The sequence below is a fragment of the Cupressus sempervirens genome, chromosome 3 (genome assembly GCF_028749045.1).
Source record: "Cupressus sempervirens isolate cs-2001-9-10 chromosome 3, ASM2874904v1, whole genome shotgun sequence".
Taxonomy (NCBI): domain Eukaryota; kingdom Viridiplantae; phylum Streptophyta; class Pinopsida; order Cupressales; family Cupressaceae; genus Cupressus; species Cupressus sempervirens.
This window is the reverse complement of record NC_143120.1, coordinates 645954107-646026195: the sequence shown is the minus strand read 5'-3', so window position 1 is coordinate 646026195 and position 72089 is coordinate 645954107. Positions and strand designations below refer to the sequence as shown.

Here is a 72089-nt window from a genome sequence, read left to right as displayed (position 1 = left end):
AACTTAAATAAAACTATACCACTGTCAAATTTAGGCCTTACAGACACCCCCAACACAACTATAATTATTCTCTTAAAACATTTTCCTATTAACGTAAAAAATAGCACCAACTCCTAAACATCCTAACCCAAATTTATTGATAATATTCTAATAAAAGAGATAGAAAAGTGGTATATTAGCTTTCCTTATGAAGATTTTTTGTAATGGGCTAAAAAAATTATCCTTCCACAAGTTTAGATGATAATTGTGAGTCTCTAGAAATGGAATTTCAGCTTTAGTAGTCAGGGCCTAATTTACAGATGCATTCAGGTTTTTTCTTCGTGTCAATGGAAATGCCTTTCTAGATAGGTGAGCACCATTAATGGACATGGAAGGCTCATATTTGAGGGCCATGCTTAAAGTAGAAGAAAATGTAGAACAAATAGGAGTCATTGCAAGATTTTGTGTTGTGAGAAGAGAATGTTTGTTTGTCAAGCTTTCCTATAGAAAATTTGATGAGTTGTAACAATAAAATTTTTTAGTTCTATATAGAAATTTGATGAGTTGTAACAACAAGAATCCTAAGTTCGATATGGAAATTTGATGAGTTGTAGTAACAATAATTCTTAGTTCTATATAGAAGTTTGATTATTTATTAAATATTAGTATGAAGAGACCTAATGTCTTCATAGTCTTAATGATGAACATTTAGTTCTTGATCATCCCTAAAATTATCTATAAGCCATGATCTAATAGTCACTCTTCTTTTGGCCCTAATCTTCTAATACATTATACTCTCATCTAAAAAAGAAGCCTCTAAAATTAGAGCTTTATCAGAACTGACAAAACTTTCTTATGAAAAGAATCACAAACAAAAGGATTAACATCTAAATATGGCCCCAAACACACATGCTCAAAAATCACAAGATCAAGGAACAACTCATATTTTCCAAATAGGTAATGAATATGTTCGACTTAACCAAAAAAGGTGTAATGTGCCTATTTCAAAGAGTAATATGCATGTTTCAAGGGCATCTAATATGGAGATATAGGGTTGCTATAAAATAAGGTGTGTAAAGATAGTTGTGTTAGACAAGAATGCATTATTGTTGTCTTAACTTCATTTTTTCTTTTACCTTTTATCTTATTAATTCCAATTTTGAAGTAACATAATAAGAATCTCGCAAAACTATGCAATCAAATAGTTCAAGTAGCACATCAAGGGTTATATAGGTGATTGGACCTTCTTGCTTCTAAGGCAATTACAAAAGGAATTATAACCCAATTGATAAGCATATTATATCTCTAAATTCACATTTTATCCCATTGGGTTCTAATAAGTAGTTTCATCCTCCAATTTTATTTTTGAGCTATTAGAAATGAGGATCCTTTTTAAAATATGAGAAATTTTGAGGACATTTCTTAATCTTGATTGTTATGTTTTCATGATGTATCCTCCATTAGTGTTTGTGTCTTAATGGACCCAACTGCTTGATTTCCTGCTCTGTTAATGTTAAATCTATTAAATGAGATTTGGCATGGGAATTTATTTGTGATAAATGTATATTTTGTTAAATCTAACATTGTTGTTGATACAGATATATTCTTTGTTCTAAAGCAATCTTCTTCTTTCATTCATTAATCTTTAACGGGATTCCTAGTTTGGAAAAAATCTAAAGGGCTTGATTTTTGCATATGATTTTTGTAAAAGTTTGTGTTCTATTAGCATGCAAAATTTTAGTTAACCTGAATAGGGATGAAATGAAAAGGTGGGATGTTGAAAAGGAATAATGATGAATTTGAGCAAGGTGAGGTGAAATGCATTTTCCCAAAATAAAATTGAGTTTCCCAACCACTTATGAGTTTAATCAAACACCATATTTAATTCTTGTTAAACCCACAACAACTATTGGTTTCATATGAGTTCTTGGATTTGAATCACAAATGATAGATCACAAAATCTAGATAGTTCTAATGTAATTACTAGATGTAAAGTAGATTCTAAAAGACTAACTTGTTCAATAACTCTAACATCTTCAAAATCATGTATGCAGATATAAACATTAAGTACAATATGTTCAATACTTTTGTATATATAAACATTAATTACACTAATTATTTCTTTCAAAACCATATGCACAGATATAAACATTAAGTATAATATGTCCAATTTTTTTGTAAATATACACATTAAGTACACCAAAAAAATTCTTTCAAAACCATATGTGCAGATAAAAACATTGAGAACAACATGTCCAATTTTTTTTTCAAGGTTTTCTCTCTAATCTCAATAAGTATGTTGAAATGGTTATCAATGATAGATCTAGCAAGTACAACCAATTCAATAAGGGTACAAGAGAAAAGTTATTCCCACGAAGAAGGATCATGTCAGATAATACAAGGGAATTTGATCAAAATAGAGAGACAATTGCTAGATTGTTGTCTAACTTTAAAAAAGAAGGCAATGACAAATGTTATTGTCCTTACAAGATTTGTAATGTCTTAAAGAAAAGAAGAATCAAATTAAAAATAGCTAAGAGACATTATAGGGAGAATGGTCACATTGAAGTGAGGTTTGATTATCATCTATTGGTAAGTTTGCTATATTATTTTTGCAATTAATATACATATGAACCATGGAAGGGAGTTTGATTGTCATCATTTTCTATATAGGTCGATCTCCCTAGGGTAGTATGTGATATGGACCACCACATCTCGGAGGAATGTGGAGGTTTGAATATGGAGGAATATGGAGGTGTGAGAAATGAAGCTAAAGATCATGATCCCATGGAAGATGATGATCATATGCTAGAAAACACATTTAAAGATGATGGTATGAATGCATTGATCCATGACACATTTGGCATTGGTGTTGTTATTGTTGTTACTGATGATGATAATGATGATTATGATGAGGATGAGATTGAGGTCATCCATGATATAATTCTACTTGAGAAGGAAAACACAACCCTTTAAGAAGGATCCCAATCAACTCTTCTCTCTATTGTATTGTTGTTGGGTGAATTTTAATGTTATGAATGGTTTATCCAACATAACAATGTCACGTATGCTAAGGTTTGTCATATATGTTATTATAGTCTATAAAAGGTGAAACATGTACCATTAAGATTATTTATTCTAATGACTTATATTTTTTTCTGTAGATTGATAGATAACTTTTTGTTCCACCATTAAATGTTCTTCCTTGTTGATATTGAGAATTGCATGCCACTGTGAAACATATTGGAATGAAGTATCAAGCAATATATGTTTATCCTAAAGATCATGTTATTTGTCATAAAGAATACAAAAATGCAATAGAATGCCTCAAATTTCATACAAGAAGATATCAAGATGATCAAGAGAAAAAAAAGGTGCCTCATAAGGTTCTTCATTACATCCCCATTATTCCACATCTTAAATGATTATTTAGGTGCAATAGCTTGCACAATTTATGAATTACCATGCATGTAATAGAAGTGGAGATGACATTATTTGAATTCCTATAGATGGTTTAGCATTTATGGACATAGAGGAAAAGTGACCCACTTCAAATAAGAACCTCAAAATCTCTAGCTTTCTCTAGAAATTGACAGTGTCAACCCATTTGGAGAGATGAGATAAGTTTACTCAATGTGGCTTGTTTTTTTTATCAACAATAACCTTCCTCCATGGATGTCAATTAAGAGGGAGCACATTTTGTTCTCAATTATTATTTCAAGTGTTTTATTATTTTATTGTTATCTGTATGTAATTATAAGTCTTAGGGTGAAATTACCACAATAATTGTCTGATGTTCATTCAACTAGGTAAGTACCAAGTGAAAGATATGAATGTATATATTTCACCTCTTACCAATGAGTTACTAGTGTTATGGAATGGTTTCACTATGTATGATATCTCTAGAAAAAATGGACAAAAAAATTCAATTCTATGCAATGCTTGTGTGGACAATTCATGATGCCCTAGGGTCGACACATTTTTGCAGTATGTAATGCTGAAATCTAGTTGTATATTATAATACTAATTCTAAAAATAACATATTTAATCCAATTTTATCAATATCTTGTAGTTCTTCAAAAAAAGGGAAAATTTTCATATCCAATTTATGGTCCAAAGATGAAATCCCATCATTCCAAAATTTTAAGAAAGTAGGTTTTTGATGAGTATAGGCACTTCCTCCACATAAATTATAAGTAGCAAAGTGCCAAAAAATATATTTTCAATGGGAAAGAAGAGACTACATCAAAGCCATGAAGAATGAAACCTTACCTATGGCAATTGGAATATAATAGCTTTCGAGGTAGTATCACTCCACCTAATGGTTTCTATTTGGAAATTATATATTTTGATTGTGTTTTGTTGGCTAATTATGTAATTTATGATAATGAAGGTCATCAAGGCATCATTGATCACCTTCCAAAGGGACTAAAATGTTATACCATAGAATTTAGTAGGCTATCCTACTATGAGCAGCTACAAATTGTGTATTTGTTTGATACTATGCATATTGGAAAGAATGTAACAGAGACTATGAAAAATTTTGAATGGAAGGCATGACAAAGAAAAACTTGCCAAAGTTTGTAGTGACATTTATGATTCCAATCATGCAATGAAAAATATCATTGAATCAAATAGAAATGGAGACCAGATTAATGCAAGTGCCCTTCCTTGGTTATTAATGGAGCAGCAAAGTAATTCCATAAATAAGTCATACAAAAAATTCAATTTCCTATAGGGTTTCTTGAAATATAAGCAATCTCATATCAAAGAAAAGTGAATTTGGGCCAAGGCTAAAAATTCATAATTGGCATACCTTCATCAAGGTAAGTCGTGGTCTTTTGTATTTACAATATATTTGTGAAATTGCATTTAATTTTCATTATATTACATTACAAAAGAATGAAAATATTAATTGACAATTGTTGCAATATGTGCTACCCCTATCACTCCCAAAAAACTTTGACAATAATATCAAACAAGTAATATATGATCTTGGAAAATCCATGAGGTAAGAAATGATATTTGTTCAATATATCAAACAAGTAATATATTGCAAAGTCTTGTATTTTTATATTGTTGTGTCTTGAATCCCTTGTAGGTGGTAATCATCTAAAGAAATCCATAAAGAAGATATAAAATATTGGAAGAAAATAAATCATCAACTAATGTGTGAAATGAATAAGTGTTTACCTTCAACTTTTTCCAATGCACAAGAATACTACCTCATACACCAAGTTGAGGAGATTGAATTATGTAGACCTATACAACCTAGGTCAATGTGGATGGTTGAGAGAGACTTGAATTTTTTTAAGGGTTTGGTTTGAATAAGAATGCATCCTGAGAGTTCTATGGTTGAGGGATATATGGTATACTAAATTATGGTCTATGTTAATATCTTCATAATCTTGTAGCAAAGACCCATATACATTGCATTTGGGACCTTGACTGCAATAAAAAATTTGAAGGGGAGTTCTTGGTGGGGAATAGTAGATTTAGAAAAGTGGAAAGTAGTAAATTATGAGATGTTATTTTAGTTAATTAATTCTTAATCTTCAAAATAAATCTTTTGTAAGTCATCTATTTACTTTTCTACAGTTACTAAAGATTGGTATGCAATACATTTGTTTATTGCAAACAATCAAGATTGGATGATGGTATGGATTGAATGATGTCAACATTTTGGTCATAGATTAAAATGGGAATCCATGTCTTCATTGGTTATACAAGATCATTGTAATGGAGATACCAATGTGAAAAATATTTAGCATATGGTTTAAGAGATCTCTAGATACTTATAAGTTTGTTAATCAACTGTATGTTTTTGAACTTGTGATACAATAATTTATACATGTTTGACATTATTGTAGATGAAACACCACAAGGCTATGTTATGCAATGATTATAAATTTTTCATCAAAATTTTGATGACACGAAGAGAACTTGTGATTTTGGAATAAGTGTAGTCTTCTAGGTGATCAAAATTTCATCTATAAATGACTTACATCCTCGAGAGTTTCAAAATTGATACTATGGCATTTTGGTTGATATACTTGATTGTGACTTTAAATCCTTCAAATTAGTTTTCTTCATCATCAAATGGTACAAATTGTGACTCAATCAAAATAATTCTGATAGAAATGTTATTAAGCATGTGAATGGATTTCTAATGATTAATACAAGGTTGTTTGAGCTAGTTGGGGATGAGTCCTATGCTCTTCCAAGCTAGTGTGAGCAGGTATTTTACTCAGAGGTTGCACATAAACTAGGTTGGTCATTTATTGCTAGACATGATCCAAGAGGAAGGTCAATAAAGTATAATAGGTATGTGTAGGATCATGGTCAACCAAACTATGGCCTTAAGTGGCAGTGAAATACTAGCAAATCAGGGTTATGCTAACTTGACATGTAATTTTAAAGTAGTTATGGAATTTATATCAAAAACTTGTAAGAAAAAAATTATAGGAACCCTTTCTATATAAAGATGAATTTCAAAAAAATAAAAATGATTTTGGTTCAATGACCGATTCTTCAATTATTTCACTATCATCAATTAGGCTAAAAATAAAATAATGAAATGATAATCTCATTGATTAAGAAGATTTTTGTATTTCTAGACAAATATATCTTAATCTATTCTATAAGATTTGGGAATAGTAGCCAACTTAGTTTTAGCTTCTCTTTTTTTTGTTTATTCACTTTTTATAGAATTACAATGCTCTACCCATGTGAATTGCTAAAATTAATTTATTTAGGATTAGTCAGATTGGTCCTCTACCATCATCATTGTAGGGTGCACTACAGTCATATGACTTTTCCCTTACAATCAATCAGGACCCATTCATATTTAGCCATCTCTACATTGACCCCACCCCCACCAAATATAGGGTAGGGCATCTGGTTCATATGAATGTGCCTACTATTGTATGGGGACCCATTGGTGAACCAGCAGGGTGAATACCTACTATTCCCTCATACCCTACTATTCTAAGGGAATGTTACATATATAATCTGGGGAGCAAAGTGAAGAATAATCGGGAATGTAGTTTCTAATCTACTAGACCTTATCTAGAGAAAAAAGTATTTGATTGGTTAAAATTGTGGATTTTAATGCAGTACTACAAAAAATTTAGGGTAAAAATAAAAAGTAGGTGTATGTCTGACCACCTTAATCAAAATGAAATGATAATATTTTTAAATATAACTATCGATATAAAAATTAGACTCATGCCTAGATGTGACACATATTTTTTGGTATTTTTCCAAATAAATAATTAAATATGAAATTCCTACTATCACTTTTTTCAAAATGAAAAAAACTCCTCTGTCTGACCACCATAACTAATTGAAAAATTTACAAAATTAATTTTTCCTTTTTTTCCTTATGCTAGATGAAGCATAGAATGTGACACAAATTTTGGATTTCAAAAAGTTATACCTTTTGAAAGTTATGGCTATTTTTCAATCAGTATGTCAATCAATAGTTTGCAAATAAATCTTCATTACAAATTAACTAATAAATACTTATTGAATTCATAATTTGATAGAAATTATATCGATGGAATCTTGAGAGTGTTCTCAAAAAACCCTTTTCATTTCATTGAATTTGGATGAAAAAAATATTGTCAAATGGCCAATCAAAGTCTGAATGTCAGGGAAACATGTCTCAAACACATTTTTCAATTTGACCAAAGAGGTTTGGTAAATACCAAGCCTAACCAGGTACTTGATCTGAATTTAGGTACACAATCCTGGATCAATTGGATATCCAAAATGTGGCAGCAAAACACAAGATTTTATATTGAGATAGTGGGAACCAATTGTACATTTTAAACCAAAAGGCTTACATACATATTTAAATATGTTTTTATAGTTAAGATATAATGATATTTGAATTTTTTTATTTTTTATTTTTATTATATATTAAATAATAAATTTTATTGTTATAATATTATATATGATTAAATGGTATATTAGGATTAGAGTAGTATAATTTATCATATAGTATTCTATGTTATCTATAATATTATAAATATTATCTATATATTATTATTATATATATAATAATAAATTTATATTATTACATATTTTACTATAATATATATTTTAACATAGTATTAGAAATTATGACATGGCATTCTATATTACATGTCACAATGAAATGGGTCAAAGGGGGTTGTAGGTTAGTCTACAACCCCATTTGACACATATGATTGATTACCATATGTCCCTAAGGGTCATAGGATCCCTAGGGACACATGTTGCAATGAAATGGGTCAAATGGGGTCTTAGGTTAGCCTATGACCCCATTTGACCCTTAAGATGGATTACGATATGTCCCTAGGGGGCCTAGGACACCTAGGGACACATGTCATGATTAAATGGCTCAAAGGGGATCATAGGTTATCCTAAGACCCCCTTTAACCCATATGATTGATTACGATATGTCCCTAGGGGTCCTTGGGCCCCTAGGGACACATATCATGATGAAATGGGTCAAAGGGTATCATAGGTTATCCTACAACCCCCTTCAACCGTTAAGATGGATTACAATAAGTCCCAATGGGTCATACATATCATGATGAAATGGGTTGAACGGGGTTATAGGTTAGCCTACGACCCCTTTCAACCCTTATAATTGATTACAATATGTCCCTAGGGGTCCAAGGAGCCCTAGGGACACATGTTACAATCAAATAGGTTGAAGGGGGTCATAGGTTAGCCTATGACCCCCTTTGACCCTTATGGTCAATTACCATATGTCCCTAGGGGTCTTATAACCCCTAGGGACATATGTCATAATGAAATGGGTCAAAGGGGTTCATAGTTTAGCCTACAACCTCATTCAACCCTTAAGATGGATTATGATATGTCCCTATGGGTTCTAGGACCCCTAGGGATACATTACGTGATGAAATGGGTAAAAGGAGGTCGTAGATTAGCCTTCGACCCATTTGACCCATATGATGTCCCTAGGGGTCTTAAGATTCCTAGGGACACATGTCATGATTAAATGGGTCAAAGGGGGTCATAGGTTAGCCTACAACCCTATTCAACCCTTAAGATGGATTAGGATATGTCTCTAAGGGTCTTATGACCCCTAGGGACACATGTCATAATTAAATGAGTCGAAGGAGGTTGTAGGATAGCCTATGACCCCCTTTGACCCATATGATTAATTACAATATGTCTGTAGGGGTCTCAGAACCCTTAGGGACACATGTTGTAATGAAATGGGTCAAAGAGGGTCATAGGTCAGTCTATGAACCCATTTCACCCTTAAGATGGATTATGATATGTCCCTAGGGGTCCTAGACACATGTCGTGATGAAATCAGTCAAAGGGGGTCATAGGTTAGCCTACGAACCCCTTTGACTCTTAAGATGGATTACGATATGTGAGGACAGGTTCTATGATGAAATGGGTCGAAGGGGGTTGCAAGTTAGCCTACAACCCCCTTTGACCCCTAAGATGGATTATGATATGTCCTTAGGGGCCCTAGGACCCCTAAGGACACATGTCATGATGAAATGAGTCGAAGGGGGCATTATGTTAGCCTATGAACCCCTTTGACCCTTAAGATGGATTATGATATGTCCCTAGGGGTCCTAGGACACATGTCATAATTAAATGGGTCAAATGGGGTTGTATGTTAGCCTGTGATCCCCTTCAACCTATATGATTGATTATGATATGTCATGATGAAATGTGTCAAAGGGGGTAATAGGTTAGCCTATGACCCCTTCAACCCTTAAGATGGATTATGATATGTCCCTAGGACCCCTAGGGTCACATGTCATGATGAAATGGGTTACCTGCGACCCCCTTCAGCCCTTATGATTGATTATGATATGTTCCTAGGAGTCCTAGGACCCCTAGGGACACATGTCACAGTGAAATGGGTCAAATAGGGTCGTAGGTTAGCCTATGACCCCCTTTGACCCTTATGATCAATTATGATATGTCCCTAGGGACACATTTTGTGATGAAATGGGTTGAAGGGGGTTGTAGGTTAGCCTACAACCCCCTTTGACCCTTAAGATATATTACAATATGTCCTTAGGGGTCCTAGGATGCCTAGGGACACATGTCATGATGAAATGGGTTGAAGGGCATCATAGGTTAGCCGAAAACCCCTTTAGACCCTTATGATTGATTACGATGCATCCCTAGGGGTCCTAGGAACCCAAGAGACACATTTCATGATGAAATGGGTTGAAGGGGGTCATAGGTTATCTTATGACCTCCTTTGACCCTTATGATTGATTATGATATGTCTCTATGGATCCTAGGATCCCTAAGGACACATGTCATGATGAAATGAATCCCCCTTGGACCTATATAATCAATTATCATATGTCCCTAGGGGTCCTATGACCCTTAGAGATAAATTTCATGATGAAATAGGTTGAAGGGGGTTGTAGGTTAGCCTTTGACCCCCTTCGACCCATATGATCGATTACCATATGTCCCTAGGGTTCCTAGGATCCCTAGGGACACATGTCTTGATGAAATAGGTCGAATGGGGTCATAGGTTAGCCTATGATGCCCTTCCACCCTTAAGATGGATTACAATATTTTCCTAGGGGTCATAGGACCTCTAGGGACACATTTTCCAATGATATGGGTCAAGGGGGGTCATAGGTTAGTCTACAATCCCCTTTGACTCTTAGGATGGACTATGATATGTGTCTAAGGTTCCTAGGACCCCTAGGGACACATATCATGATTAAATGGGTTGAAGGGGGTCATAGGTTAGCCTAAAACCCCCTTTGACCCATATGATCAATTACAATATGTTCCTAGGGTTCCTAGGACCCTTACGGACACATGTCATGATGAAATGGGTCATAGGGGGTTGTAGGTTAACCTATGACCCCTTTTGACCCTTATGATGGATTACGATGTCTTTGGGGGTCCTAGGATACGTAGGGTCACATGTCATGATGAAATGGGTTGAAGGGGGTTGTAGGTTAGCTTACAACCCCTTTAACCCTTATGATTGATTATGATGGATTATTGGATTTGGCATAGTGATCTCACTTAATGCCAAAACTTGTATTGTGTCTTAGTTCATTAGTGCATCACTATGTAACTTTGGAACTACTTATCTTGGCATCAAATCATCATCACCATTAGCTCAAGATGGGTGGTTGAACCCTAGTAACACCATTTTTTTGGCTACTAATAGCCTATAACATTTGTGGCCACCCCATACTGAAGAATCTTGAAGATGCTCTAAGTACATTTAGATATCAATCTTTTGAGGGTCATAACTTAGAGCTTGTGTGGGCTATCAGTAAAATAAGGAATGCTATAGTTTGTCATGTAGATTTCCACAATAACGTATCTCATTTTTGAAAGATCACATTTCATTTGTATTTGGCACAGTGATCTTGCTCGATACCAAAAATTGTAGTGTGCCTTAGTTCATTGGTGCATCACTGTGTAACTTTGAAACCATTGATTTTCACATTGAGTCATTAGTGCTATTAGCTCTAGATGGGTAGGTGAACCCTAGTGACACTCTTGTATTGGAAAAATAGAGCAGTACTATAAAAGAAGAGAAGAAAAAACTTTTAGCTTGTTATTTTATTGAAGAATAGATGCCAATTTATATAATAGCTTGACTCAACAATATTCCTAAATGATTGCTAATTAGATTGACAAAAAAATACTTTATGATTGACAACACACAAATAAAATTGACACTAAATGAAACCTATAGACACCTAACTCAACACATCTACAATAAGAACTTGATTCAAACTAAAACTCTTTGACTCAATCCTAAACTAAACTTGTGTTGCTAGCAACTCAACAAGGCTTGCCACATGTGCAACCATTATTATATACTACCATTGGAACATTAACTCCAATACCCCACTTAATGTGACAACTTAATGAAACATAATCTAGAAATTATACTTTGAAAATATGTCATAGAGGAGAAAGACTTTCTCATAGTTATGCAGCTATCATCCAAATTTGAAACACCATTAGACACACCATCTCCACATGAAATGTCTCATAATCGATGTCAAGCTTCTAGACTTTCAAATCTCCATGAACTATTGGACACACCATCTCCACATGGAATGTCTCATAACCCTCATAAAGGTATAGCTTCTCCAATCTTATAGCACCTCAAACTATTTGAGCATACATCTAACCTCTACCATATTCTTTTCTATTTTCAAAGCATAGACTTTTTCAAAAAAAAAAAAATCTTGAATAGAAAACATAATCATCTGGTGGATCTTCTCTTGGCCTCATCTTCTTAACAACTTCTTCTCTAATAGAAAAAACTTAATAGGAAGTTAGCTCTGATACCATATTGGAAAAATAGAACAACAGTAAAAAAGAAGAGAAGAAAGAACTTTTAGCTTGTTATTTTATTGAATAATAAATGCCAATTTATGCAATGGCATGACTCAACAACATTCCTAAATGATTGCTAATTAGATTGACAAAAAACCACTTCATGATTGACAACTAATTGAAACTTATGGGCACCTAACTCAACACATCTACAATAAGAACTTAATTCAAACTAAAACTCTTTCACTCAATCTTAAACTAAACTTGTGTTGCTAGTAACTCAACAAGGCTTGCCACATGTGCAACAATTATTATTGACTACCATTGTAACATTAACTCTAACACCTTGTTTCAACCACAGAGAGCCTACAATGTTCACGACCACCCCATACCTAGTGAAACCTAGTGACACCCCTATTTTGACCATATAACCCCTATAATGCTTGCGACTAGTACATACTAAAATGTCTCATAAGACCAAAGATGGGATCCTAAGACCAAATTGGCCATGGATTTGGCTAATTGTAGACATCTTAAGGGATTGTAGAGATCATTTCAAATTAAACATATTTGATATAACTTGAAATTAAACATTGCATCAAAATTTGATAATAACGGTTGTTAAAATGTTCTTCACAAATTATTGCATTTGAAACAAATAAAGAAAACAAGATCAAAATGAATGATATTCCATACACATGGTCCACAACAAATTGAACAATACTATACTAAATTAATATGTATATCCTTGTCCACGTAAATGACAAAAATATATATATCAAAATACATGTATCCATAGAAAAATTATACAAATATATATATATATATATATATCAAAGTTCATGTATCCATAGACAACTTACACAAATATATATATATATATATATATATATATATATATATATATATATATCAAAATACATAGATCCTAATACAAAATGTGATTGATCATGCCATCAAAATGTGTATAATATCAATATTTATGTATACAATGTGGCATATGCCATCTCCAAATGCCTCATGATGCATCCTATGAAAGCTATACTATACTATGTTGTTGGTGGATCATCAAAATGTAGCCTTTTTGCTAAACTAGGTGGATTAGATGCCTCCTACATAAACAAAAAAGGAAAATCCAAACCCAGAATACTAAATTTATATGATTCTATGTATCTAACATTGAATTACTCAAATGCATAATGATCCTTTTTTAATGAAGATTTATAGTTTTAAACTTTCATCATAAATACCTCTCTCATCAACCTCCTCTGGCGATCAGGAGTCCTCTCATATGTCCTTGGCAATGCTTGAATCTTGTTGATTATGGCTTGAATGTTCAAGTATGGTTTTCATATGGATCTACAACTTAAACTACAACATTATTATTCATAGCATACTAAATTTATACCATATAATCAAGAATTCAAACTAAAACTTACCTCTATTGACTCCTCCTTTAGATATAATGGTTGCTTGAGCAAAGATACACAACTCTAACATCTAGCCTCTTATGCACTAGGTGTTTTCTATGAGATATGAAAGCCTAGTTGTTAATATCATAGAAATCAGTTTTGAATTTGTTTAAGAAAATAAGGAAAATAACCAATAAAAGAATAGAGCACTAACCAATGATCGATTACACAAACTAAACATTGCAGAACCATTCAATTACCTATTGTGTGATAACTAGCAAGAAGATGTAGACCATTTATTTCTAAATTGTCCATTTGCATAGGATCACTGATTATTTGTCCTTGGGAAAATGCATTATTCCACAGCACTTCCATCAAAATTATGGGACTTATTCGATTCATGGCCAGATCTTTATTCCAAATCCCTTTTCTTTGCAATTTGGAAATGCATCCTAGCGTTAGTAGTGTGGACAATGGTGGGAAAAAGAACAAAAGAATTGTTCATAGGATATCCTTACCCATTCAAGTAGTTACCTCTAACTTGGGAAGACCAATATTTGAAATAGTGAATGCTAACCATAGCAAGCTCAAGTATAATTTAGTCATGAAAAGTTGGGACAACTCTATCTTCTGTGAATGGAAAAACATACATGTGCCTTTTGGTTGGTATCAACAAACCACATCTATTGAGGTACAAAATAGAGCTTCATTCAAGTGGATCTTACCCTTTCAAGGGGTTGCTAAAATAAAATTTGATGGTTCTTCTAGAGGAAATCTAAGGAATTTAGGAGCAGGTGTGTGCATCTGTGATTATCAAGGCTCACTACTAGCACTAAAGTGTTGTCCACTCCCACAAGGTTCAAATAATATGATAGAGGCTCAGGATTTATTTGCAGGCTTAGTATTGGCTAAAACTAGTGGATTTCACCATATCCATATAGAAGGTGATTTGATGGTAATAATTAATGCATGTATCAATCATGAATCACATAATTGGAAGCTAACATATATCTTTCAACAAATTTGGCATCTATTAGACTCCTTTCCAGAAGTACTCATCTCCCACACATTGTGGGAAGGTAGTGCATTGGGATAAGACAACGAGTGATGGAATATGTTCAAATGTGTGGATTTGAGAAATGATGTTGTTGGTTACTCCCATGTGTAAACTATCATATTGGCCTTTTGTTATGGTGCTTTAAAGTAGGCCCCTAACCTTAATGTGTCTCCTTCAATATCTATTTCATCTACTAAACCTCCTATTGCTCCATTTTTTCTTGATGGTTAGGAGTTGATTAATACCTCAGCTCCTCCTATGGGTTGGAAGCCAGTGTGGGACCATGTGCAGTGGCCCTCCTCTCCTATGGATGAAAGTTAACTTCACACTAAACTAGTTGAATTTTAAGCTTTGTTCTACCATGATGCATTAATGATCCCTAATAGTGGATTTTTGTGGGCTTTAGTGGGAAAGATTTTAAATTGACATCTTTTTTGTATCTACCTTGTAAGTGAATTTTTTTGTAAAAAGTAAAGATCAATATAGTTACTATACATGTATACAACAATGATTCAAGGATTTCTTCCTAATTCTTCCATAAATGAGTCTTTGAATTAGTTATTATTAATATAATTATGGTGGTTAGTCCACTTTTTCTTTAGAGAAAAAAAATATGATGGGGCTCTCACTGTGAATGGAAATGCCAGAGGGTCTATGATGCCCAATCTGACTAGACTCATCACTAGTAGCCAAACCCTGTACAATAAAGAATGTAATTAAATTTTAGTAGCACAAACATTTTACAAGAATGCATTGATATTTAATCACTTTAAAAGCATTGAATTACCTTTCCCTTGTCGATGGGTTGTGCCTCACCCGTAGCACTGTGTCCCCCACTTAAATTTGATACCTACAAGAGAAAAGAAAGATTAGAAACCATATATGTACCAATATCAAATAGAAAAATAATGAGAACACAACATAATGTACTGTAAATGTCTCAAGGCTAAATGAAATAGTTGAGAGTGTGACATCATCAACCTATCTAAGCTCATCCTCAATCATCAACTAAACATGAATGAAGATCACATACATGTATAATTCAGTATGGGTTAAAATTATTCTATTGTAAAGATTAACTTTACATCACATATGTAGTAACCAAAAAATGTATACACATACTGACCCAGAAGGATCCCATGGCTCTGCATGCCCCTTCTCTCTCACCTTAGGGTGTGTAGACTATGTAGGCATGTTTTTTGTATCATCCTCCTCAAATATAAATTGATACTTACAAAGATCATGAATGGGACCCAAACAAATATAGGGCACACAAACATGTGATGAGGTCACCAATGATGAACTCATGCTAGCATCATCAACATGGGGAGGAAACACTGACCTAGCCTAGGATATCAATAGGCTACTCAATCTGTGGATGGCTCTAATACTCTAAGAGCTAGCCTCTACAATGATATCATGATGTTACACTAGAGGAGGGGGGAAGACATCAATAGAGGGGACAAAAGTGTCATCTTTTTTCCACTAGGCAAAGGGTCTATCTTGAGGAGCTCCTTCTCCTACACCCATGTTGGGCCTCATGCTCCAATAGTTCACCTTGAGGCCCAACTCAAATTCAGCATATAGTTTTATAGTGAAATAGAAAGGTACCTCTAAACTATTGTGTGGATGTTTGTCGAAAACCATCCACCAACGATCCCAAAAGTTGACATGCATAGCTTCATTTGTGCACCATTTAATTGATGATTTGGGCTTTGTGTGATCGACTTTTTTACAAGTTGTTGGGTTTGCAAAAAGGTTAACTATATCATCTTTACTTGTGTTTAGGGCCACAACCTCATCATAGTCCAACTTGTCATCAAACATGGCATACATTTTCTCATGCTAGTGAAGAGAAAAATTTTGTTAATTTGAAAGTGTCCAAATATTATCCACTATGGTGTTTAACATGGATAACATGGGAGCCAATGTAGGTATAGTGTTATAAGTGGTTTGTAAACCCCCTCAATTTCGTAAGATTTTCTTGTTTCAAATTTTTAATTCAAGGAGGGTTTTGAGGGGGTAGGGGATCGCTTGGTTAATGGTTTTGAGGGGGTACTAGACCATTTAGTGGAGGGTTTCGAGGAACATTATTTTGTGGCTCAATGTTATCAATATCATTTGGGTTAGCCATACCTTTTAAATTACAAAACCACATTTTAAGTTTTTAATTAAAATAAAATATATCAACAATTTCTATTAAAAAACCTAATTTTAAATATAATTCATTGAAAACCATCAAATAAAACCTAATCTTAAATATAATTCATTGAAAACCATCAAATAAAGAAAAAAGTTAACTTACCTAAATCAAATACCCATTTTCATATCAGGTACCTGAAATGGAGAGCAAAAACAATGCCAAATGATGGCAAATGAAAATGATTAATTGCTCTTAGGTTTTTCTTTATTTCTAGTCACAAGTTTGAAGTATTTGATCTTAAATCGGATACCCGATATGATATCGGGTACCTGATAATGGATTAGATACCTAATTAGGGTTGGTCTAACCTTTCTGCCTTGGTATCAGGATGGGTGGAAAAAATTCAAAGCAAATTTTCAAACTCTTTTAGACATTTCAAAACTCTTATGTTTTCACATTGCCACTTTTTGGCACACCATGATCCTCCACATACCCTAATGTGATGGAAGAAGAAGATACCAAGGAAGAGGAAGAAGTGGATCATGATTGAGAGTTAGTCGATGATGCTCCTGATGCAAACGATGTTGCTACTAATCATGATGATGATGCTTCTACTAATCACAATGATGATGATGATTAGCAGGATGATGATGATGATGATGATGATGACGACCATGATTGTGGTGGTGATGATATTGATGATGATGATTATTATGATGATGAGATAGATAAAGAATTGTTAGGATTAACCTCAGATAGAAATAACAGTTACATGCAAATATAACCAATATCAGAAAATAATAGATTGCATAAAAGGGGGCACAAGACACCAATATTTAACATGGTTCACCCAATCCCTAGGCTACATCCACCAATAGCAAGTCCAATATTATAATTATCTAGTGATCTGGAGGATATTTTTACCAAAATCTGAAGTATCTCAAAAACTCCAAAAAATCAACACCATGTTAAAGTTCTCAAAATTTTGAATCCAATGAAATTTGAATGGACAAAAACAGAGCCCATATGCAAAAGTTATGGCCAATCAAAGTTTGATCAAACTAGGTGCAATGGTCGCCAAAAGGTGAAAAAAATATTTCAAAAGTTATCAATAATAGATTTCAAATAAAAGAGCTTATCGAGATCTTTCCAATGAAATTTGTTTTGCCAAAATCAAAGCTCGTATGTGAAAGTTACGACAGTTTGAATTTATTGAGGAAAAAAGGGTCCTTGATGATGTCAACATGACATCATCATGCTGACATGACAACCAAAGTCAATTGGCAAAAAAATAATTATTGTTATAAGGTTTGATCCCATGACCAAGTAGCACTAACAAAGTTTCCTTAATTGCTAGACCACACAAACCTTTGGAGGGAATTTAGTTTTAAACTATTAACTAGCACCAAGTTTGGATAAGGGAGGCCACCAGTGGGGTTGGAACCCCCAACTAGTGGCTTACCATAAAAGGTGGTTTGTCGTTGCACTATTTAAGCACTTAAAAATTTACTTGCACAATATTTTATTTAAACTTAGCCAAATTCCACCTAACCTTAGTAAAATAAGGTTATTATTTATTTTTGACTTCAAAATTGACATGGAGACAAATCTGTCAAAAATGGCTAAAGGGTTATTCTAAGAGCGAAATTAATTGAAGGGTTATTTTTGTAATTTTTTGTTATAGCCTTATTTTGGCTAATTTTGTGTATAAAAAGGGAGTTAGGAGGTTCTTATTATTTATTTTGAAATGGAGATAATGTCCAAGTGTTGAGAAGGAGAGAAATTATGAAGGTGTGATCATTATTGTACTTTGGAACAGTGTGATGTTGTTGTACTTGAAGGGAGTGATTTTTTAAATACTTGTACCTAATTTTGGAGTTAATCAGATTGGTCCCCCTATTGGAGTAGGACTTGGAGACATAGTCCATACCAGACAAACTCCAAGATCAAATGTGTCATGTCCCTATCTCTCTTTTCTCATTCTGTCATTTAATTTTGTGTTGTTCTTTCTTTCCAATGATGTTAATTTTATTCATTAAAAGTTTTAAATTAACTTTATGCAATCAATTAGCATTCCTTTGTAATAGTCCTAGATCCTAATCAAATCAAATTTGGTATCAAAGCTATTTTATGACTAGTATTGCATATTTGAATGCTAACAAGATCCAAGATTGAGAAAGGCAAAGGAAAGCTCAAGGAATACAATCCTAAGATTGAAAAACGAAGGACTAAACCATCATCCCAAATGGCAGATGAAGGTGATGGACAAGTTTTTCAAGATAAGAGTATCCAAAAGACTCTTCAAAATTTGCAAACAATGGTAGAAGTTTTGGTATAGGAAAGAGAAGAAAAGATGTGAAGACGTGCAACTCGGAAGGACAAAGGGAAAAAGAAAGGAGGTGATCGTGATCCTCCAAACACACCTCCCTCTTCTCCATCTTCTCCCTCTTCTCCTTCTTCCCCCTCTTCTCCTTCTTCTACCCATTTCGATTCTTCTAATATTTTTAAGGGTGGACATAAACCTCGAATCAAGTTCGATGTAAAGTTTGACTTACCAAAGTAGTATGGGGAGTTGAATGCTGAGAAACTAGATGACTGGATTCAGCAAGTAGAAGTCTATTGTAGTGTTAAAACCTTGTAGATGATGTTGATAGAATTCAGTTAGCCACTCTTTGGTTAGGTGGTGTAGCTCTAACTTGGTGGGAGAGTAGGACTCCACATGAAACTTCACAACATGGTAAGTTTAATTTGTCTTGGTCAGAATTTGTTAGTGCTTTAAAGAAGCAATTCTACCCCCTAGGCCATATGCAGTAGTTAATGATGAACTAGCAACATTTTAGGGAAGGGAAAGGTCAGACTATCCAGGAGTACTCCCATGAGTTTTTTAAAAAGGCTATTTCACTAAATGTCCCATTGTATACCTAGGACACTTTACTCAAGTATATAGGTGGTTTTCATTCTTACCTAAGGCATTCCATCCTCATTATAAATCCTTGTAATTTGGATGAAGTATGTGTACATGCAACACATTTAGAATCAAGGGGTAAGGGTACTTTCATTGATAAGTCTAATAAAAAGCCATCTAAGTCTAAGGAAAAGTCCAAAGGTAAAGGAAAGGGTAAAAAGATAGCTACAATAAAGAAAGAGGGTGAGAAATCCACATGCTCACATTGCAAGAAAGAAGGGCATGATGATTCTAAGTGCTTGAAGCTACATCCTAAAAAGAGGCCAAAGTGATATGGTGGAAACAAAGGCAAACAGAAGACTATTGTTGTAGTACAACAAGATCTTGGATCTAATTTTAGATATGAAACAAGGATTGTTGCCACCAGGATCCAAGGTAAGGGAAAAGGTATATCTCTTTTATTAGCTACAGGTTCTTCTAGTATAAGTGCAAGTATAAGTAAAGAATCTTCTCATAAGAATGATAAGCAAAGGAATGAATTATTTCACATCCGAGTTGTTATCAAGCATATTAAGGTTGATACATTATTTTATATGATTTCTCAAGTTAATTTGATATCTGAGGAAGTTGTTAAGAAGCTTAATTTGACTACAAAACCTCATCCAAAACCATATTTTCTTGCATGGGTTTGCGATGATGCACAGTTATAGGTAACTAAACAATGCAAGTTAAGATTTGCTATCATTGCAAACTTTGTAGATGAGGTAGAAGCTGATGTAGTCCCTTTAGATATTTGTGGTCTTGTACTTGGGAGTCCCTATTTGCATGACCGACAAGCTATATTCTATAGGGGGAAAATAAGTATCATCTTTTTAAAGATAAGATTGAATATATTGTATGGGCACATAAGGTCAGGACTAATCTGGCATTAGTCAATGTTAGTCAAATGAAAAATTTAGTCAACTATAGTAAGAATTTTGTGTTGATGATTGTAAAAGCCAAAGAAGATGAAATATATGAGGCATTTAAAGGATTTGATCCAAAACATAAAGCTGAATTGGTCAAGATTGTTTTCACTTATGATGACTTGTTTTAACTGAAAGGGTTACCTCCTAAGAGAGAGAGAGATACAACATGAGATTCAGTTGCAACAAGATGCACCACTTCCTAATATCAACATGTACTACTCATCAATCTTTTAGAATGAAGAAATCAAAAAGCAAGTTCATGAGCTAGTTGAGAAAGGAATTATTCATCCAAGTACTTCTCCTTGTGGTTCTCCTATTATGTTGGTTCCAAAGAAAGATGGGACTTGGAGAATGTGCATTGACTATAGGGCTCTGAACAAGATAATAGTAAAGAATAAGTATCCTCTTCCTAGAATTGATGATTTACTTGGTCAATTGAAACATGCAATTTATTTCACTAAGCTAGATTTATGTACTAGATATCATCAGATAAGAATTGCAGAAAATGATATTTGGAAAACTACTTTTAAGATGAAATAGGGACTTTATGAGTGGTTGGTTATGTCATTCAGGCTTTGTAATGCACCAGCTACATTCATGAGAGTCATGAATGATGTCTTTTGTCCTTTTATTGATGACTTTGTCATAGTCTATTTAGATGATATTCTTGTATTCAGTAAGTCTTGGGATGATCATGTAATTCATGTAAAGAAAGTATTTGATATACTAAGAAAAGAAAAAAAAATTGTAAAGATGTCTAAATTTTAATTTGCTAAGACATCCTTAGTGTACTTAGGCTATTTCGTAGGAAATGGTTAATTAAAAGTAGACTCCATAAAGGTTGAATGTATTGTAAAATGGCCTAAGCCAAGTATAGTTACAGAAGTCTAGAGATTTTTAGGTGTAATTCAATATTGGAGGGAGTTCATCGTAAACTTCTCTTACATTGCATCACCATTGTGTATATTAACCAATACGAAGGCAACTTTTTAGTGGGGAGGTCGATAGCAGAAGGCTTTTGACACTTTGAAGGAAAAGTTGAGCACCACACCAGTTGTAGCTTTACTAGATTTACATCAACTGTTTGAGATTGAGATCGATGCAAGTAGGTTTTTCATAGGAGTTGTACTCATACAAGGAGGTAAACCAGTCTGCTACCACTTTGAAACTTTTTTAAGAGTAGTAAGTAACTATCCCACTTATGATAAAGAATTGTATGCTTTAGTTCAGAGTGTTAAAAAATGGAAGCACTACTTAATGGGAAAGGAAACTGTAATCCACACTGATCACTAGCCACTACAACATTTGCACTCACAATCTAAGTTGCAAAAAAGTAGGCACTTTAGGTGGATGGGTTTCCTACAATAGTTTCATTTGGTAATTAAATATAAGAAGGGTTCCCATAACAAAGTAGTAGAGATTCTCTCTAGGCCTCCTATTAAGAATGCCTTGATAATCCTTCAGAATAGTCCTATGGTTCATGAAAGTTTTTAGGAACAATATGCTAATGATGAGAACTTTAAGGATATCTATGAAACTTTAATCCAAGGTAAACATGTAGAAGAGAAAGATTACTATGTGTAGGATTATTTTTTGTACCACTTGGGAAAACTATGCATTCCTAAAGATGAATAGGCACATGTAATCTGAGAAGCACACACCTCTTTGATTGCAGGACATTTTGGGGTAAGTAAAACATTGGCTCAATTATAGAAATATTTTTACTGACCACGTATGCAAGAAACTATAACTAAGTATATAAAAGGATGTGTAATGTGTATAACTAGCAAACCAAGTAATAGGAAATTGGGTTTGTACACACCATTACTTGTACCATCCTTTCCATGGGAAAGTGTGTCTATGGACTTTGTGGGAGGTTTACCTATGTCTAGGAAGGGTCATGATTATCTGTATGTAGTAGTTGATTAGTTTAGAAAAATGTATATTTTAATGCCTTGTAAAAAGGTCACTGCTAAACTGACAACTCATTTGTACTTTCAATTTGTATGGGTTCATTTTGGGTTACCTACTTCCATTGTATCAGATTGAGATTCTTGATTCTTGGTGGAGTTTTGGTCATCTTTGTGGGGACTCATGGATAGCAAGCTGAAGAAGAGTATAGCCTTCCATCTGCAAACTAATGGATAGACAAAGGTAGTCAACAAGATAGTTGTTCATCTACTTAGAGGTTATTGTAGTAAGCATCCTAAGTTGTGGGATGAAAGTCTTCATTATGTGCAACATACTTACAACCATGTGGCACACTCTTCTACAAAGAGGTCTCCTTTTGAGACTTTCTTTAATTACTTGCCTAAGACACTGTTACCTATTTTTGACCCCTGCCAAAATTTGAATTTAAATACTTGAGCCTACCCAACGGTCACTCCCCATCTTTAGTATTATTTAAATTCCCTAAAAATGCAAAATAAAACAATTAAACCTTATGATATTTCTTTTTCCAATTTGTTTCTGCTGGCCTACAACTTTTCGCACCGTTAGAAGTTGTATAGATCTATGGATGTCGCGTACTTGCTATGAAAAGTTGTGAGGTTGTTTCCTATAGTGATGTAGTGACCATCAAAGAATTTTGTTGCAGTACTGAAGAATGACGTCTAGCACTGATTTTTGGTAACCCACCGGAGCTCACTATATCACTATTGGGAAATTTGTAATTTTTGCAATAGCGAGGTAGCGACATACCTAAAAATGACAAACACGGCAAGGTCAAGAAAAAATGATGTCATTGGAAATTAAATAATATATATGTGTGCCAACATGTTAAGCCAGCTCAGTGACAGCAGTACCTGGACCCACGCCCCTTCCACAAAAGATATAAAAAATTATAATCGTTAGATCAATCTCGGATCTACGATCATCGCTATCTCGCTATGATGAGTTGCACAAGGGTTACGAACAACGACATAGCAACAAAGTACCCACCATATTTCTCTTAAGAAATGTATCGATGTCTTCCACATGATCAATGAGAATCTACGATGGTCACTATCTAGCTATGGAAATGTGCTCACTTTTTATGTATAGCGAGATAGCAATTTAGCGACATGTGTCCTTGCAAGCCTAGGGAGATAATGTTATAGTTAGTATTGGTGGAAAGGGTTGGCAGTTATGTGACATTACAGTCAAGGTTTTAAGGAGGTTGCATAGTTAGTCAGTTAGATGTGGCCAAACTCGAGAAGACCTTCTAGGTGGCAAAATGAAATAAAATAATTGGTCCACATGGCCCATTATGGTTGTAGTATTCTATTGACTTGTTGATTTTTGCTGACTCATGAGCTAGAAATGAAGGAGATCAAATTTTCTTGTGCGATCTGATCCTTGTGATCAATGCCAACCACTCTCAGATGAATGCTAAACTAAGTGAACGAAGGAGAACACTCCACCACCCCAGTTTATCCATCTACTTGGTCAGAACAATTTGATGGTATCATTGTTGTCAGGGCCCTATTTCAACAAAAGATCAAATTTCATCATATCTAGATCTATGCTCAAATTAGATTTTCTCCAGATCTTTATCAAGACTTAATGGCAGTGGTTGTGGAGTAATTTCAGTTGGAAAATATCTCAGTTATGCCTGAGCTATAAAGGCAATTTTTGTAGATTTTGTTGAGGTTGACTCTTCTTTGTTTTCTCTTATATTGCTCTACAATTTCATGTGTAAATTCCCTTTGCCTCTAAATTATATGACATTATGTCCTATCTCCTTCAACCATTGATGTAAAGTGTAAGAACTATTTGCCTCTCATTAGTGTATTGTGGATATCTGCAATCTTGCATGACTATATCTCTTTTGGCTTAGGAATGATATATATGTGAATCCTTTCTTTCCTTGTGTCATTCATTTGGGTTTTTTGATCTACATGTGGTTGTTAGATTAAAGCAAGTCTAGATGTGTATATCTTTTGGTGTCATGATGGTTCAATAGTGCATGTATGGGCATAGATTGGTTTGAACACTCTATTTTGGTGCATCACCTCCTTAGGTAAGAGTAGGTAGATTTTCTTTCATGCATTCCATTCTCCCTTTTCCTCTCCAAGAGTAGTTAGGTGCATCCTAATAGTAAAGGAAGCCGGCCTTCTCTAGAGACCCAACCTCACAGTTCAAGTCCCATAGCTTGGAGGTTGTTTCCATGTTTCACAAGGTTTTCCTTAAGTAAAAATGTTGGACAAGGATGCAAACCTTTGTGACAATAGTTTTTGGCATGCCCGGTGGGACCATATTCAAAAAATTTCAAGTCTACTAGTGTCAAAAGGAAGATTTCAAGAGTAATACCGAGGAGATAGTACTGGCTTCGGTGTTCAAGCCTCCAAGAGGCTCATTCTTCAAGTACTTGGCAACTTTGAGCTTCAAATACATCTGGTCCCAAACCAAAGTTGCAGTAATTCATGCCTAAAGCTGAAACAAGGGCATCTTCTAGAGGTAAATTTTAGTACCAAGAGCTTTCATTTTCAAATTCTAGAAGAAGGAAGACTAGAGTATCTTTATCACTAGTTAGGAGTGAAATAGCAACAAGTACACCTGCAAGATCTATCTCTACTCCTCCTACTATTAGATCTCATCCTAGATTGCCATCAAGACATATCAATAGATCACTTGTCTATATGGCATAGCCTAGAGCTCATACTTTTGCCATCTTTAATGGTGGAAGTCCTCTTTTATTGGCCCAAAGACATGACGTACCAATAGTTGCACACAAAAGTATACCAAAATTTACTGGTGAAACTTCTATCTCTCCCTCAGAACACATTCAAGAATTTGCAAATATTTTTAATATCCATGGTATTATAGAGGATGATGTTGCAGTTAGGCTTCTAGCCTCATCCTTGAAAGGAAAAGTACTACAATGGTATAGAGGTTTGGCTCATGGTTCTATAATAGATTGGGATGGATTAGGAGTGGGACTATGTAAACACTTTGAGGACAAAAGTGACCATTTGTCACTTTTAGAACATTTGACTACTATAAAAAGAGCCCCCCATGAATGTATGACTAATTTCAACAATAGATTTCAAAAGACATGGGATAGAATACCTACTTCAGTAAAGCCTACCCCTAGTAATGCCTTCTTGCATTACCTCAGAGCTTTTAATAGTGAAATTTCCACTACAATCCAAACTATGGGAGGAGATACCTTGCCTAATGCTTATGACATAGCAATAAAGTTAGAAAACATCCTAATGCAAGGAGGTAAGCTAGCTCCAAGGCCTCCTATGCCTTTCTTTCCTGATGTTCCAAATCACCAACCAGCAATTTCTCCTCTTCCCACAACTTCCACATCACAATCCCTTGCTCCAGTCCCTCAACCTTCCACATCTTCAAATGGAATGGATGAAATCAAGGAAATGATGCAATCTATGATGTTGAACATAGATAAAATTTTGCAAGGCCAAGATAAGAAGCTGGAGTATAGCTTCTCTATGATGCATAAAGTGAGCAACAAGGTGGTGACTTTAGAGAGGTAGCAAGGCTCATCAATTGCAATATCAAACTCTGAACAATGGTAGGCCCCCAAATCATAATCATGGGAACAATTCTTTTGACCAAAATAGATAGAATAGCCATGCTTCAACCTCAAATGTAAACCAAAGTAGGGCCATAGTTCCTCAAAACAATATGGCCCAAGATCAGGATTTTTGTCCCTCCTGTAACTACTCCTATGCCTATTGCATGTGTCAAAAGGCTGAATCTTATTTGGCTTTGACCATTCAAGAGCCTGCAACAATACAATCATACAAGGAGGACCAATTTAAAGAGGGCTCATATATGCAAGGACAAGGTGATTGCTCCTTTATGAATCATTAAGTGGAGGAACATTGTAATGTAAACCAAGATTTTATTTCTCACAACACTAGGAGAAAGAGAAGATCTATTGAAGATGCTACCCCTCCTCCTAGTTAGGCCTCCACTTCAAATGCAATACCTCATGATCAATCAAATACCCTTCAGCAGCAAAGGCGAAATAATGGTAGAAAGGATGTAAGCGATCCTCAAGTTCTTCCATCTCAACCTCCTACAAATGCAGCTCCCAAGGCTTCTACTAAATCACCTACCACACCAGTTAGTGTGGTAGAACAAATGAAGAAGACAAATGTGAATATTTCCATGTGGGATGTTGTCACTACTATACCCATGCAAAAGAGGTTGCTGCAACAAGAATTGGAAAGTATTGAACCAAAGGATCAGCCACCCAACATAGAAAGTGCCACAAGCCTAGTATAGCCATCAAGGGAGGAAGAAAAAAATAAAAAGGTTAGACCCCCTCCATTTTATGTTTCTCTAATTATAGGGGATAAACTAGTCCACAATTGCATGATTGATTTAGGGGCTAGTAGTTTAGTGATGCCTAGGTGTGTTGCTGGTGCTTTGGGAATGAAATATGAGCCCATTGTTAAGGATGTATTATAGTTGGATGGTAGTACTATCAAGACTGTAGGGATCCTTAGGAATGTGGAAATGGCCTTACATGCATGCCCTGGTTGTACTGTAACTCAAGATATATCTATAGCTAAAGTCAAGCCACATTTTTCCATCTGTCTGTCAAAAGACTTCACTGCCCAAATAGGTGGTTACATATCTTTTGATTGGTCATATATGTCTTTTAGGACAAGATATGGGACCAAAGCTTCAATCAAAGCAGAGCCTCTAGCCCTCCATCATACTGAACCCTACACCCCTAATCTCATCAACATGAATTGCACTATCCTAGAAATGGATGAGAATGACATAATGAATGAGCCTACTACTTCCCTAGCAAAGATACCTAATTTTCTCTTAGATGAATGGGCTAATGCATATCAATTTGATCCTATGTCATAAACCCTTGAGACAGGCCTTAGTACATATTGTATATTAGAGAAGAATGCTCTAGTTCCCAATCTTATGGAGACTAAAGAAGATGTGAGTGAGATATGGAGCATATACTTTGATGGATCAAGGAATAAGAATGGGTCAGGGGCTAGTGTGATGTTGATTTCTCCTACACAAGTATGGTACTGCTTCTCCTTTAGGCTCCATTTTAGTTGCACTAACAATGTGGCCAAATATGAATCCTTGATCCAGGATCTCCTACTTGCTTAGAAAAGAGGAATTCAAGCCTTAAGCATATATGGAGATAGTGAGTTGGTGGTTAATCAAGTGAGAAATCAGAATATCACCAAGAACGGTTTGCTCAAGTATTATAAACATAAGGTATGGGATTTGCGTGAGGGTTTCAATGCATTTAATATTCAAAGTATCCCTAGAAAAGAAAATAGACATGCTAATAGACTTGCAACAATAGTGCATCGCATGATGTGCCAGGGAATCTTGAGGAGAAGAAGAAGCAACAAATAAAAATGGTAGTAAGGCCTATCATCCCTGACAACAACATCCATTGACAAGTGTTTGAATCTGATGAACAAATTGTAAGCTTCTTGCAGAATGAAGCAAAGTTTTTAGATAGAAACCAGTCGAGATTGGAGGATCAGTATGGTGATCAAATCATTAATCTTAGTTCCAAAAAATTGCCTAAGGGTCTCATTACCTTAGAGAGTTTTTTTAATCCTAATGACTAAGCAAGAGGTAGAGTCATGAACTTAGCTACTGACGAAGATGATCACACCCTAGTCATGGTTACTGATGGAAAATCCTTAAACATGGGGAAGGTATGTTCTGAGATTGAGCAAGAAAGTTTTATTCATCTATGTCAAGAATTTAATGATATATTTGCCTAGACATATGATGATTTAAAGGGTTTTGACCCAAGGTTGTTTCAACATACAATAGATTTAGTTGATAATGTCAAACCAGTAAGACAAAAAAAAAGGCTAGTGAATCCCAAGATTGAACCCTTAATGAGAAAAGAGCTATCCAAATTGATTGAGGCCAATATAATTTTCCCCATCAAGCACTTGTCATGGGTAGCAAACCTTGTCCCTGTTAGGAAGAAGAATGGAGAAATTAGATTGTGTGTGGACTTTAGGGACCTTAACCAAGCTTCCCTTAAAGATCACCATCCTCTTCCTTCCATCAAGCAGATTTTGTCCAAGGTCAGTGGTTCAAAGAGGTTTTCATTTGTTGATGGATTTTCTAGCTACAATCAAGTACTAGTCAAAGAGTCTGATAAGTACAAGACTGCATTCACTACCAAATGGGGTACTTATTCTTATTGTAAGATGTCATTTGGGCTAACCAATGCAAGTGCTACATTTTAGAAGGCAATGGAGATGGCCTTCAAAAATGTGATTGAAAAGTTTGTATTAGTTTACCTTGATGATATCATAGTGTATTCAATGAGTGTAGAAGATCATTTTGATCATTTGAGACAAGTGTTCTCAAGGTGTAGAGATTTTGGGATATCCCTTAACCCAAGCAAGTGTGTCTTTGCTACCAATCAAGGAAAATTATTAGGACACATTGTATCCAAGGATGGTTTAACCATTAATCCAGAAAGAACAAAAGCAATACTTGCTCTCCCTCTTCCTAAACATAAGAAAGGATTGCAAAGTTTCCTCGGTAGGATAAATTTTGTGAGAAGATTTATCCCTAATCTTGCTAGCATGGTAAAACCCCTTACAACTATGCTCAAGAAAAGTATGGTCTTTGCATGGACCAAGGAAGGGAAGGAAATTTTTGAAGAGATCGAGGTAGCCATAGCCTCAGCCCCCACTCTCATTAATCTAAATTTTGAAAAGGATTTCATCCTTTATACCCTAGGTGGTGAGTCAAGTATTTCTATTGTCTTGACTCAAACAAATGATAAAGATGAAGAGTAGCCCATAGCCTTCTTTAGTGAAGGGCTTGAGTATGAAGACAAATACAGCTATGTAGAGAAGCAAGCCCTTGGAGCAATCAGATCTTTAAAGAAATTTAGACACCTCATGTCTCATAACAAGATTCATTTGTTAGTACCCCATGCCAGTGTGAAGGAATTCTTTTTAAGAAAAAATATTAGTGAGAAGAGAGCTGGTTGGATTACTAAATTAATGGAATATGATGTTGACATCTAGATCACCAAGCTAGTAAGAGGGAAGGGGTTGTGTAAACAAATGATATCATGTTAGTAATCGGATGAGGAAGTCGCTATGATACTAACAGAACAACAAGAAGCAAGAAATGATGACCCAAGGAGCTGGATGGATGATATGAGGAATTTCTTATTAGGCAATGGATATCCTCAAGGATTAGATAGAACTAAAAGGAGACAGTTTAGATTACAGTCAATTCCTTGTGTTATAGTTGATGGTATCCTTTTCAAGAAATATTTTAATGGAGCCCTATTAAGATGCATTGACATAGACCAAGCTGAAAGAATGATCAGAGAGCTTCATGATGTTCTTGATGGTGGTCACTTCTTAGCAAGGACAACTGCAATGAAGGTCATGAGGGCTGGTTACTATTGGTCATCCATGTTCCATGATTGTCATAGGTATGTGAGGAAGTGTGAAAAATGTGCCTTCTTCTCTAGTAAGAAAAAGCTTGCAGCTCTTCCTCTTCATCCCATTCAAGTGGACTAGCCCTTTGCTCAATGGCAATTGGATTTCATAGACCCTATCAATCCTTCTTTTAGTTCTAGTCACAAATGGATTTTAGCTGCTACATATTATTTCACCAAATGGACAAAGGCAGTTGCATTGAAGGACACCATAGAATCTTCAGTTTTTGAGTTCCTTGACAAAATTGTGACTAGGTTTGGTGCCCCTTCAACCATTATTTCAGATAATGCAAAATCTTTTGTAGGAGCTCAGATTTGTGCATGGGCAATTGACCATAATATCTACTTAAGCACATCCTTAAACTACTATCCTCAAGGTAATGGCTTGGCTAAGTCACCCAACAAAAACCTAATTAGGATTATGAAAAGAACTATAGAGGATAACCAGAGGTGTTGGCATCAAAAGTTGAGGATTTCACTATGGGCTGATAGAATAACACCTAAGAGGTCAATAGAAAATTCACCATTTATGTTGGTATATAGTAGAGAAACAAGGCTTTCAATTTCATTAGAATTCCCATCCCTAGAACTAGCTCATCAACTAGAGCTAATTGAAGATGATGCCATGATGGTGAGAATGGAAAAGTTGATGGAGCTGGAAAAGAAAAGAAGTCAGGCCATGTAGACCCTAGAAACACATCAGCAGCAGGTGAAAAGGAGCTTTGACAAGAAGGCTAGGGTTAGAACCTTCAGAGAGGGTGATTTAGTTTTGAAATGGGATGTAGATAGGGAAAAACCAAGGAGACACTCAAAATTTGATGCACTATGGAGTGGTCTCTATTTGATTGTCAGTTACAAGTAGGCCAATGCTTTTCAATTAAGCAAGTGAAATTTTGCCTATCCCAATCAATGGGATCCATCTCAAACCATGTTTCTGATAGGGTTTGAGGTTTCATGTACAAAGGTAGTTTAGTTTTCTTTCTATTAGTTTCCTGCTTTCCAAGAAGTGCACAAGCACAAGTTTCTCTTGGTGAGATAGCCAATTTTTTCGAAGTTTTGAAGGTTGCTAAATTATTTTTTGGTCTCTGGTTCCAGTTGTAGACGGCAAGTTTTCCAAGGTTTTGTTCCCACAGAGGTAGGGTTAGGGTTTCACAGTGCACTAATCCAAATCTTTTACAACTCTATAGCCCAATGGATGCATAAGGTCATTGGTCACATGCACAGCAAGCTTGCGTCCCCTCTGAGTCGCCAAAAATGTTACCTATTTTTGCTCCCTACCAAAATTTGAATTTAAATACTTGAGCCCACCCAACGGTCATCCCCATCTTTAGTATTATTTAAATGGCCTAGAAATGCAAAATAAAATGATTAAACCTTATGATATTTCTTTTTCCAATTTGTTTCCACTGGCCTGCAAGTTTTCGCGCCGTCAAATCTTGCATAGATCTATGGATGTCGCATACTCGCTATGAAAAGTTGCGAGGTTGTTTCCTATAGCGATGTAGCGACCATCGGAGAATTTTGTTGCAGTATTGAAGAATGAAGTCTGGCACCGATTTTTGGTAACCCACTGGAGCTCACTATATCGCTACTAGGAAATTTGTAATTTCTGCCGGTAGCGAGGTAGCGACATGCCTAAAAATGACAAACACAGCAGGGTCCAAAAAAAATGATGTCATTGGAAATTAAATAATATATATGTGTGCCAACATGTTAAGCCAGCTCAGTGACAGTAGTACCTGAACCCATGCCCCTTCCATAAAACATATAAAAAATGATGATCATCAGATCAATCTCGGATCTACGATCGTCACTATCTTGCTATGATGAGTTGCACGAGGGTTACGAACAGTGACATAGTGACAAGGGACCCACCATATTTCTCTTAAGTAATGTATCGATGTCTTCCACATGATCAATGAGAATCTACGATGGTTGCTATCTCGCTATGGCAAGGTGCTCACTTTTTATGTATAGCGAGATAGCAATTCAGCAACATGTGTCCTTGTGGGCCCGAGGAGATAACGTTATAGTTAGCATTAGCAAAAAGGGCTGGCGCTTATTTGACATCAGGGTTAGGGTTTTAAGGAGGTGGCACGGTTAGTTAGTTAGATGTGGTCAAACTCGAGAAGACCTTGCAAGTGGCAAAATGAAATAAAATAATTGGTCCATGTGGCCCATTCTAGTTGCAGTATTCTATTGACTTGCTGATTTTTGCTGACTCATGAGACAGAAACAAAGGAGATCAAATTTTCTTGCGTGATCTGATCCTTGTGATCAATTCCAACCACTCTCGGATGAATGCTGAACTTAGTGAACGAAGGAGAACACTCCACCACCCTAGTTCATCCATCTACTTGGTCAGAACAATTTAATGGCGTCACTTTTGTCAGGGCCCTATTTCAATAAAAGATCAGATTTTATCATATCTAGATCTGTGCTTAGATCAAATTTTCTCCAGATCTTTATCAAGACTTAATGGCAGTGGTTGTGGAGTAATTTCAATTGGAAAATATCTCAGTTATCCCTAAGCTATAAAGGCATTTTTTGTAGATTTTGTTGAGGTCGATTCTTCTCTGTTTTCTCTTATATTGCTCTACAATTTCATGTGTAAATTCCCTTTGCCTCTGAATTATATGACATTCTATCTTATCTCCGTCAACCATTGATGTAAAGTGCAAGAACTATTTGCCTCTCATTGGTGTATTGTGGATATCTATAATCTTGCATGATTGTATCTCTTTTGGCCTAGGAATGATATATAAGTGAATCATTTCTTTCCTTGTGTCATTCATTTGAGTTTTTTGATCTAAATGTGGTTGTTAGATTAAACCAAGTCTAGATGTGTATATCTTTTGGTGTCATGATGGTTCAATAGTGCATGTACGGGCAGAGATTGGTTTGAACACTCTATTTTGGTGCATCACCTCCTTAGGTTAGAGTAGGTAGATTTGCTTTCATGCATTGCATTCTCGCTTTTCCTCTCCAAGAGTAGTGAGGTGCATCCTGATAGTAAAGGAAGTCGGCCTTCTCTGGAGACTCAACCTCACAGTTCAAGTCCCACAGCTTGGAGGTTGTTTCCATGTTTCACAAGGTTGTCCTTAGGTAAAAACTTTGGACAAGGATGCAAACCTTTGTGACAACAGACACCAATGGACTTTGCTTTTGGGAAGGATAATGTTATAGATGGATGCCAAGATGTAGAAAAGGCTTTAAAGTTCATCCAAAAGGTCCAAGAAATCCATAGAGTAGTAGAAGCACAGTTGGAACATAGCCAAGCAAAATATAAGGCTCACCATGATAAGCATTGCATTGATCACCATTTCCAAGTTGGTGATAGAGTTTGGTTACATATCAACAAGGAAAGAATGCAAGGTGAAGGAAGGAAGCTCAAGCCTATTAGGTATGGTCCTTTTGAGATCTTAGAAAAGATTGGTACCAATGCCTTCCACCTTAATCTTCCTCCATACATGCAAATTCACTCAGTTGTCAATGTGGAGAATCTAAAGATGTATGAGCCTCCAATGATCTTTGATGAAGACACGGACATTCAAGTCCCATCCATTGATGATCTTTCACCAAAGTACATGTCAAAATTGCCAGAAGATGTTATGCTAGACAAGAATGTTAGAACTTCATGGAGAAGACCAATTGAATACCTCTGAGTGGGATTGAAGGGGATGCATCCAAGCAAGGCAAGATGGATGGAGATTGACAAAGTGAGGGAACTGTACCCTCACCTACTTTCTAAGTAATCCAAACTTTCAGAGGTTCGAAAGCTCTTCAGTGGGGAGGATTAATCCGAAGGATATTTTCACCAAAATTTGAAGTATCTCAAAAACTTAGCACCATATTAAAGTTCTCAAAATTTTGAATCCAATTCAATTCGAATGACGAAAATAGAGCCTGTATGCAAAAGTTATGGCCAGTCAAAGTTTGGTCAAACTAGGTACAGAGGTCGCCAAAAGGTGAAAAAAATAATCATCTCAAAAATGGTCAACAATGGATTTCAAATGAAAGAGCTCATCGAGATCTTTCCAACAAAATTTATTTCGTCAAAATCAGAGCTTGTATGTGAAAGTTATGACAGTTTGAATTTGTTGAGGAAAAAAGGGTCCTTGATGACATCAGCATGACATCATCATGCTAACGTGACAACTAAAGTCGATTGACAAAAAAAATTTATTTTTATGAGGCTTGAACCCAGGACCAAGTAACATTAACAAAGTTGCCTTAACCATTAGACCACACAAACCTTTAAAGGGAATTTAGTTTTAAACTATTAACTAGCACCAAGTTTGGATAAGGGAGGCAGCCAGTGGGGTTGGAAGCCTCGACCAGTGGCTTACCATAAAAGATGGTTTGTTGTTGCACTATTTAAGCACTTAAAGATCTACTTGCGCAATATTTTATTTAAACTTAGCCAAATTCTGCCTAACCTTAGTAAAATAAGGTTATTATTTATTTTTTACCCCAAAATTGACATGGAGACAAATCTGTCAAAAATGGCTAAAGGCTTATTCTGAGAGGAAAATTAATTGAAGGGTTATTTTAAAAAAAAAAAATTATAGCCTTATTTTGGCTAATTTTGTGTAGAAAAAGGGGGTTAGGAGGTTCTTATTATTCACTCTAAAATGGAGAGAATGTCCAAGTGCTGAGAAGGAGAGAAATTATGAAGGTGTGATCATTCCTATACTTTGGAATAGTGTGATGTTGTTGTACTTGAAGGGAGTGATTTTGTAAACACTTGTACCTAATTTTGGAGTTAATCAGATCAATCCCCCTATTGGAGGAGGACCCAGAGATGTAGTCCATACCAGACGAACTCCAAGATCAAATGTGTTGTGTTCCTATCTCTCTTTTCTCATTCTATCATTTAATTTTGTGTTGTTCTTTCTTTCCAATTACATTAATTTGATTCATTAAAAGTTTTAAATTAACGTTATGTAATCAATTAGCATTCCTCTATAATAGTCCTAGATCCTAATCAGATCATCCAATGATTACAATCTACAATCCCTTACGACTCAAACCACTACAAGAAGTTACAATATCACCATTACTTTATGAAATCCCTAACCCTAAGCCTTTTTTATAAAAGCTTTTGTCGCTTACAAAATTAGGGCTAGAATAATAGAAAAATAGTAGCCAACGCCTTTTACAATATAATGGCATTTTTGGCTTCAAGGGCAGTGCACTTCGGGCACTGCCCTAGGACCCCATCTTAGGGACATTGCCTCCAAACCCCCATAGAAATAATATGGGGAGAAAACCACATTGAATAAAACTTTGAGTCTGATTAGGCTCCACATCACAACAAGAATAATATCAATGGCAATGGGGTTTTAATTAGCTAACATTGAAGGGGGTTTTGATTATCAATGACATGAATGAAATGTATAGTTATGTGATCGATGCCTATGCTATTCAATATTGAGTTCTTGATAGATCAATGATTAATTTGATTAATTTGTCATGTACCTTTTAATGTTTATAATTCATATGTAATGCTAATATTCAATGTAAATTTGAGTATATGTATCATCATTTTTTTAGATAACATAAAACAATTGATTTACATATGCAGAATCTCGAAGCCCTTTCACAAGCATCCCACGTAGTCTCATGGATCATCAGGTATAAGTTAGTATACCACATAGAGATTAATGCCTTTTACCATTTGTAAAATATCTCTCTCATTGCCACCTATCTCTCTTACTTCATGGAGTGTAGGTACCAGTGAATAGGTATTTTTCAGATTTGTCTTCCTCGAGTAAGGAAAATGTAGGAATGGAAGAAGAAAGTGAGGAATTTAGTATGTCTAAATCAAGGAGATTGACTTGAGGTCAAAATATCATAAAGAAATTCAATAAGTGCATGAAATTTTTCCTTGCTCAAGGGGGCTCGTGTTCTTATGATGATGAAAGTGAAGATAACTCTGATGTGCCTCTTAGGTACATACATCTATAGAAACAATGGGTCCCCAATGAACTTCCTCCAATAAGCACTCATTTTTGTGTTGGAGAGAGGATATATTGCATAGCACCATCCTCATTACATAGTTTGGACCTATCTTCCATGGATGACATAAAGGTCTCTTACAACAAGGTTGTTGAATTGATGAAGTATGTTGGACCTTCCTATGATTATAGTAGTTGGATGTAGATTATTAGATATATAAAAAGTATGTGTAGGTATGCACTCGTGGCAAATTATATATAACAAAAAGTTAGTGAAAAAAGTAAAACAATAGCTATATACATTGATGAAAGGCCAAAAGCATTAGGAAATATTGTAGGTTTTATAAATAGTACATGACCTGTATCAACTAAGAAGTGACCGAATTACATATTTGAGGCGTGCGAGGGAAATCGCGTTTTTGTATGTGCGATAAAATCAATATGCGGAGGCGAAGAGCTTCCTATTGATTACAATTTGAATTGCATAGATACAAACAAAGCCACTACCATGGGCGAAGTCGTACATACTATACACATTTAAAATCAACTCCAATCATGAATCCAACACACCATTAATTTTTATTTATTTTTCTTAACTTAGAATAATAACACGTGTTTTAACATGTCTCCATGATTTTTTTCTAAATATAGGGCTATAGTATGGATCAACAGCCACACGATACACATGACGATGATGGTTCTCATGGGACTTCTTCTTCCTGATAGGTAAAACTCATTGTTGTTGTCCAAATTAGATATAGACTCATCTTCAATCTCTCTAGTTGTATTTAGGATAATAAGAAAAATGTCAATGTATATTCAAATTAATGGTCTCGTCATGATGCAAGACCATTATCCAAATTTGCAACTCCTTCCATTGTGTGGATGATAGCATGTTGTGTAAATATGCAAAACTCTTAAGGAAGAGATATTAAATGCATTGGAAGTTTTTGACCTTTATTGTTCTATTTCTGGGTCAAAGTTAGCACATCATAAAATTGAATTCCTCATGACACAAACAAAAACTATATTTTTACTTTGAAATTATTTCAGATTATTTTTTTACATTCTCATTTGTAGAAAGATGTCAAAGATGAATTAAAACCCAGTGAACACTTGGATAGAATCAAGTACCAACTTCTTCAACTTCATAGTTATGATACTTTATGTTCAAAATAGTTTCAACAAATATTAATTCATATTATGATCAAGAATTGTAAGCTCTTATTGAACCATTTTTGTTGTTAATTTATCGACTGTTATACTTCAAATTTTTTAATAGTATTATGCTTTCTATAATTTTTCAATCTGGACTTCATGTAATCTTGTGGCAGTGGCTCTCTTTTGGTAGCTTGTGTTGTCTTCCATATTTTTCTCTTACTCCCTTATTGTTTTTATTTTCGAGAACCTATTTTTTAAATTTATTTTTGCCTACTATAGAACTTCAATTCTATTGATATTGCTCTCAGAAAACCAAAATAACAGATGTAACATGGTATTCTACAACATCATCAAGTAGCTAATATTCTATAGTTTCATCATGTTCTTTTGTTGAAAATTATTGAATCAATTCATCTTCTTCAATACCTTGGTTTTCCGCTTTGTTCTCAGTAGTGAATTCATTTGTCACAGTCTCTTTGGAGGTTTCTATTACTCTCATTTGATGATTTTCTTCTACTACAAAATCATGCTCATTTTTAGGTCTTAGCCCCGTTGAAAAAAATATCCATGTGATTGCTAGAAACTATGCTAGGGTTTGTTTGTTGTTCCTCATCTTCTCAATTCGTCTTTTCTCTTTTTCCTTTACTTTTCCAAGCCACTGAGCTTGACATGTTGTACCTTTTGTAGAAATTTTTCTTCAGTTTACCAAATCATTTCTCCCACTATTTTTGTCACTCTATTTATTATAGTGGATAATCTATGATTTCTCTCCTCATCCATTATTTCTCATCTCACGTATTTATGTGTTCTCTTTGTTTGTCCAATGATTCTTTGACTATTTTTGCCAATGCTCTATCTAGATAATGGAACCATTGAATGCCACATTTTTTGTAGTAGCTAGGGATAACTTTACTTGAAACCTCCCTTTGTAAAAATCTATAAAACTTTAGTGAATCCAACATTATTTTAGGGGGAAATTTTGTTTTCTATTACGACGGACCCACCTTTAAAGCGATAGTCAGTTCTAATGGCTATCCATCCCTTGCACATAACAATTGTCACAACAATGTTGTAACTATAACAAAAAGCTTTGGCGGATAATCGTTGCTTGTCCAACGTAGTTGTCGCATATATGTCGCAATTGCGATGACTAATTAGAAGTTTAAACTATTGTAAATATGATGGCATACTGTCACAATTGCGATGTTGTGAACATGAAGTCTTGTCCCTCCCTTCTTCCCAGTTACAATAGTTTTTATCGTCACAATTACAATAGATTCCCTCGTTGTCGCAATTTGCAATAGCAAAAGTCTGAAGGGAGTCGATGAGCAGGCTTGTCGTTAGGGTAATGGTTTGCCATCGCAAATCGACTCCAAATGTTGTGGTGGCTACAAGTCCATATCAAATTCTAGTAGAAGAAATCATCTCCTAACACTATCACAGACTTGGATTCTATATTTCAACATTTGATATAGGAAATGAGGCACCTAGGGCACCTCAATCCTAGAGAAGGGTGCCCAAGATGTTCTAGCTCCCCCATATTAAGTTCAAATGTACACAAAGCCAAATTTAGTCTTTGGAAGCTCAAATCCATAATATTATCAAACTACTCAGCTTGAGGAACTAGAAAATCAAGGCACCTTAGTCCCTTCAAAAATAATCTAGATTCAAATTGCAAGTGCAAATTATTACTCCCTTTTCATTTTTTGTAGTTGGTTTGTAGCTTTTGACTTTTTGTATTTTTCAAATTCAATTTTCAGTCCCTAGTCTTTTAATCTCTCACTTCTAAGAAATAAAAGAATAAAATTTCTATGAGTATTGATATTGAATAAGCTCTTACATAATGAGTTAATCAATCAAATTTGTATCTTAGTGGTTTCACATTCTAACGTGATTTGAAAGAGGATTCTTGACTTAGTTTGTCTACCCTATTTCCTATCATTATAAAGTGAAATATGTTGTAGCTTGATCTTCTATTAAGAACCCACCAATTGTATTAGCAATCACATCAAAAGAAGCATCAAACCAAAGTTTTAGTGGTAGATTAGGAAGATTGTTCCAAACAAGTTTATCCATGAACAATTAATATGATGGATTAAAGTTGTGGTGCCAAGGTTTGAGCATGAGGACATCTTGACACCAAATCTATTATTTTCGCAAAGGATCTCATCAAAATAATTCTCGTATTTGAGAACAGTAGTAAAGAAGTGAAAGAAACACGATTATATTTATAAGGATTCTTTTGGGCATCAGAGATCTATTTATAAAGGTCAATAAAGCAATATCAAAAATGTTTGAATCTACCAGTGAGCCCATGAGATGCAAAATGTGATTTGTCTTCATAAACTTTTTCTCGTACAATGTCATCAAATACAATCACCAAAATATGGGAATCACAAGAGTGGAGCAAAGGTTTCTTAATCTTTTGAGAAGATATTGAACAATGAAAAAAAAATGCAATGGGGAGAAGTTGACACACAATTGGAAGTAGGGTTTGGATGTGCAAGACAAGGCACTCTATGTAAAGAAGTTGGATCTAATGCTATCACAACTATATTAGACTGAAGATTTGTATGAGGTTGCTTTCTTAGGGACAGAAGAATAGCCAATTTGTGGGTATATGTCCAAACAATTGGATTTTGGATGCAATTAAGGATTAAAAAATGCCTTCACAATATTAACATTCATATAAATGGGCATGAACATAACATCATCATCCACAATTTCTCAAAGGATATAGAACAACTACAATCCAAGTGCTATATAGAATTTATATTATTGGATTTGTGTATAATGAAAATATATATAAGCTACTAACATCTCACATGAAAGTGCAATATTTTATTCTAAATATTTTGATAGATAAAGATGTTGGAAAAATGGATTATATTGTGAAGTTTTGAAGTTTTGAAGAGTAAAACTTGATCTGGTGGTGTATTTTAACAAAATTCAATCTTTAGAGATTAACAACAATATATCACTATCTTATAATATGATCCAAAGCCTCATTTTACACTTGTACAAAATAATTATGCTTATTGATCTTCTACAAATAATATGCACTCCATCATCATATGAAAAGATTTAACGTCATTCTTGAAAATGAACCAATAAAACCTATAAATCTTATAGTAAATATGTAAGCAATTTTTATAATATTATTTATTCAAAGAACATGCAATATTTTAGACCAAAAAAATTAAGTAAAAAGTTCCTATACATATTATTAATTCAAAAGAAATTAATTAATATAGATATAATATAACAATTTTAGATCTCTATTATTCTTCACAAAAAATATGAAAAATATCATCTAATTTCTGTTCAAACCCTATTTCTTTTCAAAATCAGCCACCTACTACAAATTTAAAAAAATTTACATTATAAAGAACAACTTTCTAAACAACTGCTACAATTAAAAACATAGGAATTTTTATTTTCATTTAAATTTTAGTTTTGAAATTCACTAACTTCCACTATACTTCCATGAATATTTAAAATTTATCATCCAAAATTTTACGACACAATTTTCACGAGTCATAAACTTATAATTCAAATGCCCATTTGTCCTCCCACTTTTTTGATCGATTTGAAGAGCATGAAAAGTTTTACCACCTAAAACTATTATAGCATCTGAACCTTCAGAACTGTAATTTAATATATTTCCTTTGTCTTTTGAAATTAATAAAATATTAATAATAGCCTGTTGTCAAAGTCACTTGTTTTTTGGGTCGGGACTGAATTCTAAAGTTGACTATGCATTTCCAAAACCTTGAACAAATATTTTGAACTATGTATGACTAAATATTTTGCTATTTTAATAATTCTAATTATTATGAATAGTTCTAGAGAATTTTAATACATATATACTTCAGTTGCACCAAATTATTACTGTAAGAAACAACCTTGCATACATTGACTAAACAACTCGAATGACTTGACATCGCATTATGATTTGTGTTGAAGCTGACTGAAACCAAACCTAATCACTATGATTCATAATAAATGCTATGAATATTTATTCAGACTGTTCATGAACAGGTATGGTACTACATTCTACATATTGCAAAATGGATCCATAAGATTCATGAAAAACAGTTCATTAAACAGGGGAGACTAAGAACATTTTCTCCGAATCCAAGCCTTGGTTTGCAGCATAATTATTTCCTGGTGCAACTAATGCTTTGGTTCTGTAGAGGTGACAGGCAGGTAATCTCTGATCCTGTGGTTAAAGAATTAACATTGGAACAAAGATTTCGGAAGGTTGATGTACAAAATTTGTTGAACACCACTAACCAATTTTGACCATTGACACTGAAAGCAAGTGTTGGTAAGACTGATGGGCAAAATTTGTTGGACATCACGATCGCCACTTTGAATCTGCAGATGGATAAACTAAGACATGCCAAGTTCAACACAAGCTCTTCTACCTAATGTGGAGTCTAACCAGTCAAGAGACGACCAAGAAGACAAATAAAACCCTAGAAACTCAACTCAAACAAGGACCTTAGGACTTTTCCGGTCAGAAATTACAACATCATGGATCCGAGGGTAAAAAAACCAGCAGCGTTGCAGGGACCACATGTTTGAAAATGGCATTTGCCTGATTTTCTCCAACAAAGCTAGACAAAAAGAAAATCCTTGGCCATAGTTTGTATAGCTTTTCATTGTAGTGCCAATGGGGAGCCAAGGTGCTATTCACTTCATTTCTATAGATTGAAAGAGCTAGATTCAGTAGCTTCAAAACCTATTAAAGAAACATCAACAGCTGAATTGGCATGGCCTGAAATTATTTAGATAGGGAAGGACTGCCCAAGGGTTTTAAAAAGTAGATGATGCAACAAGAAATGCAGGATATTGAAAAAATCTTTCTTCGGTAAAGGAGAGCGGTATGAAAAGCAAAATCCTGTAATGCCTTGCCTCTACCAAATCTCACTCCAAAGCAATAAGTTAACTAGAATTATCTGATCACCAATAGGTTATTTCATAATTGTAGAGTATGCTGGTTGAAGAGATTGTTTCCAGTACTTATCATCTTTCTGATAATGGATCAGAGATGATCAGAGATGTGTTCGAGATGTTGATGGAAAGATGACCCACATTATTTTTTCAAGAAGCATTACAACTAACATCTCGTGGGCCATGATATTATCATGTCTGTAATGAATAACAGCGTTTGAAGAACCGCTGCTGGAGCTTAAAGCAAAAAAATGCACAAAAACCAGCTTCAGAATTTCATGTATTCATTATTTGTATGTTTTAAAAGCCAATGTACAATACATGGAAAAGACCCATGTCAGCCTTTTATTAAAACAGCATTGGAAGTGATGAAATTATTTACAATTTCAGGTAGATGACAACTCTTCGCAACTTAAAGGAGTGTTTCTAAACATGGACTATGTTTATTTAATAACCTAAGCAATCCCACCTTAAGCAACTAAGCCCCTATAAATTGCTGCCGTGCCTTGTAAAGTATCTTATACATACAATTCTTACAAACCAGTGGCAGCTAACATAAAGATGCACCCTGCAGGAAGATGCTGATAAAATACTAAAAGCTTAAGACGAGACCTACAAAGAGTGCAAAATGGTTCCGTATGGCAGAATAACCATTTATCTGTGAAGGAATCAACTATGTACATTTAGGAGAATAAATCTGCTCAGCTGTACAAAACACCATTAAAAGCTTTTGAAGAAGGCAGCTGCTTCATATGAGACCACAACCAGTCACCTCGTACCATTCAGATGGCCTGGACTGGCAAATTCGTGTAACTAACTAAAAGTATATTTTCCATATTCAAGTTTCAACACGTTGGGTGATAATTAGCCTAATGTGAAATCTCGTCATTTGATTGCAATTTAGCGAGGCATTTTGATCTAGACATATCCGTTGGCATACAGACAAGTGCTCTTTGCTGCAAATGTCTCATGCTTTGTTCCATGCTCCGCTGAACCATCTCTGTAAGCATCTTTCTAGCACTTTCAGTCCCTTTTTCCGGACCATCAACATGAGCGGCAATGTCATATACAATGCTCTCAATTACGGCAGATGCTGAATTAGTCCTTGTAGGAGCAGGAGATTCTCTTAGTAACTGCAAAAGTGTGCGAGCTTTTAGCTGAGCCTTGGGTGTTCCCTGCACGGTGAGCTCAAGAAGCCCTGGAATAACACCTTCCTTAAGAATGGCCTCCCTGTACTTGCATCTGCTACTTTGTAACATGGTCAGGAGAGCCCCAACTGCATGCTCTCTACTCTGGAGAGATCCCTCTTCTATCACTTCTACAAGTGCAAGAATCCCCCCATCCTCCTTTGCTATTGCAGTTCTGCCCTCGTCAAATGCCGATAAGGACTCTAGCAAAGCAGAGTTCTTTTCTGCAAGCTTAGAAGACTTCTTACAACTCTTCAGCAGCATTATCAATGGTGGAATGGCCCCAGCGGCAAGAATAGGTAATAGGTTTTCCTGGCAAGTTGATAAGTTGTAAAGTGCCATTACTGCATCCACCTTACCTTGAGGACTTCCCGATGTGAGCATCTCCACTAAAAGAGGCGTAGCCCCTGATGCACCAATTATTACTTTGTTCACCGATGAGGCTGAGAGTGTTAGAATGGCTGCTGCAGCTGACTCCCTCAAGCTGCCGTTCTCTGATTGCATGAAGTCCACAAGGATTGGAACGGCACCAACTTTTACAATTTTAACCTTGTTTCTGCAAAAAGTAAGCATAATCTCAGATAATGTCTATCAGATTGAGACAAGCTATAATATCAGATGACACATATAACTAATGCTCTGCGTGGCAAACAAAAAAAATTGCTACGATTGTGAGAAAAGTACTGAAAATTATAGTAAATAAGTATGGTTGTAAGCAATATGAACACGAGGCTTCTTAGTTTTTAAACCTGGGAAAGATTGATACCCATAGTGAAAGGATCCTTCCTACATACGCCAGCAATGTTTTTAATCTTGGAAAACAAAATAACTTAAGAGTATATCCTGAGAGAATGTACAAGGAATTGTCCCGACATGCAAGAAAGGTCATGTCGGCATCAGGGATCACCACTCAAATTAAATAGAGCATTCAGGGTGTTCGAAGAAAGCCAACCTACCACCTCAATATATTGCAAGGTACTGTCTTATGACAATTCAATGGACGAAGGAAATGCCACCAAAAATATTGGGAAGACTGCTACACAAGCTTCTAAGTACTATACTTGAAGAAAAAGAAATGAGAAGGTCCAATAACCATTTCTTTCAGAGCGTAATTTGAAGTACGGATATTAATGCAACCCATTGTGGTAAATATCCTAATACATATCAGGATTGAGGAGACTGAAATGATGGAGCGAATATCATGGAGAAAGCCACAAGAACTGACCATAGAGAGTACACAAGCTAGTTCAGAATATCCTAGTAGCAGAAAATGTTATGAACAAAGGCTAGTTAATACAAAATTGTGTCAGCAGTTTCTGAAACATTAGCGACAAATCTAAACTCGTGTATGAATCAGAAAGGATCAATTGGCAAGGGGAATAACCATACAAATTAAGAATTTTCAATTTATAATATGAAGCGTGTGATAGCAACTGATTTTACTATTTCCAAAAATTTCAAAATATTAGAGCTTACAAAAAACAGAGTAAAGAGCTAACAAAGAATTTTAGAAACGACATAATAGGGTAGAGACTTTTAAACAATTTATAACAAAAGCAAGCCAACATACAAATTTGATGGCTAAATCTACTTTCTTCCTATTATTCTAAACCTATGTTTATCAAAGGCTTCATATTTTAAAAAATCCATTTTCTTCTAATACCACAAACATTTTTTTTTATTTTGTTTCTACGTCCCCAGATCTCTGGAAACTTTGCTTGATATTGTGAAGCACAATTTTAAATGAGGTATGCTAATGAATAAGTATCAGATGACCATCAAGATCACAGCTTCCCATACCAGCCACAAGATCAAGATCACAAGATCACAAGCTTCCCATACCAGCTGCCTTTAAAAATTAAAATAGATAAGCAAGAGGACTAGCCTTTGTGATTGTTCTGCACTCTATGATACCCCAAATAATATCAGATTCAACGCACTGTAATTAAAAACTTGCTGGGGTTTGAAAAAGGAAAAGCCTCTGTTCTGATTAGTATAAGACCACTGAGAACATTTATAGTACCCAGAATTTATCGGATCTACTCTTAATTGGATCTTCGACATGCCTCTCTCAACCCTCTTTCCGTACCAGCATATTGTTCAGACAACACCAAAACTATGAAAAGAAAATTATAAAACAAAAAATAGCATACAGTGGACATATTGATGTTGTCCATGATAATCGACCGCTCACTTATACGAAACCATAAGAGCCTTTCATAGCAAGTTAAAAGGAAGCGGCTTGTCTGGATCAAGAAATAATAGGGAGTGACATGGATTTTTCAGAAGCAAGTTTACAGCAAGAGTAAAAATCAAATATGCAACAATTAACGAAATTTAAGGGTGGTTTTTAAATAAAAGTTGATTTCTAGGTAGTAACTCTTAATATTCTAATAAGTGATTTTTAGTGTGTTTGCTGTTAAACTCTTAATATTCTATAAGTGATTTTTTGTGTGTTTGCTGTTAATGAATTTGTAATAATCTCACATATTGTATTAGTCTCGTATCGATGCTTATATGATTATAATAAATATCTTGTTCAAGATGAAGTCAGTGGAAATCGCCATCTAGATAACAACGGAAACCCAAATCTAGGCTGCTAACTGAAAAGACGCCAATCCTAGGGCTTCCCACTTAACTCTTGCCACTGAGAAACGGAGGGCGCTACCAGTACCAAGACTTGGTAGAAATGTCCATGGGGAAATCTTTGACTTGGTACAAATAGTAGAAAATCTCTACAAGAATTTTACCATGCAAAAGATGGGAATATGGTGAAATCAATAACTTGGTACTCGAGAAGCGCTATCAAGAATCTCGGAAGGAAAAAAAAGCTCCTCTATTTGTTCATATAGTAGAAAACCCCTTCAAGGATTTCACCATTCCTAAGATGGGCTTTCCATCTGCAACTTGGTTCACAGAAAAGTAGCTGCTTTTTGATATCCAACAATTAGTACAATACGAATGAAACAGATACTAGCCAAACCCAAAGAAGCAAAAGAAAAAAAAACTAAAGATTTAGGACTTTTTTCATACGCAATCCTACTAAGCAACCAGCTTGGAGGAGCTTTAGAACACTTGTTGAAAGACCAATCCCTGGAAAACAGATATCGGAAGGGCATATAAACCAGAGCCACGGTGCAAGTAGAATCTGTGAGGGGTGAGTTTGCAATAGGTAGAATACAAATGAAATCTCTGATGGGCCTCAGAAAGTTCTTGAACGTGGTATTAGAATAAATGAATTCAAGCCTGTCTACATAGCTTCAAGTCCTAGTAAATCACATATCAAAGCTAGACTATCGGAAGGGCATATAAACCAGAGCCACGTTGCAAATAGAATCTGTGAGGGGTGAGTTTGCAATAGGTAGAATAAAAATGAAATCTCTGATGGTCCTCAGAAAATTCTTGAACGTGGTATTAGAATAGATGAATTCAAGCCTGACTACATAGCTTCAAGTCCTAGTAAATCACATATCAAAGCTAGGATGGGCAAATCCGTAACTTGGTAGAAAATGTGAAAAAGCAATCCACCGCCCCTGAAGAAAACAATCCTTTGAAGGCAGCTCCGAAGCAGAAAACTCCAACATACCTATGTGAGGTCCTAAGCTCTGGTTCATGTCATTAATGGATGCCCACATGTTAACAAGACAAAGAGATGATACCCACGTATCCAAAATTTCCATCCTAACAAAACATGCACAACTTATCCATCCGCTCATATTCAGAACGGCGGTAAAAAGTTTGTTGGAAAGATAAACATCCCATTCTTTTTGCAGCCCATAGGTATGGATATCATCCACCCATTACCACAATATCCCAGACCAAAAGGAAACCCTTAAAACAGAATAAGTTTTAAAAGAGCAAACATGGAATACCTTTCATTTCTGACTGCAATATTGAGGAGAGCCAACAGGGCAGCTTCCTGGGCCTCTGAATCCTCAGATTTGAGCATGGAAACGAGCGGGACAATCACCCCACCAGCAGCCAAATAAGCCCTGCTCTTGGCAGAAGTCTTAGTGAGCCTCCTGATCTCTGTTGCAGCCCGGGTTCGAGTCTCCCCAACTCCATACAAGAGAGACCACAGAACATCCTGCATGCCATGCTTATTCCCACTAAAAAAATCCAAATCCAATTCCTCTTCACACTTCTCCTCACCCATAATAAAAAATAAAATAAAATCTAAACGAACTAAACGAGTCCTCTTTGATTGCAGAGAGTACACAGGGCGAAAAAGATCTTAAATCCACTCCTCCACACACTAAAAGCCACGTTGAGTAATCACAGGGACAGTATGGGGGAATTTTATATATGTCAACTGACGTACATCTCTGCTAAGATTCCTCGTTAACCAAACTCTCCGTCACTTGCACATTCCGCGCCAATTGACTCCCACGTGTAAATGGTAGTTAGAATGTCATCAACGGTTCAGAATGCGCCACGGCGACAAGAAGCCGACGGTGTGCATTGCGAGATGTTGAGATGGTCAAATAGTTTCTTTGCTGACGTGAGAATATGTCGGCCGGGCCGTTGTAGGTCAAGCTTTCTCTTTATGTTAATTAATATTGAATTGGCTCTTGAACGTTGGGGATCTCATAAATTATTGGTTTCTTTTTGTGGGGTTGGAGATCTTTGGCATCATCTCTAGACTGCCTTGCCTCGTGCGGCATTTTAAATGATACAATGGACCCATCCAATACAAACCCCATAAATTTTTTGTCCTAAACATCTAGGTGTCCTAAGTGGAACATTCATGAGTTAAGTGGAACATTCATGTTCACGGAATGAATGAATTTTTGTGATCATTATTTAGCAGTTGTGCTAGGTGTCCTAAGTTATTTCATTCTTGAGTTGAGTGGAACATTCATGTTCACGAGTTGAATGAATTTTTGTGATCATTATTTAGCAGTTGTGCTAGGTGTCCTAAGTTATTTCATTCTTGAGTTGAGTGGAACATTCATGTTCACGGGTTGAATGAATTTTTGTGATCATTATTTAGCAGTTGTGCTAGGTGTCCTAAGTTATTTCATTCTTGAGTTGAGTGGAACATTCATGTTCACGGGTTGAATGAATGTTTGTGATCACTATTTAGCAATTGTGTTGAAAATAGTTGAATTTGATATAACATTGATAACTTTCTACTCCAACTTCTTAGCTCACAATCGAAATTTACAAGTGTTATCTAATCCTCTCTTACCTAAGTAACACCGCCATCGTTCATATATAAGGTTTAAAAGAAAGGAAAATGAATCATGTGAAAGGTTCTAGTCAATAATTTCCAGACACACAATTTATGGGTGTAGTATAATGGGTGATAACTAAGAGATGTGAGGATGTTTCTGCTTGATTATGAATTCAATGTATCACCACCTTGTAATGTTAGTAATGGTAACAACTAAGTAGCACTCAAAATATGATGAACAAGATACACATGTGATTGACTAGTCAAAACTCATTTTAATCATATGGAGTTGCATGTTATGTAACATTAGTGTCAACTTCTAAACATATTTGGCATCTATCTATATTAGTATGGCATTAATGATGATTCGACATTTGTATAGTCTCAACTTTTCTTTTTATTCTTCCTCTTTCCAAACTATTTTCTTGGATGGATTTGTTTTCAAGTTGACAACGAAGTTTTACATAATTGGGTCTTGGGCTAAGCCTTAGCTAAACTATGCTAAATATTTGAATCTTATTGGAAGTAAGAAAAATATTTTGGCACTTGTCCTAAAGAAAGGTTTGTTAATGAAAAAATATAATACACCAAAATGATACACCGTATTGCTCATGAAACAATGAATGATGAGTAGGTAGGAGCACTCTACAACTGTTTTGCTTGCCAAGCCTGAATTTTGAATTTTAAACCGCTGGTTCCCATGGCCATTTTTTCAGGGGAGAAATCTTCCATCCCATGGTCAAACCCTCCCCCCAATACTAATGTCAGAGCACATGTTTCAAATGATGCCTTTGTGACTATCTTAGAGATTCTTCTACCTACTAGCAACATGGAAAAGAATGAGAAGAGCAAGATTTCTTGTAACACAACACCTTTTTGTTGAAAATAGTCCAAGGTAAGAAGGATGTTAAAAATGTAAATTTTGAAATGGATCTTCTTGTAGCAACTCTCCCTCTCTATCAGACCAAAAAATGTATCTAGTTAGAAGGATGAGGAAGCAAGAAAAATGGACCAAAAACATATTGGAAAGCACCCTTATTGGGCACACAAATACTACTCCAGAGTTGACATTGGTTGACTTCATCCATGTAAAGGAAGGAACGAAGATTATTTTACCTAAAAATCTCATGGATAAGGTTGTTTCATCTCTACATCTAGTGATTGTTGGAAGATTATTCTCTTTTAGGTCATCTATTGATATGGTCAGGCAATGGATTGTTGCAAGATGGAAGTTAAAAGGAAGCATTGAAATCTCTGCTATGTCGAGTGGTCTTATTTTGTTCAAGCTTATTGCTGAGGATGACCTGATGTTTATCCTTTTGGGCTCTTCAACTTATAAAAAACATGTGTTAACTCTCTCAAAAATGGAGACATGGGTTTGACCCATCTATAGAACTCAATCATTTGATCTTAGTTTGGGTTAGGTTACCTGGTCTCCCACTTGATTTCTTAGATAAGTGGATTTTTTGTTGGGTTTAGAACTCATATGGTTTTTATGTCACTGCATACTTTGTCACTTTGGCTAGATATAGGTTAGTATATACCCAGTTTTCTGTTAATGTTACTATTAACAAAGCCATTCCCAATTTTGTGAGCCTGAAATCTAAATGGGGGAAATGGACTTAGTCCCTTGCCTATAGAAAGGCCTCTTCAAATTTCAAAAATGTGCTAAGCATGGCCATACTATTGTTGACTGTAAAGCCCAATGACGTAGTACAAGGCAAGAGAATCCCCAAAGCAGATGTCCTAGCCCCTAGCAAATAACCACATGATGGAATATACACAATACCACATAGATTTAGATCCACACAATGCCAATTCTCAAAATAATATTTTCATCCAACATGCTCGATTGTAAGGCCTTTTGGGTTATGGCCACATACATGAATAGTTACAATAAAATTTCAAAAAGATCTCATAAGATCCAAACCACTAGCTAGCCCAGATCCACAACCTAGTGGAGAACTCCATGAAGAATCTAAACTCATGCTTGCAAGACACTAAGAAACCTTCTTTTCCCAAGCCACACTTAGCTACTAGCTCTGCTCCAACTTTACTCTTTTTAGCTACTCATCTTTCTACATGTTTAAATGACAATGACTCTAGACTCCATAAGACCCTCCACTTATACTAAACCAAGCCACAAGTCAGCCCAGCATAATAGACATTAAATACACCCTCAAGCCACAAGTTGGCTTGGCTACAAACATTAGATACATAACATGAATTAAATACTTAGAATAGGTCCCAAGTTTATAATGCATAACTAATTCATAAGACCACAAAAGAATATACACAATTAGACATAGGTTCGTGTGCCAACCAACTATCCAAATCTAAGAGTGCACACACCAACTCTCATGGATCAAAGCTCATGAATTCAACCTCCAAAGCTCTACTAGTAAATATGAACACGTTACCAACAACCATTAAAATGGCTCTAACTCCAAGATGGTGACTCTAAACATCATTGCAATTAAGGAAAGGTTCCCTAATATGCTTTGAATAGATCCCCAACCACACAAATCATAACTCCACAAAGTCAAGCATGAAGCCCCTACATATAGGATTGTTGACTTCCCTAGGATACTCGTACATTAGACAACCTAAGTGAGAAGAAAAGATGTTCCTAATAGCTAGAAGAACATCTTTCAAGATTCAACACATAAAACTCGAACTGGTTCTTCACATACATGTCCTCCAAATCTTTAACTTGCACACTCTTGCCTTTGTTCTTCTTCTAGAACTTCTTTCTACAACTGTCATCTTCACATTTATTTTTGATGCACAACAAATTTTCTTTCCATGCTAATCTCTAACCCTTTTAAAATCTCCCAACTCAACTCGGTTACCAAAATTCAGGTTCCTATTGAGCTCTCCATTCTACAAAGGAGTCAAGAAATGCTTCTTGCCACCCTTCTTGATAATAAAAAAATTATTGACACAAACATGCACAACCCTACAATCATACTACCAAGGTCTACCAAGTAATATGTGACAACTACTCATGTCCACAATATCACATAGCACTCAATCCTTATATAACCCAATGTAGAAATCAACGAGACATTTCTCCCTCACTTCCAAAGCACGTTCCTCTTGTAACCAACCAATCCTATAAGGACAAGGATGTCTTACCCTCTTTAAACCAATTTTTTGAACCATCTATTTAGCAACTAGGCTATCAGTACTATCACCATCCACAATCACATTGTAGATCTTTTCAGCAAACTTACAATGAGTTTTGAACAAATTCATTCTTTGATAGGATTCTAGTGTCCTCTTTCCAAGAAACACTCTACGAATCAACATTCCATCTCCATTCATTTTAGGTTTATTTACTGATTTTTCATCCTCTTGCACCACATTAGTTCTTTTGTCACCAGCTTTAGGATATTCAAAAGATCTATGACCTTCTTCACCACATCTATAGAAAGTACCCTTAGATGTACCTTTGTCTATCTACTTCCTCTATTCAACAGGTTTTGGTTCATTGGCAACAATTTGTTTGTTCTTCACCAAGTGATCTTGCTTCTCCTTCCCTCAAGGATTACCTTAATGTCTCATCTTTGGCTTATCTTTTGCTCTCAAAGAAAACTGATGAGCATCCTCATCTAAAGCAATATTCAACATACCAACCTCATCCTAAATATTAAATCTCAAACCATTAATATATATAGCCACATTTTGTTTAGACCATTCTCTTTGCCCAAACTGAATAGTCAACTTGTAAAACTCCTCTATATAATCTTTCACAATCATATATTTTTGCTTAAAATTCTTTAACTTCTTAAACAACTCAAGTTCATAATCAACAAGAATTAACTTAGCCTTTAGTTTAGTCACCATTAGTCTCCATCTAGTGATCGTCATTTCACCTTCCTCTTCTCTATCTCGATGTAATTCCTTCCACTACAAAGTAACATGCCCTTTCAACTTAGTTTGTGCCAACCTCACTCTAAGTGGATCTTCAATATCCTCTAACTCAAAGTAGTCTTACAATTCACCAATCCATTCAATCAGGTCTTTAGGATTCAAAGTACCCAAAAAAATAGAAACCTCCATCTTATGCTTCAACTTCAACTAAGATCCAAATCTATCAAACTAACCAATCCTATTTCCCATAGGTCTCTTAACTCGACCAGTTATACCTTCACCACTCAATCTAGCAACCTCAAAGTCTTCAATAACTTCTTTATAACCATCTTTGATACCCATATGTCGAGGTACACCCCCTATAGAACTTATGATCTTAGCAATCATATCACTCTTCATCCTTACTTCCATAGCATCATGGAGATCTTCAATCATCCTAGGGTCCAATTGTCTCGAAGGCATCTTCCAAGATTTTTGCAAACCCTTTGCAACAAATCAACTAGATCCAACCTTCACTCTAATACCACCTGATAGAGTGCAAGGTAGGAGAATCCCAAAAGGAGATGTCCTAGCCCCCACCAAATAACCACACATAAAAATATACATGATAACACATAGATTTAGATCCACACAATTCCAATTCTCATAATAAGATTTTCATCCAACATGTTTTCCTTTAAGGCCTTCCAGGTTACAACCAAATACATCAACAATTACAATAAAAGTTCAACAAGATCTTGCAAGATATAAACCACTAGCTAGCCTAGATCTGCAACCTAGTAGAGAACTCCAAGAAGAATCTAAACTCATTCTCGCAAGCCACCAAGCAACCTTATTTTTTATCAAGCCACACTTAGCTACTAGCTCTACTCCAACTTCTCTTTTCTTAGCTACTCATCTTTCTCCATGTTGAAATGACAATGACTCTAGACTCCACAAGATCCTTTACTTATACTAAACCAAGCCATAAGTCAACCTAGCATAATAGACATTAAATAGACACTCACATTATATCTACCCTCAAGCCACAAGTCAACTTGGCAACAAACATTAAATACATAACATGAATTAAATACATAGGACATGTCCCAAGTTTATAATGCACAACTAATTCAAAAGACCACATAAGAATATGTGCACTTAGACATAGGTCCATGTGCCAACCAACTATCCAAATCCAAGAGCACACACACCAACTCCCATGGATCGAAGCTCACGAATACAATATCCAAATCTCTACCAATAAATAAGAACACATTACCAACAACCACTATAATGGCTCTAACTCCATAACAATGACCCCAAACATCACAAACACTTAAGGAAAGGTTCCCCAATATGCCTCAAATAGATCCCCAACTGCACAAATCATAACTCTACAAACCCGAGCATGAAGCCCCTGCATACAAGATTGTTGACTTCCTTAGGATGCTCCTACATCACCCAAGCTCATAAGGATTCCAAGATTAAGGGGGAAAACCCTCCTCCAATAACTTCTTGTTTGGATGGTCATAGTAACACTAGTGAACTTCCATCCTCTACCTCTAATATGAAGATAGTCCCCTTGGACCCTAATATACAAACACACCCTTCTATAGAGATTAACGATTATCCATTCATGGATGGGACCTGGACCTAATGAAAACCCCTATGGGCCCCAATAGGAATGTTAATCCTAACTCTGTTAAGCCTTTAAATAGTCTTAAAGATGATGGAATCCCCTTATTTGAAAATATGTGTTTATCCCTCAATCCTCTTACTTCTCCCTTGGGGGGTTTTGTCAAAGAGTGGTTAATCCTCCCTTGCTAAAGGATTTGTATGCTTGTCCCATGTCACTCCAAAGAATAATAGTAAACTCCAAACATCCCTTGATGATAAGACTACTTTTTGGAGTGTGAAAAAGGTGAACATGAATCTTTTGATATCCTCTCCACATTTGCCTACCAATGTTGTGATTTTGAAGAAATTGCTATGTTGGTGATTAAGACTTTGACTAAGAGGCCTACACCATCCTCTGATTCCCAATAGTGGAATGGGGAATGGAAGAAAAAAAGGATAAAAAAAGTCAATACAAGAACTAAAAATAAACTTGGAAGACCACTTGACAAGGTACTAAGGTAGAAATTTATGGCAAGGGAGATTACAAGTGGTTGACAAGTGACCCTGGATGGTAACAATCTAGTTAACAAATGAAGTTTATTTCATAGAACACTAAGGAAAATAATTTCCCCCAAAAATAGTTTGAATGTGGACGTATTCTCTTTGAAAGAAGTTAGAATTTCACTTACCAAACTTTATTTTATGATTGTGGATAAGTTTTTCTATATGTTTCTTTTTGTTATGTGGAAGTTATGGGGGTTGTTGAGTCAGGGTTCATTATAGTGGTGAATAATCACAAAATAGTGATTGTTACCCAACAACCAACGTCGATTTGGAAATTTTTTTACACATATGCAAGTTGGCACATTGCCCCAAGTTTACCAAATATAAGTCAAACCCCTAGGCCCATCGCCAAAGGATTTATGTCATTGAATTACGTTTCAAAACAAAATAGCCAATTAGAAATATTTTTGGCACACAACAAATTAAACACTTTTGCCTATGTTTTCCCACAAGATATTTTTGGATAGCCTCAATTTGCCCTTGGTTTTAAAAAATGTTTTAGGAGAGGAACAACATTAACCACCCAAATATACATATGTGTGTGCACACAAATTCAATTTTTCCATCTATATTATATATGGTCGTATAATGGATGAACCATATTTGCCATGGAAATTCTAGAATACAGTTTTTTCTTACGCGGGCTTCGCCAAATATTTGGTTTGTCTCATAATATTCCCACAAATTTTGCCACAAAAAGAGTGGTATAAATACATTCATAGACAATTAGGTTGTCTCAATTCCAAATAGTATTGGATTGTGAAGTCTCAATTTCTCATACTGCTGAGATCATTATCGAGCAAGCTGTGAGTGTGACAACTACATTTTAGCCAAAGGTAAGTAACTCAAACCCCTATTTATCTGTTCTCTATAATTTTAGTTCATTCTTATATGTAGTAGATACAAGTTAGACTGTTAGTGATCAGTTATCAACTGGGACTAGTACAGTAACTAGGGAGACTTAGGACATCTATATTTTAAAATGTGGGTTGTGTAACAACCAATGAATACTATTTAGATAAATATATGTAATAGACTATAGTCAGTTGTCAATTTTTGAATAACTTGAATTTTATGGCAGCCTATATTTCTTTAGAGATGTCAATCATGAACAAGGGTAAGAGTCCTACATGTGGTGGAAGTCAAGAAAGGCCAACCAAGTGCACTTGCACCTTGGCATCATATTTTGGTGGAAAAAATTAGGAAGCAACATCATCACAAGTGCATTTACAAGATTCTCAACCATTGCCACTACTAGTTCCTTTGGCACATATTGAATAAGTTGGCGAACCTGATCTATGTGATCATGATGAACTTGAAGAAGATATTTAGGTAAATAGATAGAGTAGCCAAGATCTACAAGTCAATAGTTAGAGTAGCCAGAATAATATAATAGACTTGGATGATCATTCCAAAGATGGTGATGATGCACGACTAGGGAAGGGAAAAAGGAAATGTAATGCAAATATTGGTGTACATCTAATAGAAATCGGCATTGGGATGTATCAATCAAGAATTTTCAAATAGACTGGCCCTCAAAGTATCTATTCATTGAACATAAATGCAATCAAAAAGAAAGTGAGCCTCTACTATAATGCAAATGTACAATATGCTCAAGGATAAATAAAAAGGAAAAGAGGTTGCAACAAAAAATTGAAACCATAAAAAACATATGGGTAAAGTTTATGAGAAGCAAATCATAGATGGAGTGGAAAAAATAAGTTACAATATGGGAAACCAAGGAGGAATGTCAACATATTAAGAATGTAGAAATCTTTGAATTTCAGGAGAAAATATAGACAAAGCGTACTGAAGTAAAGGGCTCCATGGAATCTCTTATTGGAAAATTAATAGAAGTTCAAGAAATGGGTAAAGTTCTTTAGTTAAGTGTCGTCTTCTATATTTTAAGCAAAGGGCATGCCATGATAGACTACCCATCATTGAGTACTTTATTACACTTTTCAAAAGTTTATTATTAAATGCAAGGAGTCATTGGTTAGTAAACAATAGATGGGAATGGGAAAGTTGTCTTGCTAAGGTTGAAAAGGAAGATATCAAAGAAAAAATTAAAGAGTCAAATTTCAGTGCATTATCTTTAGATGAGGTGAAAGCAATGGACAATACTTCTTGGGTATGCATGCATGTCTGTACTATAAAAAAAAAATTCTGCCAATCCAATCTACTAGCTATTATTAAAATGAAGGATAATTCAATAGTGGAAAACATATTTGAACTAGCAAAGAGTTCCCTAATTGAATTTGGAGGTATAGATGAAATAACAATTGCACAAGAGTTCATGTGTGTTGGAGCAGATGGAGCTTTAGTAATGTAAGAGCACAAGAACGGTCTTGTCAAAAAGTTAAAAGAATTCATTGCACCTTACATTGTTGGCATTCACTGCATGACCCATAATATGAATCTAGCTTTTGGAAATTCTCAACAACTCTCCAAAAATATACAGAGTTGAAGTTTTAATCAAAGAGATCTATAGGAACTTTTGTTGAAGTCCTAAATGATTCAAGGAATTTCAACAGTTTGTTAAGGACCTAACTAATGGGAGAAAGTTTCTTAAGGATAATGATACCAGATGGATCTCTTTGGATGGACTAGCTCATCGAGTTTTTTTCTAAATATCCATCATTGCTTGGTACAATGGAATCAACTCATGATGATCAGGGTGGTCAATAGAAATATGGTGATCTACTTGAAAGGTTAAGTAATGTAGAGACACTCTTAATGTTAGCAACCATTCTCCTCATGCTAGAGGAAATGCATAATATAGTGAAGAAGATCCAACAAAGATATATGTATATTGTAGAATATAATATACTACGTAAAATGACATGTGTGGCCCTTGATAATCTTTATAGAAATTCATATTCATTTTCTATAGATTAAAAACTTTTAGGGTGGATGAGAATCATAGATTTGGATAATCCTAAAAACTTTTCAAAGATTGATGCAAAGAGGGGATTATGTGCCAATATACGGGGTGTTGAGATACCAATGCACTACTATGGAAGGCTTATGTCCACAAGAAAAGGAAAGAAACCCATGGAGCAAAAATTAACTATTACAAAGAAAGTGTTTGAATAGATTATTGAGTTTATAATGAATTCTGTGAAGGATATTTCTTATAATCTTTCTTCAAAAATTAGAGAAAGATTGCCTCGACACGAATTGCTTGAACCAATGTGTGTTGTGTTTCCCCCTTACTATAGTTTAAGAAGTGCTAAAGATTTTTGAGATAAGTTAATGGTTTTGATAGATCAATTTTGAAAAAGTAAAGAAATTAATGGGGTAGCTGTAAATGGAGTTTTAGATGAATCTTTTTAGAGAGTAGTCTCATCATTTTGCTTGTACAATGATGGAACAAAATGATCTTATGCAAAACCCCAGATAAGAAGGATCAGTAACCAAACTTTGGACAAATCTAGCTTAGAGAAAAGTGTTGCGAGATTTAGTATCATAAATTTTCAAGCTTGTTGAATTATGCTTGACCATGATATTGGGGTCTATGGAGGATGAGAGAGTTTTTAGTGCTTTGGGGTTCCTAAAATCAAAGGTAAGAAATAAACTAGACAAGAATTTGGAAAATTGTCTAAGGCTGTATACATCCAAATATGAAATCAATACTTTTCCTTATGAAAGGGCACTGAAATTGTGGATGAAGAAATGTCAAAGAAGAGGTTTGGGCATCATTTCAAATAACAAGATTAGTAACTTAGGTAGTGGTGCTATTGTTGGTAGTGGTAACATTGATGTTGAAGCTAAGGATTACTATTAGGATGATGAAGGTATGCCTATTAGAGAAAACATGGAGCATGATGGACTCTTTGAACTTGATGCTGAGGAATGAGAAGAATTAGATGATGAGATGATGTGGCAAGTTTAACAGTTACAGTATGATGTGTCAATTTTGAATTATTATTTGAATCTAATCATGATTCATCTATCATGCATAACAAGTTATATCATTTTTTAAATGTCTAATGTCAAACAAACAAGTACATTTTAAGTTAGATGATGCCATTATTATGTTCATATGATATGTTGTTATGGTACAATGACAATCCTTGATGATTTTTTCTAAAATATAAAAAATTAAATGATAAAATTCAATGATTTGAATTTGAAAAAGTTAAATTTGAATGCCCAATTTCATAATCATGAGTTAAAAGTACTAAATTTACAACTATAACATTTAACAAATGACCCTGAATTCCCTTTTATACAAATATAGAAATAAGGGAGCAACAACAGCTTTAGGTCATTTTGCCTCATGGAAAGAGTCTTAGACACTTAGACTAGTATCAAATTCAGTATCAGTTACTTTTTTTGCCTTTGCATTTGATAGGCCTCTACTTGGTAAGAAAAATAGCATTTTAATTTTGCTACATTTATCCTGTTCAAGAAATAAAGTTCAAACTTTAAAATCATATTAAACAATTACAAATTGAAATAAAGTAAACACTACAAAGATGATTGAAATCACTTTTGAAGTGTCACATTATGCATACTTTGATGCCTAATGGATGTCTTATGATATGGCTAAAGATTCAGTCAACTTTTTTAGGATGTTGAAGTTTGCTTTGTTGGTGTTTTAACATTTGTCATGTTATAGCAGATGACCTTTAACTTTGCCATACTTCCACATTTGGAAGATCTACTTGAAAGCAATGCTACATCCAATAGTGCATTTAGATTTGCCACTAGTTTAATGTAATTCAAAATGCCTTTAGGAGTTGAATTCTGAGGAAACTTGACTACTTCAAACATCATTTTGGCCTCCAACTCTTTTTGGTAAGCTTCCCTGCCAATGAATGTCATTGATGAATTACTAGAGCAAGGAGTAGGCAAACCAAGACTTATCTTTAATTTTTCTCTATTATCCATCTTGGTGAGTTTTCTCCCAATTGAGTTCAAATATTCCTCTCCTTCCCTTATACTCTGGCATTTTTGAACGATAGCTGATGTCTTTACTAATGCACTAATGTAGTCATGAACTCCTTGGCTGGCCAAATACCTATCACTATGTGTGTTTATCATGTGAGTCTTCTCAAGCTTAAAAAGGTCATTTTTCTTCTCAATCTACTCTTTGATACTCCCACAAGTAGCTTAGAAACTTTGATGCAATTCAAACCAATCACACAACCTATTGGTATTTGCCATAATTTGTCTCCACATTTTTTCTTTAATTAGCTTGACTAATTTTTTTTTCATTTGACTCAGAGAAGTTGTTCTCCAAGGTTTTGATTATTTTATTAACCTTCTATACCTCTTGCACCATTTGTGACAACAATTTTTTCCCTTATTTCCTCTGCTTTCTCTTCCCACTATTTTTTTTGTCCTTCTCATTGTCCAATTCCTTATTGATTGTATGTCCACTAGACTCCAACTTTTTGAAAATATCTACTACAAATGCTCTTTCATCCTCAAGTTATTTATTTGTTTCTTGCAATTTATCCCTGAGTTCTTTGAGTTTTCCATCGACTTTCATATTAACATGGTTCAGAGTATCACTGAGTTTCTTATTGCTCTGCTCCAATTGTCCCTTCAACATTTGGAGTTCTACTTCTCTCTCTACATTTACATCAGATAGCTTTTTATTGCTTTCTTCCAATTGTTCCTTTAGAATTTTCATTTCTGCCTCCATTTTTTTTGGCTGAGGTTATGCACTTGGTCCTTGACAGGAAGCACTTCTAATCCTTTTCTCAATTTCTTTGCACCTGCTATCTACTACATTCTCCTTTGCCTTTGCATTTGCTAGGTCTGCTTTTATCTTTTCAATTGCCTTCTCCAACCTTTTTTCTCTCTCTACCTTGAACAGTGAACTATAAACCACAGAGTTGGTCCTTTTTCTACACTGACTTTGTCCACATTTTGTACTTTGGAGAAATCCATAGATAGTGTGCTTAAATGAAAATCTAATGGATTTATCTCTCTCTTTGGTGGATTATTATCTAGCTATGGGGAACAAACAATCATAAACTCCATCATTTCTTTATTGGTATTATATGTTAGAAATATCATACTCGATGCAGGGTCTTGAGATTGAACCACCTCAAGTACATCCATCTTGAATGCCTTATTGTTTTTCCTATTCATCTTTATGGTTTTTTAAAAATTTGATACAAAATTATTGTATTTAAAATATGGGTATGTTGATACAATTTGATTCTTGAAAGGAGAAAGAGCACTTGCAACATTTTACTTATCTCCACCAATGCCTAAGGTTGCAATAATTGTATTCTGAGGATTACCAATACCAACGACATCATGCCTTCCTAATCCAACCCTACTGCCACTAACAAGTGGAGTTTTTGGACTGTTCTAAAGGTTTTGTGTTGAGGGAGTTGAGATTGGTATTGTATTAGTATCCGTATCTAAAACCTTTTGCTTCTTTGTACAATGACCTTCAACTCCAAGGGCAGCGATCTTGTCAAATTTAAGTAGCATCGTAGCTTTTGTAGAGGAAACAACTTGGGAGGTTATATATCCACCTAGGATGAAAAATTTCTTGGGTTCACCTTTTTAAAAACTTGATGGGTTATCTCACTCATATCCAATGTTTGGTTTATGACCACATTTTGGTACATCTGGTACTAGGAGTGGATACCAATTTCCTTGACCTATTATGCCCATCCCACGATCACCTAGATAACCCAATTTTTCTATCATATTTGCCCCTATGCCATCTGTTTCCCTTGTCTATTAACTAATTACAACATATTGTCCAGTAACTATTGAATCAAATGTACTACTACTTGGAGCAGTGGATTCAATGAAACTAGTGGTAGTACCTATGGCTATGGATGAAGGATCCTTACAAACCTCATACTCATTGCCTTCATCAGCTACATCATGTTGTGCTACTACTACATCTCGATGCTCATTATCCCATAATTTGCTAAATGTTTCATCCTCAAGAAACTCTTCAAAATCTACAGAGGTGTTTGGTTTGTTGAGGTTCTTCCTCATCTCCCAAAATGCATTAATTTTTTATCGACACCACTTTGTAGCTACACAATCATGATTTATGGTATTAGGAAGATGTTTTTTACTTGGATGATCAGCTTTCTAGTAGAAATTTTAGGATCTCACGGGCTGCACTTTTCTTTCTATCTATGCAATTCTTTAATTTGTGCTAACAATTCATGTATTAAAATATTTTTTTCATCGGAGCATTTTTCCATCTCTATTTTGACCTCTTCCCACGGTCCATATTTTTAAATCTTTCAATTAATGGCACACTCTCATGTTGACATTTTCTTGTGGAATTTCCATTCTATACAAGCTTTGTACCAATTGTGTTTAGTAGCTCATACTGCTAGTGCCTAGCAACATCAAATTAAAAAATTGCAAACAATTCTTGTACCACATTGAATGCTCTCCTCTCAAATGGGAACCCTCTGCATCAGATAGGCAAGGAAGGAAAACATGGTTTTCTTTTGCTGACCATAAAATAATGCATCTATGTTTTCCATCTGCCATACATATTCTAATGCAAATACCCTCTCTATCACATGTATAAGATGTTTGTAAGGTTCTACAATTGAACCATAAAATCTTAATATAGTACACTCTTCCATAAAGTACCAGTCGGCCAATTGAATTTGACTTTGTAGTTGAATTAATTGTTTACAAGATACATGCAATCTAGGCATTGAAGTGCTTGTAACTTTATGATAAAGTGGTGCCAAAAAGAAGTCTGTAAAGTGTTTGTAGTTCCCTTGGGGATCACTCATCCTAATCACAATTGTCCATTCAAATATTGGTTTACCAAAATTAAGTTGAAGCTTGCTTGTTTCAAAAATTTGATGATGCTTTGATAACAAAAGATAGCACAAGTAGGTCGTGTATCTAAATGTCTTTTGTGACAGTGGGTTTGCCCCTCTTTTAATCATTAACAATTGTTTGTTCATGTGATGCACAATGTGCCCAATATAATTATATCTTACAAGTTGTTTTAGATAATGAGTATTGAAAATCATTTTTAAAATGGTGGCACCCACTTTCTCATTACTTTCCAAACCTAAACACATTGATAGCTGAGATATAATATCCTCAATCCACTCTAAAAAAATATCCAATTTGTAAGGAAGCTTATGATCATGAGGTAGATTGAATGCATTTGCTAACCCTATGATAAAACAATTTTTTTTTATCTGAACCTAACTTGTCATATGTTTTTGCTAATTTTTCTAGGTCAATGTGGGGTGGGTTTTGTTCTTCAAACTCTAGGTCCAATAGTCTGCCAAATTCACTCTATGTGATAGAAAAAATGACCTCTTGTGTGTTTTGATTCACAATTGCCTTTCTATTTTCATCATAGTTTTCAGCACAAACTATTACAAATTCTGGACAAGGGAATACTTGAGGGAACCCCAAGCAAGAAATTCCACCACTCCACATTGCAACTTTTTTTTACAATGGTCCCTATCATGGTGTTCAATTTAATATATTTTGATTCTTTTTGTGTATCATTCCACTTATCTTCAATTGCATATTTGATTGCCTTAATACTCCTTTCATAGATAATAGGATCTAAAATACCATGAAATTCATCAATAAAACATGGCACAAGTTTGTGCATGTCAAAAACTAGTTTAAGGGTCCCCTACATTTTCTCTTGGGTTGCAATTCCATTGCCAGTGCCACTCCTTTTGTATTGTTTTGTCATTGTTGAAAATTTTACAGAACTATACACAAACACAAATTACAATTTACAAATATGAATAACATTTAAACCCTAAATTGTATTTGTAACTTTTTACTTTTCAAGTTAAATACCTGCTAAAAACTAAATAATTTAGGCTTATAATGTATGATAAATTGGAAATTGAACCCCTAAATTTTACAACCAATACTAGTTACTTAACTATCAGTAAAAAATGTGTTCAAGAATGAAGATCTTAGTTCTTACCCAAAAAGTTGAAATTGCAATTGATAATTATTTTTTGTGACGTTGTGAGTTGTCAAAGAAGACTTGGTTTCTAATGCTTGTAGCTCCAATGCTTTTACTAAATCTTGGTCCTTGGATTGGTAATTTGTGCACACAACAGAAATCCAAGTTTGAATAATGAAAACTAAACCTTATGGTATGCACAAAAGAAAATTACTCGAGAATGTGTTTGATATTAATTCTAATGTACATTTTACAGTGGATAACTGTTATCATAATTATTCGTGAAACCATAAACACATGACCATTACAGTATAATTCAAGATTAAGTGTAATAGTTATCGCTAATTTATGAAGACTTCCTTTCGAGAGAAATTTTGAAACAAAATTGAAGTTAGCCAAATTCAGCCTCAAATAAATCTCGAGCTATTGATCTTTGATGCTCCAATGGCGTTAGCTATCGATCTTTATGTGTCCCATTACTGCATCATGGTCTACATCAATGCCACATTGTCTTCTTTATGACCCAATTCCTATATGGCATGTCTCTTCTTTTCGTGACATTTGAGAAAGCAAAACTACTCTAGCCAAAATTGGCCCGAAATATGATTAGGGTCATTCGATCTTTGTTGATTGAATGGTGTGTATTTTTGTAAAGGATGCAAATGCTACACTAGATGTCACATCAAGTATGTCACATATCTTCTTCCTGGGGAATATGTGAATACAAGTTAACTGTTGTTGGAATTGACCCGAGATTCATTTGGATTCATTGATCTAAGTTGATCGAATGGTGGTCAACTTGATTCCTTGTCTTGTGTGTTAGTATGATATCCACCATCCATGTCAAAATAATTATCAAATAGTCACTGGTATTATGTGTATGCCACGTGTCTTCTCTCTGGATTGATTTGGAAAAATGAGTTGAGTGCTACCCAAATCAACCCAAAATACATCTCAAGCCATTAATCCTTGCTTGTCCAATAGTAGTGGTGGCATCCCCTTTATTATATTAACACTTGCATTAATGGTCATCATATTAAATTATAGCTAGTAGTTGTGCATTTATGTACACTCAATGATTAGCCAATAGGAGTCATTTGTTCATATGAATGTGAAAGAACAAGATTTCTACTAAGACCTTTTAGATTTTATATAGCAATAATTAATATTTTAAAATATATAATAGTCTACAAATTCTATTAATAAGAAATATATGATCAAATGCTACATTGGAAATATAATGCAAATTACCTATCAACCCTAATAAATAAAAAATCAAATTGCCACATACTCATAGCTTAAATATATATACATAGTTTAACTATTGATAATGACAGTTCATACATAAATGAAGCTCTGGTAAAAGAATAAGGCAAATAAAATAATTTCAATTTTCAAAATTAGAATATATTTTACTCTGAATACATATCAATTTTTTTAATTGTAGATAATAAAATAAAATTTGATATTTATTTATTTTTAAAGAGTCTCATGTGATAGAAATATTTTTTCATGGGTATGGTTGATAGAATTGATCTTATTCTATAAAGTTGAAATTATAATTATTAATGTTCATGTATAAAATTTAGCATTTGACCTAGAAAAAATATAATTGTATTAGTGTACTATTGTCTATTGTAAGAAAAAATATATTTTGTTGATAATTTATGGTGCCTATTCTACATTACATGAATATCAAATTGAAGTAATTAAGAGTAATTTACAATGTTGTTTACATGTTCAAAATATAAATGAAATTAAATGAACAAACATATATAATAGAAAGTAGATGTGAATCTATGAACTACACGATCTATAAGAAATTAAAATAGAAACTTGCCAAAACATTAAAACTAAGATTGAGAAGAATAAAATTACATTTTTGAAAATTATAAAAATATATTTTTATCAATATCTCATTGAAAAATCAACCGTAACGAGGTCTTACAACATTTTTGGCAAAATAGTACTTTTTGGGAACAAAAGCTTCCACAATAAGCCTATCGACTTAATTAATAAGCCTATCAGCTTAATTAATTATAATATTAATTATTGTTATATTATAATAAAAATTATTATAATATTATAATAAAAATAAGATTCTAATAACACTTGTGCAATGTGCAATGTGCATTGAATTTCAAACTAAACCATTTACATTAAAAAAATATTGATCTTATTTTATGCTTTTGAAGATGCTTAAAATATAATTAAGGACCTAATACAGTATAGTTAAATTATTCTAATTCATATAGCATACTTGAAGTTTTAATTAAAATTAAAGTTTTAATTAAAAAGTGATTACAATATGAATAGTTGAGCGTTCTTATATAACATATTTATTAGTTATTATAGACTAGAGATGACACACGTCTTTTTTTTTGGTTGCATTTATAAAACTGGTTAAGTGTGCCCCACATTTGCCTGAAAAGCATCTTTGGTTGTTGATCTAACTTGATTAAACAATGCTACTATGCGCATAGTGATTTCACACTTGGTCATGTTTGCCACGTGTCTTCTTTCCGGGGCTTTTGGAAAAGCTAGTCGATTGTTGCCAAATTTGGCTTGAAAATCATCTGAAGTCATTGATCTTTGTTCATCCAATGGTCATCACAGCATGACCTTTAGCTTTATAATATTAGTAACATAGTTCTTAAATATATTAGAGTATTTCTAATTTTAAAAATGAAATAGTTTTTCAATGATACTTTAAATTTGATTGTAAAAGTAACTATCGATTAAATTGATTGTTAAATGTGAAACCTCAATAAGTTAATTTTAATTCAATGTTAAATATTATATTTTGTTTCTTAACAATTGATTATAAAAATTGGAAAATTGTAAAATATTGCATAAGTGAGGATAACAATGAAATACAATTTTATATGGAACTCTAGAATTTTCATTGATATTCATTGCCACTTGAAAATTACAATATGAAGTATAGTCTAGAGACTCTAGAGGCATGTACAGTGATTGCAATTTGATAAAACAAAATGGAAAGTGAAATTATACTTTAGGGGAAAACCCTAGTACTATTGTACTTGTCATTGTAAAAAGCATAAGACTAGACTAAGGTTGTGAATTCTTCTAGCCATGGGTTGTCTTGAGCCACTTTGTTTAGGTTATACCATTTCTAGAGAAAATCCAAGCTAGTTCATACCCATTTCTTATGGTGCTTCAACTGCTTAGCAGTCAAACCCAACAGAAATGGTTGCAGGGCCACATTTTAGCCAGGTTCCAAAACCTTATGGATTTCACCCACCCAAGGGATCCCCACCCCTAATTTTACATGAGCAACAATATCAATGTTATAGCCCAAGTATTCTGCTTTAAAAATCTTCCTCAGGAGTAGCAAAATGTTGACCCTTGCTTCTCTCAGGTCAAGTAGAGAGGCTAGAAAATGGGATGTAATGTTAGTGTTGACATGGTACCTATTCTCATTTTCCAAAAGCTAATGCCCCAGAACCATTTTCACAGCATGAATAATTAAGTTCACAGCAATAGTTTTAGAAGGAATAACCTTGTTGCAGATTGACAAGAGGTTTTCGTGAGGGATGTCACCTAAAAATACTTTCTATTCCTCTTCCAATTTGCATATCAAGCAAATTGGAGTGCCCATCTTGACTATAGAGCAAGGCCTACCACTCTACCAGAGTACCACCAAGTAAACTAGACCATAATTGAATGAGCACTAAAAGTATATACCTTTTACCTGACTATTTACTACCAAAAATGAGATGAACAATGATGAAAGAAGAAACTCAATTGCCTATAAATAAGCCAAGTGGTTGAGAAATGGTCCTGACTCTCTAAATTTTTTTTGTCCGACTTCCAATTCATTTGTTTTAAATTATTTAATCTTTGCAAATCTTCAACATAAATACAAGATTGTACCAAAAAAGTTGTTATGTGCATGAAGCTGATGAAAGAGGTAATGCTACTAATAGTGAAAAAGACATGTATGTACTATCAACTACAAGTAGTGCAAGTTGGAAGGAAATGTATCACCATTCCAGAGACTTGAACAAGGTTGAGGGTTCATTCTAGATATTTGGCTTGAAATAAATCTTCAACCATTGATATATTATCATTCGATAGATGATAGTTTGTAAATGGTTGTTACTTGTTACACACATATGTTAGAGATATGAAATGATATTAGAAACATTTCCCAAAAATCCATTACTGCATACATCAATTCCTAGTTGTATATGACATGTGTAGTATGTATTGTGTACTACTACTAAGTTACTAACCCAATAAGTACTTACTAGAAAGTGAAATTATGATTCACACAAATTTAGAAAGTAAATTTATGATTACTGTAAAATAATTAGATTAAAAAAAAACACCATGGTCACTGAAATATCAAATGTCAACAAAAAGGGTTTTACTTTGCATTACATTCTTTGCATCTACTTTACATTCATCTTATATATCTAGTATATCAATAATGGTTCTAGTTTCCCTCAAAAAGGAAAGTGACAAAGCTTCAAACTGTTACATTTCTAAATCATACAAATTTGATAATATATTTAAAAAAATAAACTAACGATTCTTCATGTAACACTTCTTTTATCCTTCAAAACATCCCAAAAGCGTTGAAGTTCCTGATTTATTGTTCCACCACATATGTACTTTGATCTTCAAAATTAGAAGGGTCAAGACCCATTTCAACAAACATTGCTCAGAGGTCTACCTTTTCCATCTTCTTTTCAAGCTTTTTGATTGTGTCCCCAGGATTAGCAAAGAAAACTTGCAAAGCTACAATAAGCCCAGTAGTAAGATCACTTTGTTTCTAATCCTCCTCCATAGACAAATTTGGGTTGACAATAGGGCTTGGATTTTCATTTGACGATCCCTCTTCCATATGTAGTCCCATTTGTGGCAAACAACTACTTTTCTGATAATGAGAACCATTGAGCAGGATGTCTACAATTTAAAGAATTCTTTTCAAACAAATTCCACCATGCCATAAATACAATTGGACATTCCACATATGTGTCATCCAGCCACATTCACCAATGCATTATACAGATTTTTTAATAGAAAGGAAAAATTGCCTAATCAAATATATATTTTTTCCAATAAATGAGAAAAATTGCCTAATGCAATATATATATTTTCCAACAAATGGGAAAAATTGCCTAATGCAATATATATATTTTTCCAATGAATGGGAAAAATTACCATCTACAATATATACCCTTTGTATCAAACAAGATAAAATCACCTCGATTTTATGAAATTTTGTAATGGTCAAAGAAAATTCGCATCTAACATTGAAATTTTCGTGACATCAATTTTTTTTTCATCAACAGAAATTAAATTTCTCCCCCAAAAGTAATGTTGGATTTGCCACAAATTTATATATTTTTTGAAGAGGGGGTTTCTTAAAGTTAACCCTATACCGAGTGGAGTTTAAACCTTGTGAAACCTAAATAAGATTTAAGGTGATTATTCTCATAATTATCTAACTCTGGCCTTTAAACTTAGTGATCTTTATGTTGAAAGTAAATTGATACAAGTATGAGAATGTGTTTCAATCATCATTTTGTAACTGATGTCAAACCTACTACTTGCTAGTAAGACAATTGCTTAGATGATTTGAGTACTATCAAATATTTTATTATGAGGAGGTTTTGATAAAATTAGATAACAATAGCACCTAGATGAAAGGTTGAGTTATGGTATGAAAAAGGAGTACAAAGATTAGTTAAGACAGTGAATTACAGTGCATTGATTATATACTTAAGGTTGCAAAGGATGGATACACTCACAAAGTCTAAAAGAACAAGTAAGAAGATTTGAGTCTGCCAAGCTTGATCAAGTGGACAGCAGGTGCTGAGAAAAGTTAGTACAAGCCAAGTAGAAAATTAGTTAGAGCCAAGCAAAGTGAAATTTTAGTGTATGCCAAGTGATACTATGTAAGATGAGTAAATTTTAGTTGATGCCAAGCACTAGTAAACTTTAGTGTTTTTCGAGTGATCTAGTTGATGCCAAGTGGAAGAACAATATCAAAGCGAAGTGATAGCATATTGAAGTTGAGTGCTAGTATTCATGTTAAGTCATGGATTTGATGAATTTGAGTTGACTATTTTGTTTTCTTGAATTTTGTGAATTGTGTGGAAATAACTATGATGAGTTGGTGGCATAGAATTCATGGTAAACTATTTTGAGGTGAATTCAAAGACGATTGAAGGGAAAGTTTCTAGAAGGGAATAAAATGAAAAGATGGGTAGATTCATTGAACCCTACCTAATCCTACCTAACCCGAAAATGGATGATTGAGGTTGAACGATAAAAGATCTTAATTTTCTATTTATAGAGATGGCTAGTCAGAAGCTAAGGTTTTCATGTGCGAGAACCTAAGGAAGACAAGGAGTCTAAGGTATTGCCTCATCAGTGACCAAACAAAAGATACTTCTATTGGAAAGCAAAGCAAGAAGGTTTAAGAATATGCATGCTTGAAGAGTGAAAAAGCTATTAGAGTTGAAGTGTTTGAAAAGAAAGCAGAATGGAGGATTAAAACAAAGATCTAAAATTTGCAAAGTGAGTTGTAAGTTATTATTAGATCAAGCCTTGACTATTGCTTTTTAATCATCATACCAGTCTAGGGTAAATCCTTTGGATTAAGGTTGACCTAATAGTCATTTGTAAATCCTTTAACCATATGACATTCCAATTGAATGATCTGCTCACTCCTAATTGGGTGATTGGAATCCTCTAACCAGGCCACATTTAATAGTGTTTATTGTAACCTTTTATAAGGTTGGCCTTTCATAGGGCATCACTTTAGAAGAGTGAGAATGAGTAGCATGTTACTAGTCATTTTTCCCAAATTAGGTTTCCACATAAAATAATTATGTCAAATGTGTTATTGAATCTATTATGTTTCATGCTTACATTTATGCAAAATTGATATGATAGTAACCTACAAGTTTAAGTGATTGTATGATCTAACGGATGCATGCATGATAAATATATTTTATGGATATGTGTTCACTAAGATGTGAAACATTTTATTTGTACATCTGGACCTTAGATAACTAATTCAGCCCCCTCTTAGTTATTCTAAAGAATTCCAACAATTGGTATTAGAGCCATCTGCTTAAGAGGATTAGTTTGAATGTACTAAAGCAAAAAGATCAAGATGTCAAGGTACCCAGGCTTAATAGAGATAACTATATTGCATGGAAAAGTCTAATGAAGCTACACCTAGGAGGTCTTGGAGATCATGCACAATCTACCACTACTACTGAGCATGTTGATCTACTAGAGCCCTAACTGCAAAAGATCTGAAAAAGAAGAAAGAACATAACTAGGTAATGTTGGAGATTGCCTCTGCCCTAAGGTATGTCGAGTTTGATGACATAAAGGGTTGTGATTATTAGTATAAATAATTATTATTTAAACTTTACTTAAGTTTACTTAGGATAAATGGATTATTTTATTATTTCTTAGGTTAGACACCTAGGAGTTTGCATACTCATTTGAGTTTTCATGATGACAACGTTGGAGTAGGCAACTCCAATTTAGCACAGGGTGTGTACAACACTGGAGTTTGCATAAACAACTTAGTCATCATGTAGATAACATAGTTTTTCATACTATTATTTTAGCACATGGTGTCTACAACATAATTGTACATGCTACACCTTTGTAGGCTTATCCTCTCATCATCACACTAACTCTTGTGCTTAATGGAGGATAATCCACACCTGGCAGACATGTGTCTGGTTGTAAGATTTATCATGTTGCTAACTCCTAGGCATTCTAGATGTATCATAGAGGCCTTTATATACAGGCTCCTCTAGTGTACTATACAATTGAATTGAATATCATATTGTTATTCTGATCATACTCTATTGGTTTTTTGTGCTAGTAATTGTACTTCTTGGTCTTGGGTGAATTTAGCCTGAAATAAACCAAATTCTTATAGTGATAGGGCAAAGAAAATGTGAGATGCTCTTCACACCATTTATGGAGGAGACACAAATGTTCTAAGAGCCAAATTTGAAAGCCTTAAAGGTAAGTTTGATGATATAAGAATGCAAGAATGTGAGAATGTGAGAATGTTGCTCAATATCCTAAAGATATTATTAATGTTATAAGAGGATCTACTAGTAAGATAGATGTTGAGACTATATTAAGCAAAGTTTTGAGAATGCTGCTACCCATCTATGCTATTACAGTTTCTGCAATACAAGAACTAAGATATATACCAGGTTCTAATTTGACTCTTAAAGGTCTATTAGGTAGGCTCACTACTTTTGAGCTATCTAATTTTGATAACTTCAAATCTAACAATGTTGAATTTTCTATCAAAGCTAAGTTGTCATTGAAGGAACCTAATGAGAAGAAGAAGAAAAAATGAAAATACATTTCCAATGACATTAATACAGATGAGGAGGATGTAGAACAAATTAAAGCACTATTGGCAAGGAGATTCCACAGAGGTAAATGAAAATTCAAAGGTAA

General features: G+C 34.6%; 1 protein-coding gene across 1 annotated transcript; it reads right to left on the bottom strand.

Moving 5' to 3' along the window:
- Positions 1 to 42608: 42608 nt before the first annotated feature.
- On the bottom strand, positions 42609 to 47757 carry LOC149568351 (U-box domain-containing protein 9-like). The gene is made up of 2 exons (XM_089821297.1): positions 47355 to 47757; positions 42609 to 44038 (listed from the first exon to the last, which is right to left on the bottom strand). Exons 1-2 carry the CDS (start codon positions 47636 to 47638, stop codon positions 43165 to 43167), a joined length of 1158 nt encoding a protein of 385 aa, XP_089677423.1. The 5' UTR covers positions 47639 to 47757; the 3' UTR covers positions 42609 to 43164.
- Positions 47758 to 72089: the final 24332 nt, after the last annotated feature.

Excerpts from the sequence above, each read along its gene's own strand:
- LOC149568351 (XM_089821297.1), bottom strand. The coding sequence starts at position 47,638 with ATGGGTGAGGAGAAGTGTGAAGAGGAATTGGATTTGGATTTTTTTAGT. Across the intron at positions 44,039-47,354 it reads ATTGCAGTCAGAAATGAAAG|AAACAAGGTTAAAATTGTAA; the intron begins GTATTCCATGTT and ends TACTTTTTGCAG.